The sequence below is a fragment of the Mirounga angustirostris genome, unplaced genomic scaffold, assembly GCF_029215605.1.
Source record: "Mirounga angustirostris isolate CCGP_5_RB_7025 unplaced genomic scaffold, mMirAng1.0.hap1 SCAF_4, whole genome shotgun sequence".
NCBI lineage: Eukaryota > Metazoa > Chordata > Mammalia > Carnivora > Phocidae > Mirounga > Mirounga angustirostris.
In genome coordinates this window covers 116,976,149-117,048,237 of record NW_026991712.1, presented here as the reverse complement: position 1 = coordinate 117,048,237, position 72,089 = coordinate 116,976,149, and the positions used below count along the sequence as shown (strand labels likewise).

Sequence of the window (72,089 nt, the reverse complement as noted above, 5' to 3'; positions counted from 1 at the left end):
GTCTCTTGCATCTCAGGTTCCCATTATTTTCGCTACAATATGGCTCCACCAAGGACCAAGGTATGATTTTTCTTTATAATATTACTCTTTGTATATTCTCTGAATATAAAGAACCAAGTCCAAACATCCAATTTCACTCAAAACCAATCTACTAAACATTTTCCATGTGCAAGATATTATGTATACTAAAAGGGGCTGTACAGCTGACCAAGAATGCCCTCTGCTCTCAAGGAACATCAATCTAACAATAATCTAACAGTATTATTCCTTTTTACTTGAGCAAAATAGATATCCAGGCTTACTCTAGATTAAGATTTTTACCAACTTTTTCAAACAGGAATTAATTTTGATTTTTTTTTTTTTTTTGAGATTTAACAGTTTTTGTCAGACTATAATCCTTCCTGATAAGGTAACATTATTTTTGGATCGCTCTTATCCTTAAAACTAAGCATTCCTCTTTTCCCTTGCAAATTTGGAGGTCAATTTACAGGAGCCACACCTGAATGAATTCCTAATGATCTATTTTAACTATTGTGAATTTGCCTTAAGTAGTGCGATTAACCTCTTCTGTAAAAGATCGTTTTCTAAATACAAAGTAGAGTGACTTTACCTGGAAGAAGCCCCTTTGGATGCCTAAGTTCTCCCTCAGACAGGGAGGTTGGGGTTGAGGGGAATGAACAGAAGTTACTTAGAAATCAACTCCACTATATCAATGAGCTCTGAAATAATCCCATACACTCCCTGCAAAGGAATAAATGGGGTTTCTAAGTGGAAATGAAAAATAGAGAGCTTCCCCTGATGATAAAAGCACCCCCCATCTTTTATATTCTTGCTTATTTATAAATTTTATAGGTAGAAACTATATTAGAAAGAAGGCAAAATCATCAGAAGTCAAAGAATGGGTATATATGTTTTTAATTCCATCATTAACTCATTGAACCTGATCCGGAGCAGAAGTCCAGTGTCCCACATAATCTATAATACATATATGTCCTATGCTTACAAAGAGGTAAAGAATGATGGAAGTAAATGAGGACAATGATATTTATGCTAACGCCTTCACAGAGCAGTATTTAGATTTTGAAGTTTAAGAAGGTAAAAATCAAGAGCATACAATGTCAGCAGTGCTATAAAAATCAAATGGGCTGAGATGAACAAGTTCAGGGTGGAGCTGACCCCTCTTACTCGTGAACTTCTGTGATGATATGTCGAGACATTCTGCCATTTGGGACAACTCTCGGACTCCATGTGTGGCCTAAAAACATCTGGCATGAAACTACAACCGCTCTGGACATATTGTCTAATGTCAAGTAATACAATGTCTCAAATTAGGCTAGGAGCAATGTCACAATGGTGCTTTATCTTCTGTGTAACCAACTCAGGGCAGCTGTTTTTCCCTTCCACCACCATGAGATGTCTCATATCAGGATCACCTCTGGAAGAACCAATCCCATCTTGCTCATACAAAGCAGAAGACTGGGAGTCAGATGTCCACTCAAGTCATGCACATTTATTGAACACCTGTAATCGGCATGTAGAGTATAGGGCATCGAGGAAGCAGGATAAATGAGACCCATCCCAGCTCTTGGACTGCTCACAACAGGTTGTAATGACTCCACAGGTAAGATTCCAGGAGAGATCATTTCCCAAATATTCTGTTCTATTGTCAGACGGCATGCCCTGCCTCTTAATTCATAAAATAGAGTCACCGCATAAAATAAAATAAAATAAAATAAAATAAAATAAAATAAAATAAAATAAAATAAAATAAAATAATAAGATGGCATGGAATTCAAAACGCCTTGGTGGTAAAAGGCAACCAAGAATTGTAAAATTTCAGGACACTAAACTTATTTGACCTTCTTGGACTAAATAAATTAGGATATGTATTATAAAGCCAATTCATTGGATAACTTCACGAATGCCACTTACACCATAGTCTAAATCAATGAAACCCCTGGGGTTGTGCCGTGCACAGCATCCATGAGCTATATATGGAAGCTCTGTGCAGATACAAATGATAGATCATGAACTATTGGTCAGCTTCAGACCTGCACCCTTTCCTAGCCAAATCTAATGTTCTTCAAGCTCATTTCTCACTGCCTGTCCCAGGGCCAGACCTGATAAGAGGTGGGATATAAAATCTTTCTTCCTATTTCCTTATATCATAGGATCTAGAGATGCTTTTAAATAAGAAAGCCCAGCACTGAAGGCATAGCTGAAGCCTTGCTATACGCCAGATACTTCATTAAGTGCTTCACTTTTATCATTTAACCCTCAGAACAAATCATAAGATAATTACTATTAATATTTCCATTTTACAAAGAGGAAATTTTCCCAAGGTGATATAGCAAAGTCTGAACTCATAACCAAGTCAGCCTGATCCAAAGTCTGGTTTCATAACCCTGATCCTATACTGCCTGTTGTTTCTTATCCATTCAATGATTTGATCATTAGAAAGATTAAGTGTGTGCTCACTATGTATCAGGCACAGTTATACAGTGAACAAGTCTGAAAAAGTTCCTGTCCTTGGGGATTTCCATTACAATGGATGACAGATAATAAGCCAGTAAAACAAACATATTTAGAATAAAAAGAAGATAATTTCAAGTAGATAATTTCAAAACCTACAAACAGAATGAAACAGGGCAACAAAATACAAAGTAACTGGATGAGGGTGGGGGATCCTACTTGACAAAGGTGGTCAACAAAAGAGTATGATTAAGCGAGAGCTGAGTGAAAACAAAGAGCCAGTCATGCACAAATCTAGGGGAAAAATATTTCAAAAGTTCAAAGGCCATGAGGCAGGAACAATGCTGGCATGTTTGAGAAAAAACAAGAAGGCCATGTGGTCAGAGTATATGAGCAACAGAAAGGGGGATACAAGATGATGTCAGTGGGGAAGGCAGGGACAGAGAGTGGGGGCCTCTTGGGTCCTGAAAAGGTGTATGTATTTTTTTCTGAATACAATGGGAAGTTGTTGGAAGCTTTTAAGTAGGAGATTTATAGGCTGTGACTTATGAAATACAAAAAAAAAATTATTTTTGTCTCAGTGTAGAAGGAATTATACAGGGGGACAAAGTGATTAAAAGGAACCAATTAGGGGACAATTGCCATTCCCAAAGTAAGATATAACAGGGATGTGACCTAGGACATAATGGTGAGGGTGATAAGTAGTGGTCTGAATCCAATGGCATAGCTGCCAAAAGTTGGGGATGGCTTGGTTGTGGAAGGTGAGGAAAAGGAAGGAAGGAAGGATATCTCCTAGGTTTTGCCCTGAGCAATGAGGTAGAGGTGGAGCCTTTAGCTGAGTCAGGGAAGGATGTGGGAGCCTCAGATTGGATGAGTGGTTGGGAAAACAAAATTGTTTTTGCTCATGTTCAGTTTGAGATGGCTTTAAGACATTCAAGTGGAAATGCTGAGCAGACATCTGGAACTTAGACACCAAGGGCTACAGATTTAAATTTGGGAGACATCCATGTACAGATCTAGAAGTCATCAATTTGGAAGTCATAAAAGTAGAGATTTAAATAAATTATCAATATGGAGTCATCAATGCATTCGATAACATGGGACTAGATGAATTCTCTTAAGGAGATACAGTGGATAAAGGCAAACTAAAAAAAGGGATTGGAGACCAGTCCTTGAGGAGCTCTAACACTGAAAGGAGGGGCCAGAGGACCTGGAAGGGAAACAACCAACAGGCAGGAGAAAACCAGGAGGGATACCCTTGAGCAGCCTTTTCCTTATTTTCAAAATGGAAGAAAAAAATACCAGCCCTGATTACAACCCCAGAAACTTATCAAGGTCATGTGAGACACTGCAGGTTAAAGAAAAGGATTATAACTTAGAAAGGGCAACATATTTGGAGAATATTTTGGAGTTTATGACTCTGTAAAATGATATTAGCCTCACAGCATTTTCTGTAGACCACATGAAATAATATATGTTAAGCACTTACACTGACTGTCTTACAGTAAGTGCTTAAAACATAATGGCTTAGAGATGTCTCATTGGCATCATGGTCTAGTGCAAAGAGCATACACTTCGGTCTGGAAGAGACCTTATTTTAAATCCCAGCTCCACCAGTGTACTGGTAGTGTAACATTTAGAAAGTTTTTCCTGTAAAACAGGAAAAGTAAATAGTACCACTTAGTGGCATAGTAAGGACTACAATGATAGATGCAAAGTACCTGGTAAATAGAAACCACTTAATAATGTATAGCTTTTAGTATATTTATAATCATTACTGCCTAAGTCATACAGCTAGTCACATGCTCTAAGGTCATATTCCAAATTCCATCATCTGGACTCTAAGTTCAGTGCTCCTTCTGTAGGATCCTGTCACCCAATAGCACTTTCCAGGCAGCCAGTTTGTCATCTTTACTAAGATGAATGATACTTTCCCTAGAATTCTAGTTTCCCCCCCACACACACCATAAGTCCGCAATCATTACCATCTATGATCTAATGGTTTCACAATGCCTTGGTGCTCAAAATAGCTTCCCTGGGAGGAAAAAACAACCTCATGGCTTCTCCACTGGAATTGTAAAGGTGAATAACAAAACCCCTTCCTTTAACTGCACTGCGTAGCTAACTAGCAGGAATGGAGAGAGCAGAATTACATACTTAACCACAAAGAATTCGTGCTTTCACATGCACTGAACCTATAATTTAGGATTAAAAATAAAATTGGAGTCTTCAGACACAAACTTAATTGCATATTTGACTGACCCATCTCTGTTTTGATATTAAACACTGGTGAGAAGAGAATGATTATGAGAAAGTTTTATATCTTTCTTTAGTAAAATTTACTTTGGGTTCCTCAGATGAAAGATGCTTATATGGAATATAGGTGAGGATTCTTCTATGATTAGCCATATTCTATCCCAATAGCACTTAGTAAAGTATGTGAATAGCAATCCTACCCATGGATATTGTATTTTATATTTACATTTTCAAGGTTTTATTGCTGTATGAATATTATTCAAATAGTTTTCTCTAGCCAAGTTCTGTGTGTTTACTTTGGATAGCAGACCTTCGCTTGAAACAAATACTATTAAAATGGCTCCCACACAAGGAAATAAAAAGAAGTGAGATGAAGTTGACTGGTTATACACATATATACTGAGCATGAAATGAAACATGAGGAAGAAATAGAAAGCTTTTGAAGGAGATAAACTAGAGTTTGAGTGGTAGACGTAATAAAGAAAGGAATCAGAAACAAATTCACTGTGAATTAAACTAGGCTACATTTATGCTGTTACTGGAGTCTAAATCCATCTGGTAGGCACTGTGAGTGATTTCAAAAGATGTAATTTTTACCCTCAAGGAGTTTACAGGCTAGTCTAGAAAGGGTGCATGTGTGTGTGCATGCATACATACACACACACACACGCACACAAGTACACACATACACACATGTAAAATACTTACAGAGCAATATGGGAAAATGTGCAAATCACACAGCGGGGGAAAAAACCTTAGTTTGGGTTAGCTCTGTAATAGAGCCCAAATTCAATGTCCATATATAAACAGCTACACAGATGCCTGATTTGAATTTGTGTTACCACATTTATTTATTCTTTTGAACTAACTTACAGTTCTTCGGGACAGCCAAAACTGTGTTTGTGTGGAACACTCAAATCAATGTCAGGTCATCATTCAAACTACTAGATTCTCTGTCCTGTTGTTCTGATGTGATGCACTAGATAGTGAACAAGCTTTCAAGGGTCCCTGCTGCTCAGTGAAGCCAACCTAATAGGCCCTAGAGGATGTGCTGCAGGAAATGGCGGAGTCTCTTGAGGTTCATGTATATATCATCAAAAATCTAAGAGAAAGATGTTCCTTTGGATAGTCCAGGGTCCCAGAGGAAATATCAGAATTTTAGAACCAACATTTTAACAGCCAATTAGTATGACTACCAAGGCCTCTTGAAAAGGAATGATAGGGCAAGTAACCACACTCTCAGGAGGTTGGACAATCTGGTGACACAGAGGAGACAGAAGAGGGCTCTGGTTCTGTCCATGAAAAGCCAGGTGAACCTGTGACAGCTGCTTCTCTTTGGATCCTCTGTACCACACTAAACAGCAGGACTGCAAGTGACTAGTCTCTTTCCAGTCTTCAATGGAAACTCTCACACAGATGCTTCCATCAACCTTGGAATGTTTCTAGGATACTGGAGTTCTTCCCTAGAAAAAAGGCCAGTTCCCCTCACCCAGGCTGGTAGAGATCAACTATGTACCTCAACACAATATGCTATGCCTTTCCCTCTATCCTCTATGATGTCATTGCTCTAGATCAAGCCCCAACTCTTCCATGAAACTGTCTCTTCCTCTTCCTTCTCTGATTTCCACTAACACTTCCTGTACCACATGATTTCTTGTTCCTTATATTGTTAAATATTGTAATTTAAGTGCTTCCTCAAATTTGCCTGTTCCTTTCCATAGGATGGTATGTTTTGTAAACACAGACTGTATCTCATACTTCTGTTTATTTCCCAGGGAAGCTAACATGATCCTTTGCATTGCCTCTTTTAGATTTCTTCAAGCTGTTAAGGCAATCATGAATTGTCATTGAATTGAGGCTGTCACAGGTTAAGTCTTTAACAGGTAACCACAGCTAACATCGTATCTAAGAATGAAGACAGCTATGACCATCAATCTTCTCAAGCAGCAGCAGCTATGATAAAAGGCAAGAAAAAATCATAGTGGACAACACTGCCCAACTGTTCAACAAACACCACTAAGTGTCTTCTAAGTGCTTGGCCTAATCGAGGCATTGGGGATAAGATGTGTTATAAGCTCTTCATTCCAAAGCCCTGTTCCTGCAGGAGCTCCATTCTGATTTCCAAAGTCAGTGGATGTCCAGGCATAAATGGTCTCCGAAATGTGCTAAAACAGGTGATTACAAGGTAGCCATAAATACCCAGACTATTACTACTCTGGGCCCATCTATGAAATCAGGGCAATATTGCCTGGCTACCTAAATCTGGAAAATGCGTCAGTGGAACGTATTCTCTATTTGGGTAGATACTCTTATGCCCAAGACCTTCATCACTTCAAAGGAACAAATGAAAACTGAACTGTTCCAAGGATGGCCTTGTCTAGCTTGTGCTGGCCTTATTTTTGACATGCTACAATGAAGACCCATATTTGGCTTGTGAATTTTCTTTCAGTATAAGACTAGAAGTCACTTTTAATTAACAAAATTCCACATTGCATTTGTACACCAGGCAACATTTGTCCATTTAGGGATTTCATTCAAAAACAATCCAGTTTTGATGAACTCTGTTAGAAAAATCTGAGTTAAGTTTTGGGTGCCCATGAGATAAACTTTAAGTCAGCGTACACCTTTATGGCTAAGAATTCACAAGAGATTTATACCTTCATCCAAAGCCATCCAACACCTAATGATTTCTTTTGATTTGCCTTTAACCAGTAATAACAATTCTCCTTGAACAACTTGATATGTTTGGGCTGAAACTCAAAGAAGTACACGAGTTGCAAACATACTGTGTCTGAGCTCAACAAAAGATTTCCTGAACTCCTTATAAACTAGGTCCTATGCACATGCTTTTGATATGTCCCGTTCTCTCTAGGACAAACTCAAGCCAATGAATAAAGTATATCACATATATGGAATGGCACATAAAGGATGCTGAAGAAAATCATATAACTACATGAATAATTTTTTAAAAAGATTTATTTGAGAGAGAGACAGAACACAAGCAGGCAAGGGGGCAGAGGGAGAAGGGAAAAAAAGACTCCCCACGGAGCCTGATGTGGGGGGCTTGATCCCAGGACCCTGGGATCATGACCTGAGCCGAAGACAGACGCTTAACCGACTGAGCCACCCAGGTGCCCCTAACTACATAAATAATTGTTTCTAAATTTAGTCCTACAAGTTACAGAGAAATATAAAACACACTATCTTTCTAGGAAGAAGCAGCTATACAATAGAATATGGATTATCTATTCTTCTTCTGGAATAGGTTATTGTCTACAGGCTAATATTCCACTATACCCAGATAAGCATATACCATAGGACCCCACTGATGTCCTGATATAGTTGCTTGCTACTCTAGAGATAATTTCTTAATCTGATAGTCTCATACTACACAAAATCAACACTGGAGCTATGTGTCAGAGAGCAGGACTGAGTGATTAAGCCATTTCTCTTGAAGAACAAAATGAATGCCAGAGTTCCTCATGCTCTAACTTTCTTGGAAGCTATACAACCCCATTTAAGATACCATATTTTTTTTCTATTTTTCTATTTTTTTTCTGGTTTTATTCTATAATTATTTATAAATTGTGACAGGTTCTATTCTAGGTAGGTACGGGAGACACAAAGATAACTAAGACATGAACCCATCCTTGAGATGAAGGTAAAACTGGCCAGATATGCACAGCAAAGCTTAGTCAGCCTCAGTCTGGTTCCCAGGCTCAGTAATATTCCCCGCAGTTGGGGTCTTGAACCCACCTCCAGGCTCAGACCTATCACTATTCCACCTACTTTTGTTCTCCAGATCAATTCTGACCATACACAAAAGGAACTGAACATTCAGCAGCTGGTTATCAATCTTCCTGGGCTGGAGCCACAACTGCCTTCCAATACTAATAAATGTCAGAAACTACTAGCTCTTTACAAACACTATTTGTTCAAATCAAAGTATTATTCAACCTATTTTACTGAAGCAGAAACTGAGAATCAGAGGTGACGTACCTTTCCCCAAATCGTGCTGTCAAGTAAATGATAGAACAAGAAGTGGGCCCTAGACTCCTATGATTTCAAAATCTATTCTCCAGGAAGCTCAAGGTCTGACTCCAAAGCCCAGCCCTGGGCGTGGCTACCTACTTTTAATTCTCACTGATACTGACCACTCCCACTCCTTGCTGACCGTCCTCCCAAGAATCAATATTCCAGATTCCCCATGACAATCAACTGTCTGCTTCATCTCCCCCAGCCACCCTAACAGACTATTTTACTGACATTGCCATATCCCCAGAAGGCTTTGGCTCCTGCAGTTCCTTTCCCTGTGGGCATGGAAATCAGTGCTAGGTTCCAGCGTCACTCCAACTGGCTAACTGGCTAACTGGCCATGGGTGACCAACCATTAAGGTACAGTTTTGAGGGGGCACAGCTTTTAAGATAACACCTCCTTCCTCCTTTCTTTGTTGCTGTGTAAGAATCAAGAGTACAGAGGGTAGCTTGCTTTGTGTTTACAAAGTGCCAAAAAGGATATGAAGTGGCAACTGTAATCTCTCCCCCAATTATTTTTTCTAAGCATAAAGCCAGACTTGAGGTTTTGTGAAGATTCTAGACCTCTCATACCATATCATGGAGGGTAGTGCATGTGTTCCACTTATTGTTTTGATTAAAATGCAGTCCTACATTTAGAAGCAAAAATAATTGTTTCAATATATTCAGTTCTTCCTTCTTCCTTTCCTCTGTCATGCCCATTCCCCAAAAATCAGTCAAAATAACAATATCACAAACATAGAACAATGAAATTAACCCATGATCTAAAATAATTCTGACCTGGATTAGTGGTCACAAATGAAATTGCCTAATGTCCCTTGTAGGTTTTAGGTAGGTCCACCATGATTTCCTGTATCATTTGCATGTAAAAAGCTCCTCTTGTTCAAAGATCCCTGAGAGCTTTGTGGACACCGGCATTTATTATTTCCATTTTATAGAAGAAAAATCAAATACCCAGAGAGGTTAAGGCATCGGCAAAGAGCCACAGAGTGATGCACTGGAAATCCTATGAGGAGGCCTCCAGAAGCCTAATTCCTAAAGCAGTGTTCTATTCACTCAATCATACTACCTCTCATTAAGATGGCATCTCTCATTAAGATGGAACGTAATCATGAAAAATCCTTTAGCTTTCTAACAGTAACTACCTTTGTGCATCTCAGGTCTAATGCTTCACAAAGGCTCGGAAATGAATTCAACATTTTATTTAAATGCTATTTAACTAAAAGTTAAAAAGTATAATTTTCTATTGCAGAATAAGAACCACAGAGACTAATTTGGTGGAGTTGTTAAATTTTACAAAGCCTGAGTCTCAATTTTCAAAAAATATTGTACATTTATTTATTGAAGTGAATGAAACATTTGCTATAAAACTATTCAATGGAAAGTTTTTTAACAAAGCATAATTTACTTTTCATTTACAGAACAATGGAAAGTAGAAGGAAATCTCCTCCAAGGTATTAGAATCATGTACAGTTTCATATTTGACTAAAAAATTATTTCCCTAGCCTGTTTTCTCAACACTAAGGATATGCAGAAAAGTATCGCTTGCATTCATCATGAAAATTACAGAAAAATGACTGAAACTACTGAGAACATTATTAAATAAAACATACACTTATTATCTGTCTTCTTGTCTCTTTTAGTCTATGGTTTACAGAACATTGACTCTTCTTTACCAGTCCTCCTACTCAGAAATTCAATTTCACTCTGCTCCCAAACGTGGGAAGTCAAAGAACTCCCACACAACTTCATCTGGGGCATTTGAGGGTGAAATCCACACCCAGGCTGTGGATCCATTCTCAACCACCTGCTGGGAATGCACCCTTCAATTTAAGTGTGGCAAATGGGGCAGTGGGAGGCCTTCTCTTCCCCCAGCAGATGGTAAGCAGAATCAGAAGTTCTTTGTTCCAGGTGCATTGAGTTTCTAAATGAGGATGGGGCCCATTTCTCCTTATCTGATTATGCATGAGCACAGCAACTCAACCCAGGAGACTAAGGCAATGAATATGTACCCTGATACATTCAATGTGATAATATGGAATTAGGAAAAAAAGGAAAAAAAAGTGTGTTCTTGTTACCACCCACTATTCATATTCAGATACAGAGCCAGTGAGCTCAGTTTGGTACCATAGGCTGTTGTCATCATGTATTCCAGAAAATCCTATCAGAGACCCCAGTAACCTAGTCCATGCAAGTATAAAGGTTTGGGGGCATATAACAGGAAGTCTTAGAATCAAAAATGTAAATGATATAAACGAAAATCCTCTTTTCTAGTGGAGTACAATAGAGAAAGCATTATAAACGTGTGTATTCATGTGCATGCACACATGCTTGTGGGGAACATGTCAATTCCATGGGGTATGATGATGCCCCCATACGGTCATGGGCAGCCATGAAGCATGCTGCTGACTTCAACAAGCACAGGATTCCAAAGTGGACCCACAAGGGTCAAATACAGGTCCTAAGCAGCAGCAGTGAGGTGGTAGTAAGGCGAAACAGGATGGGACCAGGACCCAGAGAACAGACAGACTCAGTGGGAACCAGGTGAACTCTCAAGAGGTGCCAGCAGCAGACAACAGATGAAGGCTTTCACAGGAGCATGGGGATTCCATTAGACTTTATGCTTCTTAAGCAAGGACTAGTATTTCATTCATTACTGTTTTCTCAGCAAAAGAGTAAGTATACAGTGTATGTTTACCCTAGAAGGAAGGAAGAAGGAAGCAAGGAAGGAAGGAAAATTGAGGCATTGAGCAGAGGCTTAGGTGGTTAGGACTAGGAAGATCCAACTGTAGATAGCAGGGGCCCAAACCCAGAGTATTCCTATTCAGAATTTGCAGGGGCAGGAACTATGGGACAGACAGGGGGTGGGAGGCACAAGACAAGAATCAATTATTGCAAGTAGAATTAATGGACTTGGCCATTTAGAATGGCAGGAAAGTTCAGATCCTGCAAACAGCATCAACTCTCAGAGGAAACCTGCAGCCAGGGTGACATAATGCTAAAACCCTGAGCTGGTGAGGGAAAGGTTTAGTGCATGGGCTTAGTGTGTGATTGGACCCTCCTAGGTAGGGGGGTGTGTGTTAGAGAGAGAAAGACATATAGACAAAGACAGAGAGAGAGAAAAGACGGGAAGAAGAAAGGATGTCTATGGAGCTTTTCCTTTTTTTGATTTACTTATTCATTCAATCACCAACTATTTATTGAATGTCTACTTTGTATTATCCACTGCACTGGGCACTGGAGAAACAAAAAGTCTATTTCATTTGGAAGGATATGCATTCACAGGGAGAATATGGATAAATAAACATTAATACCTGTTACTTCCAGAGCCTGGGAAAGGAGCCCAGTAACCAAGAGCACAGATGATTGGTGGGGTCAAGTGGGCAGAAGTATATCATCCAAGATAACATGTAGGTCACTACCAACTGACTCTTCCCCTTCCATAAATATACTGTATCTAAGCCCTCAAGAATCAGAAATCTCTCTCTTGATCAGTTACTGCTCCCGACCCATAATTGTAGAGCAAAGAAAATCCATCTTACTCTGAAGTTCCTACAGAACTTCCTCTAGAGGTCCTAACTCTTGAAGGTGTTGTTGTTTTTAAGATGAAGAAAATATCGTTTCTGTAGGTGATCAGATAAACAAGTTTTACTTTTAGTATTAAAAAGAAAATGGGGCACCTGGGTGGCTCAGTGGTTAAGCGTCTGCCTTTGGCTCAGGTCATGATCCCAGGGTCCTGGGATCGAGCCCCGCATTGGGCTCCCTGCTCCGCGGGAAGCCTGCTTCTCCCTCTCCCACTCCCCCTGCTTGTGTTCCTGCTCTCGCTATCTCTCTCTGTCAAATAAATTAATTAATTAATTAAAAAAAATAAAATAAAATGCATCCTGAAAAAGATAATAAATTATACAAAAAGAGAAGGCTCAGCGAAGATATGAGGTCTGTCTTCTGAAACTTGAAGACATGACTTTTGTCATGTGAGAGAGAAATTAACCTTGTTCTATAATATTCTCAAGGAGCAGAGTGAGGACCACTGGGATGTAAGTTTGGCCCCAATATTATAAATAAATTGCTAGCTGAGAGCTATCCATGGAAGAATGGGCTATCATAACATGGGTTGGCCCCAAAACACACAAGGCAGGCCTGGACCACTCAAAGCAGAGAATAAAACAAGTACCTGCTGGGTAAGGATTTGTAGAAACTGACTAGTGACCATTAGTACTGAAAACTAAAGAGTCCAATATACCAACTCAGACCCTAGGATGGTGAGCACAACAGCAATAATAGAACATAAGCAAATCTCCTAAGTCAGGTGGATTAGTAGCTGTGTACCCTCAAGTGATCAGTCACTGGGAAGAAGACTCCAGCCAACAGCTGCTTGACAGAAAGCGAGGTGGAATCAGTCCTTACCAGAAGGTAGGAGCTACAAGGTAACTGGTTGGTATCCTGGGCAGGCCTCTAGAAGGAGAGACTGCAGTGTTCATCTGGATGAGAAGGTAAAAGTCTGGACATGTGTGTTCCCCATATTGTCTTTACCCTAACTTGTGTTTCCAGTTGTACCATGTGAAGCCCTTGTGGTCTAAGAAGGTGCCTCATAGGAGCCCTGAAGAGAACACGGATTAAGAATCTAGGATCCCTATTTCCCATGTCAAAGAGCGGCTTCCTGTTTGATTTATGCTTTCTTTGAAGAAATGTCAGTCTCATTGACTCCAAGCAGAATATCCAGCACAGTGCTCCACTGAAGTTTGAAAACCATCACTGTAGAAGAGTTTCAAGTCTTTCAAACCTCATTTCAAGCCTCCAAGAAGGAAAATCCAAGGACACAATGAAATCCTCTTAGATGCATAGTTGGACCATGATAACTAAAGACCTTCAGATATGTTCAGCCAAAAGATGAGGAGATATCCCTACTTCTCTGAAATGTTCCAGAGTTCCTATCTGGATGGTTCACATTACTTTATTCTTTTCTACTTTCTTCCAATGTTGCTCCTTTGTTGACTCTAACTGCAAAGCCCAGCAGGACCAGGGAAGCATAGAGAAGTGGAAACACTGCTTTAGTCAGCTCTGCTGCAAACCCTTAGAAGGGCTGTCTTCTGTATCCTTCTCTCACCCTGAAAGTGGTAAGATCCTGCAGACAAGATCATATGGGGCTTGAGGAAAGGGATTGCAAGTTAGAAAGGTAAAAGCAGTTCTCAAAACCTAGGTGTAGGTCTAGCCCAGTTCACAACTGCAGGCCAAAACAGGCATTAGTGCTAAGCCCTAAGTTAAAACTTGTTTGCTCAAAGCGACACTGTGTTTTAAACTGCACACAGGTACTGAGGTCCCAGTGGATGCCTGGGCTGGATTTAGGATCTTGGTTACCCCTCCATGGAGATCTATGTGATTACACAACATATCAGAGTAATATGGAAGGGTTCCATCCATTACAAATGTATTTACTTATGATTTATAATTGAGAAACCGGACATCAGGCCATGGCAGCAAAATTACTTCCTGCTTTTGCCTGCTGGTGGGGCTGAGCCCACACTAGAATTCAATTTCAATCACTCGGGGGTATTACTGCAAATCAAAGGTAAAAATGCCTGGGAAAGACAGAGACGGTCTTCCTTAGATAAGTTCTGACTTGAGCTGAAGTCTGTTTGTTGTGGAACTTAGGAAGGAATTAAAAGTATTGCAACTCATCCACTTTCCTGAAGCCCTACTTCTTCAGCTCCCACCTCCAATTTACATTGCCAAAGAAGATCTCTTCGATCCAATGCAATCCAGTAAGTACCAGAAAGACTTTTAATGTGTGTGAACATAATAAAATTGTATTTCTCACCCGTGTACAGTCTACTGAAGGGGTTCTGGTCGATGAGTAGATTTCTAGTTTCAGGAAAACATATTTTTCCCATTCTAGGCTGTAACTTATTACATTTCACCATCTTCAATGTTTTATCACTTCAAGTGAATTATAGAAAACTTATTTCCATTTACTTTACCTTACCCATTTTTAATATATAATTTTCTTAAGTATTTCTTCTACATAAAATACCATATCAGAAGGTGCATTGGTTTTTGCTTCAACCATCACATATAATTTAAGAAATTCATGAGAAGAACAATCTATTTACCCTGATTTTTACATTTTCTGATTTTTTTCCTTTCTGAAGTTCCAAGCCTCCTTCTGTTTTCATTTCCTTTCTGTTTAGAATTTCCTTTAGTCGTTCTTTAAGGGTAGGGCTTTTCAGTGACAAATTCTTAGTTTTCCTTTGAGAATGTCGATTTTGTCTTCATTCCTAAGGATAGTTCTGCTGGATATAAAATTCTGGGCTTACTGTTCTTCTATTTCAGCTCTTCAAAATATTCTGTGCCACCTTTTCCTGGCCCTCTGTGTTTCAGATGAGAAATTCACTATCATTTGAATCAATGTTGAATTCAAACTGATGTTCAATTCAATTGATAATGTGTCATTTATCTCTAGCTGTGTTCAATGTTTTTTTTTTCTTTGTATTCAGTTTTTAAAGTTTAATTTTAATGTATCTTAGCATAGATTTCTTTGGGTTTATCCCACTTAGGGTTTGCTCAGATTCTTGAATATGTAGGTTTAGGTCATTCATTAAATTTAGGAAATTTTCAGACATTATTTCTTCCAATATTTTCTTTCTCTTTCCTTCTCTCTCTCTCTCCCCCTTTTTTTTATAAGTTTATTTTCTCTGTTGCTTAAACTGTATAAATTTTATTGAACTATCCTCAGGTCCATTGATTCTATCCTCTGTTATCTATTTTCTACTCCTGAGCCCATCCAGTATTTTATTTTGCTTTCAATAATTTTCAGTTCTATAATTTCCATTTGGTTCTTTTTTAACTTCTATTTCTTTGTTAAGATTTTAATTTTTTTCATTTGATTCAAGAGAATTTGTCATTGCTATTGAAGTATTTTTATGATGGCTGCTTTGGAATTCTTGTCAGATAATTCCAACATCTGATTCATCTTGGTGTTGGTGTCTCTTGATTATCCGTTCTTTTCAAGTTGTGATTTTTGTGGTTCTTGATGAGTGATTTCTTTTTTCTATATCCAGACATTTTGGATATTAGTATTAGTGGGCTCTAGATCCTATTTGATCTTCTGCTTTGTAGACAGTCCCCCTGCTGAGATATAGTGTGAGCACTAGGTGAGTGAGTATGTCCAGTATCCCACTGGGTCCTGCTGACATTACCCAGGCAAAAATGGAATATTGACTCACACTGCCTCATTGGAAATGGGTGGAGTGGAAGTTTAGCTCCCTCTTCAGCTTCTAAGAGACCTTTCTGCTTAAAGTGGAGCACTGACTTGCACTACTTCATTCCCTTCAAGTTGGGGTATAAGCTCAGTTTAGCTCCCCACTCTGCCCCACAGATACAAGGTCAGAAGCTTGGGGCTGACTAGGACCAACTCACTCTACTTCATTCAGTTTCATTGATTTCAGGTGGAGGTGGAACCTCAGCTCTCTGCTGGGTCCCACGGACATTGGTGAAGGGGAAGAGCAGTGACAAGCCCCTATTCTCACCATCTGTCTATGTCTCATTGCTGCTGGGGTAACAATGTAGGCTCAGCTTGCAGTAGAACCCTGCTTTGTTGTTGATTTCCTAGAGTAGAGCATGAGCTCCATGAGATAGGAGTGTCTTTGGTTCATCTTTACATTTCTAGAACCTCTAGCATGATACAGCTATTCGTGATCATTAAATGAGTAAGTAAAATAATGAATTTAAGAGACAACGGAATTAGATGAACTTTATGGGTTCAAAGTTCCTGAGGTTTTGGTTCACTAAACCTAGGGGAAAGAAGAGCCCAGATAATCTTTTCTGTAATTCATTTAATATTTAAACATAATATTTAGAATTGCCACTAAAATAAAGTGATCCCCTACATTCCTGAGAGGAGAATTCGACTAAATCCTCAAAAATGCCAAAGAGTAAGACCTATACTACCTCTTCTGAGAAGCGATTTGAGTCTTGCAGAACTCAGAACTACATATATCCCTCTCCTTTTCCCTATGTAGATCTACCAAGAGGCCAGAAACCCACTACTCACAGCTTTGCTGGCTGTTTACCAGTGTCTTGCTTTCAATTTTAAAAGAAGCATTATCTGGAGTCATTAAATTAACAGTACCCTCCAGTGCACCCACTCTGTCATCCATCTGCTTAAGATGCTTGTCAGATGATACCCTCCTATATCTGCAGTCTTCATCTGGAATTCAAAGCTATCAAACCTGGCTCCAAGGTAGTGCACCTTCTGTTCCAAGCTACAAAACTCTCATCTTTCAACTCTAACAACTATGTAGTGACTAATAACACTCCCCTACCCCACAAGTCCCCACTAAGGATCTTGGGTCTTAGGAACACATTTATACCTGGAGGATGGTGAGTGGAAAACATTTTAGGGATCAGAAAAGGTAGAAAGGTGCCTGTGAGACTCAGATTGTCACTCTCCCTCTCCCTCAACGAGAGAGTCTGACCCTAGACAAGTTTACCCTTTTCCAAATGTCAGTTCGTTTCTTACAACTTGAAAACCTCCTTCCTTCTTCATCCCCGTGAATAAAAATAATAAAAATGTTTGGTGATCATAGGAATCCAACCAAGACACTGATTTTACTAAAAGCAAATCAAAACATAACCCTCTACTACAGAGAAATTCAGTGAGTAAATGAGGTAAAGTGAATAAAATTACATTGCCTTTTAAACATAATTCTTCTTAAAAACTTTCAGTGGCTCCCCTTTATTTCAACTCCTTGACCTGGCAATCAAGGTCTTACAGGTTAATATACTCCCAGCCCCACACCTCCCCCAAATCACAACTGCACACCTATCCGCTCCAACCTGATTCAATTTAATTGTACTCTGAAAGGCCAATTATATGTTTTCCCAAGTTCAAATCTCTGTTCACACCTTCTGCCCTGTCTGGAAGTCCTGCTGTTCCTTTCTGAATGTCCAGTTTCTCCACAAACATCCCTGTAATCATCAGCATCTTCAGTCTTCAGTGGTCCCTCATTTGGAGCTCCTATAACAGTTGTTTTCTACATCACTCACCTAATACCTAACATTCACTGCTTTACTTATTATCCTTCTAAGCCAGTAGTTTTCAAAGTGTATTATTCATCAGAACCACTTAAGAGTGTTGTTAAAAAGACAGATTTCATTGGCTCCCCTGGAGAGATGCTGATTTAGTAGGTGTGGTAGACAGAATTCTAAAGACGGGCCCCCTACAATTCCCATACCCTGCTTATTCAATCAAGCACTAATCGAGGTACTGCTAGGAAGGGATTCTGCAGATGTAATTAAAGTCTCAAGCTGGCGCACCTTAAAATGTGGAGATTATCTAGTTGGGCCTACGCTAATCCTATGAGTGCTTCAGAAGTGGATAGTTTTCTCTGACGTGTAACAGCAAGAGAAGTCAGAGAGATTCCAAGTGCAGAAAGGACTCCATGTGCCTTAGCTTGTTTGAAGATGGGAAGGGCTGTGTGGAAAAAAATGTAGTTGGCTTTCAGGAGTAGAAAGCTACCCTCAGCTGACAGCCAGCAAGAAACTGAATTTTGCCAACAACCTAAATCAGATTTGAACCGGATTTTTCCCCCGGAGTCTTCAGTAAGAAGCTAGCCCTAGTTAGACCTTAAACCAAGAACACCTAGCCACATGGCCCAAACTTGTGACTTCTGAACTAGGATATACTAAATATGTGTTGTTTTACACTGCTGAGTTAGTGGCCATGTGTTACACAGCAATAAAAACTAATATAATAAATATGGGCTGGGCCCAGGAATCGGTTTTTCAACAAGTAGGTGGTCCCTGACCACAATTTAAGAAACCTCATTTAAAAGTTTCATAATTTTCATTTCATCTGTCCCATAAACTAAGTTCACAATGAATTTCCTACTTGGGAAGATAATATATCCATTGAATATGTAATTAATTCCACCTCACACAGATATACCCATGAATATATTTTAACTTTGTAAAAGTCTCCAAAGTGGATAAACTATTTACACTCAAATGTGACACCCCAAATCTGTGTTTGGACAAGTCCTCATTCACAGAGAAGACAAGGAAATGATGCGAAAGCAGAGGATGACTTCTGGATGGGCCATTAACTTCTTTATAGCTGTGCACTGGCTACAGGGCAGTAACAGGAGACCCTCAGTCTACTGGTCAGGTTTCTGTATGAAATTTGACAAGGGGTACCCTAAAGCTGGAGTTAAAAATGCCATGCATTATATTGGTCTCTCAGCATGACCAGCCACCCCAAGTGTTAATAGAATATTTGCCAGGTAACATGTGGTAGCAGGTAAACTGTTTTGCAGGCTTCAGAAAAGTGAGGTGGGTGCCTGGGTGGCTCAGTCGGTTAAGCACCTGCCTTCGGCTCAGGTCATGATCCCAGGGTCCTGGGATCGAGCCCCGCATTGGGCTTCCTGCTCAGCAGGGAGTCTGCTTCTCCCTCTGCCCGCTCCCCCTGCTTGTGCTCATTCTCTCTTGCTCTGACAAATAAATAAAATCTTTGGGGGAAAAAAAAAATGTGTGGCACAGAAGAACAAGAGATTGAGATTCCTGAATAGTTTGAAATTCTATCACTGTGGGGATTCTCCCAGTTTTCTTGATGGAGGCCACTGAGCATCACCTTTCCAATAAAGAAAAATGTCAAAATTAGTATTGGGAAGGAACTTGGAACTCCTATACAGCAAGTTCCCAGGCCAAACCCTGCTTCACTATTTCTGGTGATAGGGAGCTCACCACCTCACAAGCCAGCCAATTCAGTGTCTGGACACCTCTATGACAGAGTGCTTCCTCAAACAGGGTCATAATTTGCCTCTCAGGATCTTCCCCCTGCTTGCTTTAGAGTGGCTTCTGGAGCCACTCCATAGTCGAGGACCCTGTAGACATTTGGAGACCACACTCATACCTCACCCCTTTGCTGTGTATGTTTTTAGGTCAATATCCCCATCCTCTCCAACAATATCTTGTTGGATATTTTCCCCACACTATTCTGCACCATTGGTCTCTCAGAAAGTCAACCACATCAGGAGTAGTAGGGAGGAAGGCCTGGGAAAGGCAGAGTATTTACAAAAACAAGAGAGGATAGTGAAGGACCAAAGAGGAACAAAGACACAACAGAGACAACCTGATACATAGGCCAAATAGTATCCAGTTCTCCATAGCTCTAAAGTTCCCCAAGAACAGACAGGATTTGAAAGAGCATATTTAAGATTTTTGGCGGAGCAAGACGGCGGAGGAGTAGGAGACCTGGAATTCATCTGGTCTCAGGAATTCAGCTGGATAGGGATCAAACCATTCTGAACACCTACAAACTCAACAGGAGATTGAAGAAAAGAAGAGCAACAACTCTGAACAGAAAAGCGACCACCTTCTGGAAGGTAGGACATGCGGAGAAGTGAATCCGAGGCGATATTAGGGAGGATAGACAGTGGGGGAAGGGGCCTCCATTGGGCCGCTTCTGGCAAGTGATAGAGCCGTGGAGCACAAAATTAGAACTTTTAGAAGTCTGCTCCACTGAGGGACGTCGCTCCAGTGGCTAAGCGGGGGGTGGAACCCTCGTGGGACAGTGTGGTCTCAGGACCCTCGGGGTCACAGAAAGTCCAGGGGTGCCTGAGAGCGGCAGAGCTCCCAGGTGTCGGAGCAGGGAAGCCAGCTGCAGAGACGGAGCCGGGGTGCGGGCTCTCAGCTCGGGGTTGCCATAAACCATGATCCACGGCACAGTCGGGCCACTGCTCCTCCAGCAGGGACCCAACAAGCGGCAGATCTGGGGAGACTCCCCTTCCTCCCCCAGGAGGAGTGGCGGCTGGGGGGGGAGGGGAGGGGAACCACGGGGATCTGCTGGGTTTGGAGACTCCACATGGGGTCATGTGCCAGAGATAGAAACACTCGGTCACAGGCCGGGTGAGCACGAGTGCAGCCAGAGACAAGGGAGATGGGAGTGACTGACGGCTTTTCTCTGGGGGCGCACTGAGGAGCGGGGCCCCGAGTCCTCGGCTCCTCTGGGGCAGAGATTGGGAGGTCACCATTTTCACTCTTCTCCTCCAAAGCTGTACCGAAAGCTTGCAGGGAAAAAAAGCTCCTGAGAGCAAACCCGAGCAGATTACTTAGCCAGGACCTGCAGGGGGGGGCAATTCCGCCTCCGGCAAAGACATTTGGGAACCACAGCAACAGGCCCCTCCCCCAGAAGATCAGCTAGAACAGCCAGCCAAGACCAAGTTTACCAATCAATGAGAATGGCAGAACTCCAGCGCTAGGGGAATACTGCACAGAGAATCCATGGCTTTTTTTTTTTTTTTTTTTTTTTAAAGATTTTATTTATTTATTCATGAGAGACAGAGAGAAACAGAGGGAGAAGCAGGCTCCCAAGGAGCGGGAAGCCCGATGCGGGACTCGATCCCAGGACCCTGGGATCATGACCTGAGCCGAAGGCAGACGCTTAACCATCTGAGCCACCCAGGCGCCCATGGCTTTTTTACCATGATTCTTTAGTCATTCAAAGTTAATTTTTTTTTTAACTGTCTTTTTTTTTTTTTTTGAATTTTTCTTTTTCCCTTTTTCAACCAACATCTTATCAATCCCTTTTTTAAAAAGCATTTTTATTTTTCATTTTTAGAGTCATATTCGATCCCTTCATAGTAATTACCCTTATTTTTGGCGTATATATATATATATATATATATATATATATATAAGTTATTCTCTCTTTAAAATTTTGAGATACACTTTCTTCTAACAGATCAAAATATACCCTAAATCTCTAGTGTATGGCTTTGTTCTAGTCTCCTGCCTGATCACATTCTCTCCCTTTTCTTTTCTTTTTTTTTTTAAATCCTTTCTTTTTTCAAACAACTTCTTATCAATTCTTTTTATAAAATTTTTTATAATTTTCATCTTTACAGTCATATTCCATCCCTTCATCATATCAACCCTTATTTTTGTATATATATAAGTTTTTCCTTCTTTAAAATTTTGGGAGGCACTTTCTTCTAACAGACCAAAATACACCGAAAATCTAGTGTGTGGCACTGATCTATGCACCAGCCTGATCATATTTGATCATATTCTTTTTTTTGTTTTGTTCGTTTTTGTTTGTTTTTATCTTTTTCTTTTTTCTTTCTTTCCCTTTCTTTTCCTCCTTTTCTGATTCAGGTCTTTTCTGATTTGTTTAGAGTATATTTTCTGGGGACGTTGTTACCCTGTTAGCATTTTGTTCCTTCATTCACCTATTCTCCTCTGGACAAAATGACAAGACAGAAAAAATCACCTCAACAAAAAGAACAAGAGGTAGTACCGACTGCCAGGGACCTACTCAATACGGACATTAGTATGATGTCAGATCTAGAGTTCAGAATCATGACTTTAAAGATACTAGCTGGGCTTGAAAAAAAGCATGAAGTTATTGGAGAAACCGTTTCTGGAGAAATAAAAGAACTAAAATCTAATCAAGTCGAAATCCAAAAGGCTATTAAAGAGGTGCAATCAAAAATGGGGGTGCTAACTGCTAGGATAAATGACGCAGAAGAGAGAATCAGTGATATAGAAGACCAAATGATGGAAAATAAAGAAGCTGAGAAAAAGAGAGAGAAACAACTACTGGATCAAGAAGGCAGAATTCGAGAGATAAGCGATACCATAAGACGAAACAACATTAGAATAATTGGGATCCCAGAAGAAGAAGAAAGAGAAAGAGGGGCAGAAGGCATATTGGAGCAAATTATAGCAGAGAACTTCCCTAATTTGGGGAAGGAAACAGGCATCAAAATCCAGGAGGCACAGAGAACCCCTCTCAAAATCAGTAAAAATAGGTCAACACCCCGACATCTAACAGTAAAACTTACGAGTCTCAGAGACAAAGAGAAAATCCTGAAAGCAGCTCGGGAGAAGAGATCTGTAACCTACAATGGTAAAAACATTAGATTGGCAACAGACCTATCCACAGAGACCTGGCAGGCCAGAAAGGACTGGCAGGATATATTCAGAGCACTAAATGAGAAAAATATGCAGCCAAGAATACTATATCCAGCTAGGCTGTCATTGAAAATAGAAGGAGAGATAAAAAGCTTCCAGGACAAACAAAAACTAAAGGAATTTGCAAACACGAAACCAGCCCTACAAGAAATATTGAAAGTGGTCCTCTAAGCAAAGAGACAGCCTAAAAGCAACATAGACCAGAAAGGAACACAGACAATATACAGTAACAGTCACCTTACAGGCAATACAATGGCACTAAATTCCTGTCTTTCAATAGTTACCCTGAATGTAAATGGGCTAAATGCCCCAATCAAAAGACACAGGCTATCAGATTGGATTAAAAAACAAGACCCATCAATATGCTGTCTGCAAGAGACTCATTTTAGACCCAAAGACACCCCCAGATGGAAAGTGAGGGAGTGGAAAACCATTTACCATGCTAATGGACATCAAAAGAAAGCTGGGGTGGCAATGCTTATATCAGACAAATTAGATTTTAAACCAAAGACTGTAATAAGAGATGAGGAAGGACACTATGTCCTACTTAAAGGGTCTATCCAACAAGAAGATCTAACAATTGTAAATATCTATGCCCCTAACATGGGAGTGGCCAATTATATAAGGCAATTAATAACAAAAGCAAAGAAACACATCAACAACAATACAATAATAGTGGGGGACTTTAACGTCCCCCTCACTGAAATGGACAGATCATCTAAGCAAAAGATCAACAAGGAAACAAAGACTTTAAATGACACACTGGACCAAACGCACCTCACAAACATATTCAGAACATTCCAACCCAAAGCAACAGAATACACATTCTTCTCTAGTGCACATGGAACATTCTCCAGAATAGATCACATCCTAGGTCACAAATCAGGTCTTAACCGGTACCAAAAGATTGGGATCATTCCCTGCCTATTTTCAGACCACAATGCTTTGAAACTAGAACTCAATCACAAGAGGAAAGTTGGAAAGAACTCAAATACATGGAGGCTAAAGAGCATCCTACCAAAGAATGAATGGGTCAAGCACGAAATTAAAGAAGAATTTTAAAAAAAATTCATGGAAACCAATGAAAATGAAAACACAACTATTCAAAATCTTTGGGATACAGCAAAGGCAGTCCTGAGAGGAAAGTATATAGCAATACAAGCCTTTCTCAAGAAACAAGAAAGGTCTCAAGTACACAACCTAACCCTACACTTAAAGGAGCTAGAGAAAAGACAGCAAATAAAGCCTAAACCCAGCAGGAGAAGAGAAATCATAGAGATCAGAGCAGAAATCAATGAAAGAGAAACCAAATGAACAGTAGAAAGGATCAACGAAACTAGGAGCTGGTTCTTTGAAAGAGTTAACAAGATTGATAAACCCCTGGCCAGACTTATCAAAAAGAAAAGAGAAATGACCCAAATCAACAAAATCATGAATGAAAGAGGAGAGATCACAACCAACACCAAAGAAATACAAACAATTATAAGAACATTTTATGAGCAACTCTATGCCAGCAAGTTAGATAACCTGGAAGAAATGGAGGCATTCCTAGAGATGTATCAACTACCAAAACTGAACCAGGAAGAAACAGAACACCTGAACAGACCTATAACCACTCAGGAAATTGAAGCAGTCATCAAAAATCTCCCAACAGGGCGCCTGGGTGGCTCAGTTGGTTGAGCGACTGCCTTCGGCTCAGGTCATGATCCTGGAGTCCCGGGATCGAGTCCCGCATCAGGCTCCCTGCTCAGCAGGGAGTCTGCTTCTCCCTCTGACCCTCCTCCCTCTCATGCTCTCTGTCTGTCATTCTCTCTGTCTCAAATAAATAAATAAAATCTTTAAAAAAAAAAAAAAATCTCCCAACAAACAAAAGCCCAGGGCCAGATGGCTTCCCAGGGGAATTCTACCAAACATTTCAAGAAGAATTAATACCTATTCTTCTGAAACTGTTCCAAAAAATAGAAATGGAAGGAAAACTTCCAAACTTGTTTTATGAGGCCACCATTACCTTGATCCCAAAACCAGACAAAGACCCCATCAAAAAGGAGAATTACACACCAATATCCTTGATGAATGTGGATGCAAAAATTCTCACCAAAATACTAGCCAATAGGATCCAACAGTACATTAAAAGGATTATTCACCACGACCAAGTGGGATTTATCCCTGGGCTGCAAGGTTGGTTCAACATCCGCAAATCAATCAACATGATACAATACATTAAAAAAAAAAAACAAGAATCATATGATCCTCTCAATAGATGCAGAAAAAGCATTTGACAAAGTACAGCATCCTTTCTTGATCAAAACTCTTCAGAGTATAGGCATAGAGGGTACATACCTCAATATCATAAAAGCCATCTATGAAAAACCTACAGCAAATATCATTCTCAATGGGGAAAAACTGAGAGCTTTCCCCCTAAGGTCAGGAACGCGGCAGGGATGTCCACTATCACCACTGCTATTCAACATAGTATTAGAAGTCCTAGCCACAGCAATCAGACAACAAAAAGAAATAAAAGGCATCCAAATCGGCGAAGAAGAAGTCAAACTCCCACTCTTTCCAGATGATATGATACTTTATGTGGAAAACCCCAAAGACTCCACCCCAAAACTGCTAGAACTCACACAGGAATTCAGTAAAGTGGCAGGATATAAAATCAATGCACAGAAATCAGTGGCATTCCTATACACCAACAACAAGACAGAAGAAAGAGAAATTAAGGAGTCGATCCCATTTACAACTGCACCCCAAACCATAAGATACCTAGGAATAAATCTAACCAAAGAGGCTAAGGAGCTGTACTCAGAAAACTATAAAATACTCATGAAAGAAATTGAGGAAGACACAAAGAAATGGAAAAACGTTCCATGCTCATGGATTGGAAGAACAAATATTGTGAAGATGTCAATGCTATCTAGAGCAATCTACACATTCAATGCAATCCCCATCAAAATACCATCCACTTTTTTCAAAGAAATGGAACAAATAACCCTAAAATTTGTATGGAACCAGAAATGACCCCAAATAGCCCCAGGAATGTTGAAAAAGCAAAGCAAACCTGGCGGCATCACAATTCCGGACATCCAGCTCTATTACAAATCTGTCATCATCAAGACAGTATGGTACTGGCACAAAAACAGACACACAGATCAATGGAACAGAACAGAGAGCCCAGAAATGGACCCTCAACTGGTCAATTCATCTTTGACAAAGCAGGAAAGAACGTCCAATGGAAAAAAGACAGTCTCTTCAACAAATGGTGTTGGGAAAATTGGACAGCCACATGCAGAAGAATGAAACTGGACCATTTCCTTACACCACACACAAAAATAGACTCCAAATGGTTGAAAGACCTCAATGTGAGACAGGAGTCCATCAACATCCTAAAGGAGAATACAGGCAGCAACCTCTTTGACCTCAGCTGCAGCAACCTCTTCCTAGAAACACTGCCAAAGGCAAGGGAAGCAAGGGCAAAAATGAACTATTGGGACTTCATCAAGATAAAAAGCTTTTGCACAGCAAAAGAAACAGTCAACAAAACCAAAAGACAACCGACAGAATGGGAGAAGATATTTGCAAATGACATATCAGATAAAGGGCTAGTATCCAAAATCTATAAAGAATTTATCAAACTCAACACCCAAAGAACAAAGAATCCAGTCAAGAAATGGGCAGAAGACATGAATAGACATTTTTCCAAAGAAGACATCCAAATGGCCAACAGACACATGAAAAAGTGCTCAACATCGCTCGGCATCAGGGAAATCCAAATCAAAACCTCAATGAGATACCACCTCACACCAGTCAGAATGGCTAAAATTAACAAGTCAGGAAATGACAGATGTTGGCGGGGATGCGGAGAAAGGGGAACCCTCCTACACTGTTGGTGGGAATGCAAGCTGGTGCAGCCACTCTGGAAAACAGTATGGAGCTTCCTCAAAAAGTTGAAAATAGAGCTACCATACGACCCAGCATTGCACTATTGGGTATTTACCCCAAAGATACAAATGTAGGGATCCGAAGGGGTACGTGCACCCCATTGTTTACAGCAGCAGTGTCCACAATAGCCAAACTGTGGAAAGAGCCAAGATGTCCATCGACAGATGAATGGATAAAGAAGAAGTGGTATATATATACAATGGAATATTATGCAGCCATCACAAGGAATGAGATCTTGCCATTTGCAACCAATGTGGATGGAACTGGAGGGTGTTATGCTGAGCGAAATAAGTCAATCAGAGAAAGACATGTATCATATGACCTCACTGACATGAGAAATTCTTAATCTCAGGAAACAAACTGAGGGTTGCTGGAGTGGGGGGTGGGGTGGGAGGGATAGACATTGGGGAGGGTATGTGCTATGGTGAGCGCTGTGAATCATGCAAGACTGTTGAATCACAGATCTGTACCTCTGAATCAATGTAATATATGTTAAGAAAAAAAAAAGAAGAAGAAGATAGCAGGAAGGGAAGAATGAAGGGGGGAAATCGGAGGGGGACACGAACCATGAGACACGATGGACTCTGAAAAACAAACTGAGGGTTCTGGGGGGGAGGGGGGTGGGAGGATGGGTTAGCCTGGTGATGGGTATTAAAGAGGGCACATTCTGCATGGAGCATTGGGTGTTATGCACAAACAATGAATCATGGAACACTACATCAAAAACTAATGATGTAATGTATGGTGATTAAGATAACAATAAAAAAATAAAAAGAAAGAGCATATTTAAGCCCACTACTACCTTAAAAAATAATTTCCTATCATCGCACCACTCTTTTATAGACCTTACTGCATTCGCACCCCTATTTCTGCCAGAATCATAAAGCAGCTGCTTTCGCAAGCCCTAATGGAGCCTCTAACCTGAGCCAGAGAATAAAGAAGATTTCAAAGACTAAACGAATAGATCGCAGAGGAGGAAAAGCAGCCCTCAGTCCCCTTCTGTCCAGCTAATACAACAGAGTCTTTGTCTTATCTGTCAATATCTAGAAGTCTGCAAAGCTAAATATGTACAGCGCTTATGTGTCTAGACACACAGACAGTTCTAGACAAATCACAGAGCTGCATTTTTCTGCTCTGGAAATATTTTAAACAAAGATACGGCTGTTTGTGCTTTTCACACCACACAGGCCCGTAGCCTGAATGCTGCAGGAATTCAAGCAAGCATTTTCAGATTCCGACGGAAGGGAAAAGATCTGACGTGACAAAAAAGTTTCTTTGCTGTTTCCCTCTCCCCTCCCAGCAGCCCCGTACAACACCTGTCTCATCAGCAGGGGCACTCAGAAGGGATGGGCCTCAAGGCACCTCAGTCCCAAGATTCTCCATGCCTCATTCTTCATCCACGCTGCTCGTAATGTTCCATCCCTGGCACAGTTACACCTGAACACTCTGGTGCTGCCAAACACCTGGCTTGATTTTCCACTGTCCAAATGAAAAATAAGCATAATCTGCTTTCTGAGGATACAGCAAATGAGGGAGTTCATGACAAATTGTGTTGGTTTATGCAGAATAGTGATAATAAGATACAAATGAGAATTTTTTGCTTAATGAATAATACTAATCACGTTTCAACAAATGCTGTGCCCTTCTAATTAGAGAGATTGCATAAAATCAGCTTAATTTATTTGTGACTAGTTACACAGAGTTTAAATATTTACTAGAGATTTACTCAAATGTTTGAGAGGATTTTAAACATTTCCTACAGTTGAAGCGGCCTGCCTAGTTCTGCGGGGTGTGGTGACAGCTCTAACTTGTGGGAGCTCTCTGATTTTGCAGCATGTCATGAAAATCCTGGTTTCAAAATGAAGAAGAAAGGGTATTATTGATTTACATACTAATTCTCCAACTGTTACTCATTTTCTTGATTCCAGCTTCCAAAGTTGCCCTCCCAACATTCATCACTGTAGTACACTAGAGGGGATGAGCATCTTTTTCAATAAATTACAGGAACTATGACTAATTACAGTGATATAAACTATGCAAAGTAATGTGTAACTTAAAATGGATACGTTCATCATTTCAAATTATGCCTTTGACTTTTGATGGTCTAATATAGGCATGCTCTTTTTGTACTGAAAGTGTACTACATTTTCTAAGAATCTCTTTGCAATTCTAGGTTCTGCTTGTAAGCATACTGACCAGCTAAAAGTAACCTTCTAGAGCATCTTCAATGACCCAGAGCAATTAAAAAGACAAGCAGATGACTACGAGATAAGGAACACAGAAACATATATATGTTACACCTCTCTGACATAGAATTAGACAGAAGAGGTCTAGTCATTAGAAGCTTTGCTGACATGCCTTATCTATATTTTTCAAAAGCAGTTTGACCATGAATTATTTTTATTCAACCCTAATGGCAACCCTGGAGGGTTCATGTATCTGTATCCTTATCTTCTGGATTAAGACACTGGAAGCACTGATAGGTTATGCGATCTGTCCAAGGCCACCGGACCAAATTGGGACAGTCTTGGACTAGACCCAGACTTTGTGCCATCTAGTCCATGTCAGGTGTTCTATTCTACCTGAACGGATATTTAAGTGAGTTCATTAAAGAAGCTTAGAGAAAACCTCCAAAATTCTCTATTTGAGCAGTATAATTTGTTCCATCATTCGTTGATCCATTCATCCCTGCACCTACAATCATTTATTGAATACCCTTTCTGTCAGACACTGCGTTAGATACTGCAGATAGAGCATGAAGACACAATCCTTACCCTACAGAATCCTCCCCTCCGGTGAGGAAGATCGACATGTAGTCAAAGAATTACAAAACACCACGGGAAGGGCTATAATAAAGGTCTGTATAAAGTGTAATGGAAGCACAGAGGTGAGAGAATCATTTCTAAGAGACAAATAAGGAGGTGGTCAAAGGAGGATTCTCCAATGACGTGATGGTTCAATTCAGTCTGAAAACATTCACTGGGTTTCTCCCAGCAGACAAGAGCAGAAAAGGCATTGTACATGCTTGAAAGGGTAAAGCATGAAGGGCACAGTGTATCAGGGAAGAAAGGGTTGGAAAACTAGGCAGAGGATTTTGTAGAGGGCCTTATATGTCATCCTAAAGAGTTCAAGCTTTATTAGGGGTGGAGGTAAAGAGTCAGGGGAAGGTTCTTGGCAACAGAATGGGGTAATTATTGTTTCATCAGGATCAACTGGAAAGAGTATGTAAAATAAAATGGAAGATACTGAAAGAAGAGCAACCTAGTAGAAGGCTATTGCAATGCAGTAGGAACAAGTGATAAGGATCTGAGTTAGGATCAGGGGAAGTAAAGGGCCAGGACTGGGTAGAGGAAATGGATTTGAAAGATAAATATTTAGGAACAGAATGGTTTATTGGTTTTTATTTATGGTATACATAGGCATGGATTCCCTGATTCTCAGCTTCTTTGTTCCTTCAGTGTTTAGGTGACACGACTCATTAGCCCTTAAGTTTCTAAAGACAGTAATGAAGGTTTGTCAAAGGGAAATTCTTGTTATTCTGTTGAAATCACACCTTGTACTGTGCTCACAGTATAACGGGTGTATTTGTGACTGAGTTTTTGACTTATGACTGGCTGACATCCTTTGACAGGATGGACTTTTCTCCAATTTGCCAAGAAACCAAACAACAACATCACAATAAAAAATATTGCGTGTACCCGTCCATATGCATAATAGAAGAATTGGTAAATTCCTAAACATACCTTCTCTAGATACCAATTGTTAACACCACTGCAAACTTCAAGGAAAATATTTGTTCCAAACTATAAATATGTAACCCAGATTTTAAGTATTTAAGATGAACTATCATGATTCAAGATAGCTTGTGACAACACATAACGCACAGTTAAGAAAATGATCGTATAATAAGTGGGTTAAGCAGACACTTAAGCCAACTGCCTTTCTTCAAATTCTGCCTCTACCACTGAGCTGTAGGCTCTTGGACAAGTCATTTAAAAACTCTTTATGTCTCAGTTTCTTTCTTCATTTGTAAAAGGGGACAAGAAACTAACTGCCAAAAGGGGTTGCTATGAGTATTAATGAATTATTATATGTACAGAGCTTAGAACAGCTGTGACATTATTATTATCATTGCTGTTATAATCGCCCAATTAAAGAAAGGCAGGCTCAGGCCTTAACAACACGAATGAGTTCTAGCCAATACTCTTAATTATGACAGTAATAGTCTGGCTGTCTTCAAAATTCAAAATCAGATAGCATCATCATTATTAATTATAATAAGAACAAAGGAATTATCTTCCAATCACAGCCAGGTTCCTGGCTCTGACGTGTAAACACATGGTTTACTTTGAAAACCACAATCTCAAGAGATGAGACCAGTTTCAATTTTTTCCTAGTTTTCCTTTAAAACCTGGTAAATATAGAGCATCCCTTAGTTTATATAAAAACGTTTTTGAACTTAGTGATATATTTTTTTTTTAAAGATTTTATTTATTTGAGAGAGAGAATGAGAGACAGCACAAGAGGGAAGAGGGTCAGAGGGAGAAGCAGACCCCCTGCTCAGCAGGGAGCCCGATGCGGGACTCGATCCAGGGACTCCAGGATCATGACCTGAGCCGAAGGCAGTCGCTTAACCAACTGAGCCACCCAGGCGCCCGAACTTAGTGATATTTTAACCTTGAAGTGAAAAAGCTCATTCTCTTCTGCCCAGGATTGCTTTTCATTTGTCCTACATCTCTTCTTCCAATCTTCAGAAAATGCTAACGCCATTCATCCTCCTGAGATTTGACAGCTAAATCTGGGCTTTAAAATAAAGAAAAGGAAGGTGCCTGGGTGGCTCAGTTGGTTGAGCTTCTGCCTTCGGCTCAGGTCATGGTCCTGGGGTCCTGGGATTGAGTCCTGCATTAGGCTCCATGGTCACCAGGGAGTCTGCTTCTCCCCTTCCCTGCCCCCCCCCACTCGTGTGCTCCCTTGAGCTCTCTCTCTCTCCCTCTCTCAATCCCACAAAAAAAAATAAAATAAAATCTTGAAAAAAAATTGAAAAAAAAGAAAAGGAAGCATTTATTGAAAACATAGTAAATGCTCAATAAAGGTTTGTCAGGCCAGACTCGATATGAGCAGAGAGTATGCTCACTATATATATGCCCTCTTATTTGGTCCTCAAGACATCACCATCACAAAAGGTAGTGATTATTATCTCTGTTGTGCCGGCAAGAAATCTAGAAGATACAAGGCCTTGCTTAGGGTCACACCATTAATAGATGGCCGTGAAAGGATCTGCCCTGAGGTCACCTTACTATAAGTCCCTGCACTCAGCCCTAGCCATCAAGGGGATTCTTGGCCTTCAGCTCCTCATGATGATGATCTTAATTCTCTTACACAAAGTTGGCCTCTCCAACGTGGTAAGTATCTCATGAAGCTTTTCTCAAAATAGTCAACTCCATTACTTCTTTTTCTTCTGAGGTCAGCTCAACAGCCTGAACAACATGCAGAAATTCACATGCAGACACATTATGGTGGAGTAGAGTACTGTAAACAACTCTAAATACACAGCAGCCTTATCTTAAAATCAATGTACCGAGTGCAGGTGGAAATTCAGAAACCAGCATGATTTTAGACCTTGGTCATCTTGAGCACCTTTCAGAGACTGCAGGGGCTCACATTTTATCACTGTTATAAAATAAAGATTCATTGATTAAATGGAATGTAAGAGACCACTAAACCTTTTTTAAAAGTGTTTCATGAAATGACTCTTTAAAAACAACCTATTAGCTGTCAGATGCCTTTCAAATATATGTAATGTATCCTAATGAGAACAGAACAAACAAACAAACAGCTGAGGCCTTTAGGGTCCCCAAGATCATAAAACTTTCAGCCTCTTTTCTGACATCAACAGCTTTAGGCCCCACTTCGGCCCCGGACAGTTGGCGCCTGAGGCTGCAGCCTTGACAGACAGCCCTGCAGAGCTCGGACTGAAGTTGTTCTGGCAGCAGAAGGAGGCCCCAAAAGCATCTGATTATTTTAAAATGTGCTTTCATTGTGCCGCTTGCAGCTGTGAGTTAATTTTGTTTAAAAAAAAAAAAAAAAAAGACCATTTGCTTCTTTAAAATCCAGGTTTTTTCCCCTCTGCAGAGCAGCTGCAAGGAGAGCAGCATCAACTTCAAAAGCCCCCTGCCTCCCTGAGAGCACCACTTTGGGAGGCTGCCTTCCTTGCCAGCAGGGAATCAACACTGCACTGCAGAGAGCACAGGCTCCTGAGTTTTCCTCATTGGCTGCTTTGTTCAGGCGGACAGGAGGATGGACCAACCAAAGAGCAGGCCTCAGAAGTACTCTGGACCTGCTCTCAGCCCTTTTACAGATGAGAAAACTCAAGGACAGAGCGGTTAAGTGGCCGGCCTAAGATTTCACATCTAGTTAATGGCAGCCCCACGGTGCACATAATCTGGAACCAGGAGCAATGGGGTGTGGGGAAATAGAGATGGGGTGCCATCATGAGACAGACCCTACCAGGGAGCATTCTTCTTCCCCACGGCAGGATTTATTGCAGCTGTCCACCTGATACCTTAAAGATGCCACCACTGGCTCCCTTGTTCATCCCCAGGTCCATTTTTGAATCACCTTCCCAACAGAATTCTGAGCTACTTCTCCCCATGCTCACCACTTGCTACAGGCTCACTTCCCTCAAAAAGTACCCCCTCTCCAATGCATCATGCCTTATAAACTGTAACCAATTCGATTTGACTGCAACTCATTAGATGTGAATATATGTCTAGGCTAAATTTACTTTCGCTTTTGCAATCCACATTGCTCAGGGGGTTTTGTCCTTTGACCACACTGCCAAATTTGGCAATTCTAGAGCCTGGCTTTGGAGCTTCTTTGGTCAGCATATGATAACCAGTGTCTCTGTGAATCCTCCCAGGTTTCCATAGATGGAGAATGAGCCACATGCTGATAAACAGTGGTGATCATCTCATCTCTGCCATTGCCCCATTAGCAAGAAGGTAGCTCTGCCAGTCACTTGCCAATCAATTTCACAGAATGTAGGTTGTGCCTCACCCAATTCAAGTCTCCTAATTAATGGAGTGACAAAATTTTGACATTTTTTTGGCTTCTCTGGCTCTTGTGGGAATTTGGGGAAGAGAACTGAAAGAGGTTCAGAAGAAGGGGGAGAGTGAGAAAGGAGAGAACACACGCTGATTTAATGGGTCTTTGCCAGTTTTTGGCTAATAGCAATTTTTATAATAAATAATCTTTTTAATTATAAAAGTAAAACGTGTTCAATGCAAAAAATCTTTACAAATAATGGAAAAGAAAAAATAAATGAAAACCACTTAGTTTTAAGTTTGGTCTGTTTATTTTCATGTAATGAAAACCTCAATGCCACCTAGCCTAATTAATTGGGTAATATGTTAGCTCATTCTAAAATCAGGGCAGACTTTAATGTTATGATTCAGAGATGTGACAATGCCACCACATAAAAGGTCTCATGACACCTCTAATCTGTCCTCTCTGTGTCATGTCACTCAAGGCCAGCTTTCCCCTAAGATCACAAAATCTCTTCCAGTATCACCTGGAATTCCAGGTGTCCTTATCCATGTCAGGGAGAGAGACTGGGTATATCTCCTACCCAACTAAAAGTCTTTCAATTCTGATTAGATCCAATGAAATTATCTATCTCTGAACCAGACATTAATGCCAAGATAATGCTTTTCACTAAATGGCTCATGCCTGGATTATGTGTCCACACCTAACCTAATAACCATCACTAGAGGGATGGGTTCATGCTGATTGATCTCACACAATGACTGACCACCCATAGAACTCAAGGTGAAGGTCAACCTCACCAAATTGCATGGCTGCTGCACATGGTGTAGAGGTAGGGAGGGGATAATGGGATGGATGCTGGGGAATCAATCACAATGTCTTCCATACACTAAGTAATGCAATTGCCTAGGGAAGAACCATTGTTGGTATTTTTGCTATATAGCTCTGAACATACACACACTCAGGTGTGTGTGTGTGTGTGTGTACTGCAAATCAGAATTATATTGTATATACTATTTTACGGCCTCTATTTTTTCTGAAAAATATATCAGAGTTTTCTCATGTCATCAAATATCATAAAAATTATTTAAAAGGCTGCATGGAATTTAAATAACCCCTAAAATTTGAACATTTTGTTGTTTTATTTTCATCCTTACAAATTAAGCTACAATAAATAAATTTGTACATATAGCATTGTTCACATCCAGGCTTATTTCAACAGGATGGAGTACCAAAAATGGAATTCATGTATAAACAAAACTTTTGGATACTTATTACAAAAGCACCACCTAGAACTATTATACCAATTTTATACTGTGCAGTAGTATACATTAACATATTTAAATATCCACATCTGTTATATTTTCAAAGTACCCAAAGTATAAAAAAATATTTAGATTAGTAGTTAAATCTGTGAGGGAAATCAAAAGGAGAGAGCACTAATATATTAAAGACTTGGAATTCAGAATATAGAAATTCTTGATTTTTTCAACCCATAATACTTGGGCTTATCCTAAGAGGAAACAAAAAAATAAGACCATATTTGTGTGAAGAAGAGAACTGGGTCCCCTCAGCAGCTACAGTATGCTACTCGATTAGTCCTGACTCTTTGATATGTAAATTACAGGCATGCAATTTGAGCCAGCTTACACAAAAAGGTGAATTTATTGACTCTGATGACAAGGAAAAGGAAAAGTGTAACTGGGAAAGACTAAAATGAAAGATGTGACGGTACCAGGATCTTTCCTCTCTGTTACCTCACCTCCATCCATCCGGGTCTTCTGTAAATCAGCTCTGAGAAGCTCGCACTCCAGCTGCCAGCAGCTTCTGAGTCTGCATTTTCTCACTCCACCACTAGAAAGCCTCACTTGAGCCTCAGTTTCAAAGATCTAGGACTATATTTGGATTGCTCAGGCTCAGTTTATCTACAGATCCCTTGCTTTGGGGATACTGGAAGTGAGCCTCCGTAGAGTGACCAGTTTGGGGATACTGGAAGTGGGCTTCCATAGAGCAACCAGTCACTACTTGATTGGCAGCCCTTATATCACGGTCATGAACTAAGTAGAGAGGAACAGTTCCTCTAGAGGAGAATGGTATTATCACAAGAGAGAAGCGTGCTAAATGGACACAACTAACTCATAAATACTATCTTTTAAAATCCTTAAACAACTCTATGACAGAGTTACTGTCATAAATGTGGGAGGAGGAAACTTTACTGTCATAAATGTGGGAGGAGGAAAGAGACACATAGAAATCAAATTGGATTGATTCATCTCTCTCTCTCTCTCTCTCATACACACACACACACACACACACACAAAATAAGGTGATGGAGCTAGAATTTAAACCCTGATCAGTCTAATTATGCATTAAACACTCTTCAGCAATGTGAGTATTATATAAGGAAAGATACTACGATTATATGGTAGACAATAACAACCACCCCACCACCCCACCCTACCCCCACAACCTCTACCACATGCCCATATACTACCCTGGCTTGTCACTAATCCATGTGGGAGCATGTTTCATGTATGTCCACCATCAGCTCGCTGAGTCATAATGGCCCAGGTTTGTGTGAATCACAGAGCAATGGGAAAGAGGGCACATGATAGAAGAAACAGACAGCCTGTCCTCAGCCCTCTCTAGGTCAAAATTTAGCATTCACTGTAATAAGATATGCTGAATTTTCATTTGTTCACCTTTTAATCATGTTATCTTCTGTACCCCAGCACAATGGACTATATCTCCACTAAAGTACACGAAATGGCTTCTCAGTATCCAGTTTGTTCCTCTCATAATAACCACAGAGATTCAACAATTTGCCCAGAGTTTAAAGCCCAATTAATGTTAGGTGAATTCAAACTCAAGCCTCTCCTCTCAGGCTAGTGGTCTCCTCCTCACCCATGGATGTTTCAATCACTCCAAAGCAAACTGGGCTCTTAGAATGAAAAGGAGCATCAGGAAGCTGGTCCAGAGAAGGAGGATAAAAAACAATGAGTATCTGTGTAATTTCAAAAAAAGAACATCCCACTGTCTCTAGTAGAAGAGTACTAAAGCGAAGTCAGCAAACATTCATTACATATCCATTAGGTGCCCAAATACCTTTTATGTGCAAAGTGCTGGGGACAAAGCAATCACAACACAGATTGGGTCACTGGACTCACAAAGAGAGCTATCTAATGGGGAAGTTAGGCACTAAAAAGTCTCCCAGGAGTGATGGCTATTTTGAAAGGTCAAGGGCAGGATCCTGTGGAAATGCAGAACTCATGGGTGCCAGCAAAAGGGGCCACTCAGAAGAGAAGAGTTTAAGCTGAAGGATGAGCAGGATATATTCGGGAGCAGTTGAAGTGGAACAGTGAGCCAAGCAGAGGAAAGAGCACGTACAAAGGCCCGGAGGTGAAAAACGTGATGATGTGGGGGTCTGAAAGCTGGGCCTGTGGTTGGAGGATAGAGGGAGACAGAGGGTGGAACAACAGTCCTCAGGGGCAAGTTGGGATCAGAGTAGGAAGAGCTCCATGAGCCAGGTCTAAGAATTTGGTCTTTATCCTGAGGACAATAAGAAGGGTTTTAAGCAGGGAGATGCAGAATCATCTCTGCATCTTTAAAAGATCATTCTAACAGCGGCATCAAGAGATTAGAGGGGGCTGAAGCTGAACATAGTGAAAAACCTCTTACGAGGTGCTTGCACCGGTCTGATTAAACCACAGTGGTGGCTTAGAGATGTGAGTGCTGGAAGGGAGGAAGGGGCGGGACTCAGGATTTGCTTCCATTGTTCCCTGAAACATGCATAACAGGAACAGCAAAATCAAACCAAAGGTCTATACATGAGTTGGGGCGGGGTGGGGGGGGGGGAGGTGGGTCTCTGAGAATTAGGATAGAAAAGAATTCACATTGTCTTCCGTTGGCTAGGAAAGGATTAGAGAAATAAGTATACAGAAGAAAAATAAAACTAGGTGTAGTAATTCTGATTCACAGACACTATATCCTGGCCAGATGCTGCTGTAGAAATTTCAGAAACACCCACTAAAATCATAAATGAAAATCACATATTCGTAACATTTAATGAGAATACAGGCTGAATTTACAGCCGCTGAATGTGCAATATGGATGAAGATGTTGATTTACCCATGGAAGATGGAAATATATATGATAGAGGAAAACAATACCCAGATATGTGATAAACATTTGCATGAAAATGAGTCACTGGAAAAACCCAAAACTTCTTCAACACTTTATGCACCAAATTATCTTCAGAGCAGTCAAAAGGAAATAATAATAAATAATAGTAGTGCATTTTCCTGCCATTAATTTTTTTTAAACTTCTGTTGACTTCAGTGGAAGTTCTGCATCTAGAATGTGGCCCAGGAAATTTATAGTCTGTAACTCAGAGACCAAAGACCTTGAACATCAAGAAAATCTCTTACCCTTATTTATATACACTGTTCTTTATCACAAAGGAAGAGCTGGTACCCATTCCAAGTAACCAATCATTATGCAAGGAATATTCTGACTCACCCAGCATCCTTAATCAGTAAATGCTGTGCCAATGGAAAGAGAGTGGGAAGAAGTCACAGCATCCATTAATAAAAAATGACTGGGGCTTTCTATCAACAGAAGCATCATTAGGAAACGTATGGTAGGAAAATAGTAGGCTGTAGATTTGTGGTGGCAGGGATGGCAATGGAATACTAACATTTATACCCTCTTAACCACTTTGTTTTAAAAGGATGCTGGATTTCAGGTACCAACACATGTGCTTAATACAGCATTTTGCATGCTCAGTTTCTTGCTAAATTCCTGACCAGAGTCTCAAAAGATGGGACCGCCTTATCTGATCCTTTAGCCCTCCCTCCAGCCTCCAAACACAAATATTTCTCTTTTTTCCAGTTTTATTGAGATATAATTGACACGTAACCTTGTATTTTAAGGTGTACAACTTAATGATTTGCTATATGTAACTTTTACACCATAAGTTTAGCTTAAAAATATGGAATGCTTCATAAATTTGTTTTCACAGGGGCCATGCTAATCTCCTCTGCACCATTCCAATTTTTTAGGATACATGCCAACAAGGTGAGCACCAAGGATATTTCTAACAGGTAACTGATTGCCATTTCCTGAGCATATCTTCCATGAAGGCACTGATCAATTCTCAGCAAAAGATAAATCAGATACAAAGGGGAAAGGCCTCAGATTAATCCAATACTTTCTTGAACAGTCTCCTCTCTTTGCTGTACTTCTACTCCCTATCATGAACCCCAGAGTAAATAAAGGAAGTATGCTTCACATTTCCAATAAACTGTGCAATCTGTATGTCAACTGAGGATGCTTCTTGGTCACATAGTAGACCTGTAATTCTAAAGCTACTGTGCTGCATTTTGAGAGAAAACACAGCAGTCATGTTCCATTAACAGAAAGACTTCTCGAGCATGTCTTCTAGTAGGTTAAAGGGATCTGAGTCATCTGCTGAGGGTGAAGGGAGAAAATTAAGTTCATGTATAAAACACCTACAAATCTTAATAGGGGGATGAGCTAAAACTACAAAAGTCCTCACCACTGTACAATTTTCAAGTATCACTAATGCACGTCACCAGTGGATTAACTAATAGTGTTCTGCTTTAATGGCATTTCTACCCTATCATTAACCCAAGCATGGTCCATAAAGTTATTCAAATATCAATAAATGAGCTTACTACAGTTTATGTGATTTCCAGTTCTATCAATTCCATAAGAATAACAGCATCAAATTCCCCATCTAGGCTCTGTTGTATGGATCTGAAGGCTAGGGATGGGATAATATCAATGGTTACTCAAAATGAATTCAAATTCCCGCTGTGTCAGTATTCCATGATTTGTTTTTAAAAGATCATGGTTCTGATCCTAATTCTGCATGGTAGGATATGGGCTTCTAATGATAATCCACTATTAATCCTATACTCTACCATCAGATGGAATCTGGGTAGATGATGTTTCAAACCACTACCTAGTCTATACTGAAAATTACACTGGTCTTGATAAGAAGTAGTTGGAATATACCACCCACCCACTACCACCCCCCCCAAAAAAAATCCTATTTAATCCAATTGTCTATTGGAAGTCAAGGATTTATGTCACTATTATAGAAAAACTCATTTTGGTCATAGCACCAACATGGCCAAATAAATGACTTCAAGATGCTAGAAGAAAGTATTTGGCCAAGATAAATAGGTGTTCAAACAGGCCTCCCTAGCTTACTCATTTTGCTATATGGAAAATGAACTAACTGAGTTTAATGTACACCAAATGAGATTTGGAAGCATGTTCTAATTCACTTCATTCTATACCTGGAATGAGCAGTTTTTTATTTCCCTGCTTCCACCTTTATTCCCTACAGTATATTCTCAACAAAATGGCCAAAGAAATCCTTTCTAAATATACATCAGACCATGTCCCTCCTCTACTCCAAATTCTTCCCTATCTCCCATTCTATGAAGAGTGCAAGCCAGAGCCCTGGCAGTGGTCTACAAGTCCTATGGGATCTGACCTCTGTGATCAACTTCTTACCCTCCCCCTTGCTCACTTTACCCCAGTTCCACTGGAAACACTGTTCCTCAAACATGTCCAACATAGTCACACCTCAGGACCTTTGCACTATCTGTCCCCTCTAACCAGAACATTCTTCTCTTTGATATCCACATGACTCATTCCCTCAACTCCTTCAAATCTTTGCTCAACAGCCACCATCTTGATAGGTAACTCTGTCCTACCTATTTAAAGTTATTTCATCTCCTTTCCCCACACTCTCACTTACGCCTTTTCCTATTCTGTTTTTCCTCCACAGCACTCATCACTTTCTAACATTCTGTATAAATATTATGTTTATTGTCTCCTTCTTCACTAGGATTTGAATTCCACAAGTACAGAAATTTAGTCCATTTTGTTGACTACTGTACATATAGAACTTGAAACCATACACAGACGATAGTAGGTGATTATTAGTTGAATAAAAAAATTCCAAAGTTGCCGAACATGGCACAGATCAACACACTGAAAATTTGTACGTGTTTTACTTAAACCCATTATTTAAATTCTGGGACCCTCAGTTTTTCTCATTTGTAAAATGGAACAATTATAGTATCTAACACTTGAGTTGTTGTAAAGATTAAGGGAGAAAATAAATGGAATGTATTTAAGACAACACCTTGTAAAATGATTATTTTGATTAGATCAAGAATAATAAAAGAATAATAGAAACAATACCTAACATCTGTACAGACTTTCACATTTTATGAAGGACAGAACTATTTTCATTAGATCCCTTTAGGATCCTCCTAGATTCAGTCCAGGAAAATATTAATAACTGGATCCTCAGTGTCTCTACCTTGGCAATATTAGGGATGTAGCCAATCACAGGGCTATGAAAGAGGCAGGATTCAAACTGAAGTCCTCTGAATCCAAGTCCTATGCTCTCTTCCCAATATTAGAGAAAGGAAATATGACTCCCAACTCAAAACTTTAACAGAATGAAAGGTCGCTGAAGCGATGTTTTTTTGTTTAGATGTTCTTTACTGAGTCTGGATGTCTGCATAAAATGTGCCTTAGATGAGGCAGTAGTTATCAGCAGCCAGTACTCCCTGCAAACTCTAAGAAGTTGAGACTCAACCACTGGAAGACAGCTTCTCACCACTGATCATGGATTCAGTCACAGAAGTGCAATCTAGAATATTTTTATTTTCTAAAGGTCTCCCAACATGGATTAGGGTTTTTTTTTGTTGCTTTTTGTTTTCGTTTTGTTTGCTTATTTGATTGTTTTTAGGGAAAATCCCCAACTCCTGGTTCGGTATTGTTTATAATGGTATTTAGTAAATTCTTAATGAATAAATGAGTTGAAAACAAATAGGTGTGTTTACTGGTGCTGCTTTCATCATCTTACAACATAACATTTTCTCCCTTTGCTTCTACTAAAATAACTAGAGTACAAGTAGATGTCCACAGCATCATGCCCTGCCCCATCCTCCACAATTGTGTTAACTGGAAAACTAGTCCCCCAGAATGTTGTGCACAAAAGAATATGCCTTTAGGAAATGTTGAGTTAAACAAATTCAAATAGGCTTTTTCACTACAGGACTTCTCAGAGCCTTTACTACACTAATGTACATTGCAAATCCTCAAATTTTAGATAGTGTTGGGGCTCCTGGGTGGCTCAGTCAGTTGAGTGTCCAGCTCTTGGTTTCCACTCAGATCATGATCTCAGGGTCCTGGGATCAATCCCTCCATTGGGCTCTGCGCTCAGTGCAGAATCCACTTGTCCCTTTCCCTCGCCCTCTCCCTTCCCTTCTGCCCTTCCCTGTGCTCTCACAAGCTCTCGCTCACTCTCTCTCTCTAGTAAGTAAATAAAATCTAAATATATATATTAAAAAAATTAGTGTCTACAGCATTTTGCAAATTATTGGATCATGCATCCCTCCAGAAACAAAGCTCTTTGCATGGAGTTTCTTTCAAGTCAAGCTTTCCAGAGAACATGTGTATCTATAACAAATATACTCAGTCTTCAAAAGCAGAATCCATAAAAAATTCAAATGGAACATGAGGAATATGAAGAGGTCAAGGAGAGTTCACATTTTTTACAAAGCTAGATCCCCTACAGGGTAATTTTATTTAGATTTACTATTTACTTTCTATTAAGCCTAATACTAGGTTTGTATAATCCTGGACAACCATTATTTTGAAGGATATGCTATGTTTATTCCACTTTGTTTTTTAAGGAAGGCTCTGGTTTGGGGGGCCTTACAAAATCTCAGGACTTTAGGTAGAAGGCCAGAGCTCCTCATAGTCAAAGTAGCTAAACTGATGATTGGAAGAGAAACAAAGGATGCTCTTGTCCTACTGGTCTTAACACAGGGTCTCTTGGCCCATGTAAATAAAATTTCTACCAAAAGGCAAATGTTATCCAAAGACCCTTATCAGTTAATAGCAGCTTACTTAATTTACCAGGTAAGATTAAAAAAACCTAACAAGGTACTGTGGGCATGGGCCACAGAAATTATATACTTAGATGAGGACAAGAAGAGGATGACTGAAGGGTGAGGTAGGTCAGGGGAGGACAGCTGTAATTGGGCTCCTTGAAGGAGGTGAGGGGAAAGTCTTATCAGAAAGAAGGCTCCAACAAAATAGGAATGAACTGTGAATTCCACTTGGTCCACTTTATACTTTAGCCTCATGGTGGCCATGATAACAGATCTTGTTTTTATTATGTTACGTTAATCACCATACATTACATCATTAGTTTTTGATGTAGTGTTCCATGATTCATTGTTTGCGTATAACACCCAGTGCTCCATGCAGAACGTGCTCTCCTTAATACCCGTCACCAGGCTAACCCATCCCCCCACCCCCCTCCTCTCTAGTATTGGAGTTTTCATAGGAAACCAGGAGACCTTAACCTGGTTGTGTAGGTATTGCTGGCTAAAGATACAAAGATACACAGAAAAGGAAGTGATATCCAGAAAGGACACTGGCTTTAGCACATATGAGAAGTTACTGATAGCATAAGGTCCCCAAAAGCTGCCATAGGCCTTCAAACAAAACAAAACAAAGCAGCCTTTTATCTGGTTCATCCAGAAATATCCCATCCCCCCTCTTTCTCCACTCCAGCCCAGCCTCCATCCTTACTTAGTCTTTACCCCTAAATGAAGAGGGGATAAAAACTAGCCAGACTGTCTCCATTGCTGTGATAGATTTTCTTATGGATATGAACACATGCTGTATTTGTCACTATTGCACTCTTATTTTTTCAAACTATAGAAATACACAGACTATTTGAATAGTATGCAAATCCCCTCTGAACATAGATGGCTTATGAATCGTTAATGAAATTACTTGACCTTGAGAATTAGTCTCTTTATGGAGAGTCTTCCCTAAACTTCAAATCTGCAATTGCACACCCAAGTCCAGTTCCTTTTTGTGCTCCATGATCCCATTAGGCTCCTTCATCCAGGCTTTTATGAATGTCGTGTGGAGGCCTTCTCTTCAGGAGATCCCTGTTAAGCACGGCTTCCTGAGGCAAAGGTATTATCTTAGGGCACCTCACTTTGGAAGATTTCCATGGGAGGTTTTAAAATGAATTAACCCTGAACAAGGCTCCACGGTGCTGAGGGAGGACACTGCTCCCAGAGGAGCAGAGCTCACCACTGACCAACATGGTGAGTCCTCACCCCACTCAGTCTTGCCCACCACTCCTGAAATCGGAGCTGCCGAAATCTGCTTTTCCTTTGTCTTCAGAAGATCTAGTTTCCCCTGGATCTTTTCCAGGATAAAACCCACTCATTTCCTTGACTCGCAATGTCTTCTTGAAAACTAAGTAATGAAAGCAGATGCTCTAACTCAGACACATATTTTCCCACTCAAACATTCATCACAGCTTCCCACCCAAAGCTGAAGCATTATCTGCTGGGAAATTCACAATCTCTACAGTTCACAGAGAGGTTGGTCAGGCTGTTCTTATGGGTTCCATAACTATAACTTTCAATTAATCTAAAATGTTGTTTTATAAAGCCTTGTGTAGTCTCTGTTTTGACTCCTATAGGATATCCACAGAGAAACAGATAGGTTTTTCTTTCTGAGTACCCTGTATGCTCTCTAGTATTCATACCACTTAACAACAACAAAGATATTTCTTTTCTTGCAAGAAACACCTGCTACTTGGAGATTACTTTCTTTGACCAGTCACAAATGAATGAATATGCTTTCAACTGGACCTCTGAATAACACCCATAAAGGCAAAATCTTAAAAAAAAAAAAAAAAAATTATCCTGCATATTCCCGATCTCTTCCTCCCCCAAGATGTGGAGGAAGAAGGACAGCATATAATTGGCAAGTCATTTCTACTTGTTTCCATAAACCAACAGGCCCTATACCTTGAATAAGACCCTATTTATAACTGTATTATCTAATACAGACCAAAATTTTCAATGTTAAAGAATCCAAAAAACAGACTGTTATAATAACCTTGTGTGTCTTATTGAGTGACTGATTCCAAAAAATAAATAAATAAAATTAATTAATTAAAAAGACTCGCACCCAGTATTTCATGTGACTGCTGTTTATCCTCCATGGCATGCACAAACTTTTTTTTTTTTTAGAAATTGCGGGAAGTGTCAAGACCCTTACTTGTTACAATTTAATTTTCTGCTGCTAAGGCAATTACAGTTCAATGAATGATGATTCAAACACATCGAAATTTTCATTACTCTTTGCTTAATTTGTCAGTTAATGCCTTTGAGTTCTATGGTTTCCCCGGCAGTCTTAACTTGCCATTAAAAACCTGTCAAGGAAACAACCCTCTGATTCCAGTGGGTTTAAAGAGTATATATCCTTTCATTGTTAAGAAAGTTAGAACTAGCTCCACAACCAAAATATTCATACTCTAGCAATCCACAGTTAGGAAAGGCTGCAATAATTCTGGATTAGTGTTTTTAATACAACAGCACTGCAATAAATACCAGAAATAAGAGTTCATGCTTAAGATACTATATATCATAAGAATGTTACTTTCTATCAATGTTTCTTAGTGGTTTATGGTTACCTGATAAATGTTGGACTTTTACATTCCTCTCCATGTCCCAAGCATCTATTACATTTACACATTTTATACTTCTCTAATATTTTTGCAATACATTTTCCTGAATCGGCTGATGACATTTAATAGAATGTTTAAGACACAATATAAAACCTTAAATGCGTTTGCTTATTCTGGGGGAAAATGTGCACATAGATTGGATTTCAAATTAAAACCTACGATGGTGTACCCAACATTTCTGCTTCTGCTGTACATATTAAAATATAACTAAATGCTTCTTACCCAATACTGCAGTATCAGTACAAATAACAAGCTCTCAAACTTACAAGCAAGCTAGATGATTACGGAGCTATTAATGAAGGGAAACAAAACCACAGTGCTAGGATGTAATAGTCCATGAAATTCTTATTGGTAGAAAGAAAATATGCAGTAAATAAATATTAACCTAAATGCTATAGAAAACATAAAGCAAATGGGAAAAATGTATTCTTTAAACTAAAATATAGGTTAAAAATTGCTGACAATGTAAGGAAAGTCTATTTGCATACCACAGGGCTCCATCTGCTGTGGAAAATATAAGCTGCAAGAATGATTTAATATTTAATAGAAGTAGTAGCCACTGTTAATTATAATTTGCACATTTACAAATCAGCACTGATAGCAATACAAATTATGAAATATAAGGGTGTTCTGCTGGATACTAGGGAAAATAAGATGACAGACAAAGTTAATGGAGTATCCCTAACCACAGCTCTGTCAGAACACATCAGAGAACTAATCCAGTTACAAAGAGCCTGCAATGGAAAATCTATTTAAAATATTAAAATGCTGTTTGGTAAAAGCTTTTTCATAGTGCATTTTACTTAAACAGTTGCTTATTGCTCATGGGTCATTAGCTATACACCCAGATGCATTCTGCAAACTACCATTTAAAAGAATAGTAGAAATTAAATAAGAAATATATTTCTGCAGCATTTTTTTCATGATATATAGAAAGAATTTACTGAATATCTATCTAGTCTGGAGATGGAAAAAATAGTGTGTGGCCACGACATAAGTGGAAAGCTGTAGAATTAAGCACTACATTTTGCCTACATTGAGCCATAAAATTCAACACAACTTTTCCCTCTAGACCTGATCTTATTCCCATTTATACTTAGATGCTAATAGTGATGATACAAATCGACTCTTATTTAGTAAGAAGACAGAAATTACCATTGATTTTTTCATTAATCTTCTATTTCACCTCATTTCTCTCATCATCATATAATATGGATTAGTGGTGGAAGCATTTTATGCACAATGTTTTAATAGTAACTTTTGTTCTCTAAATCATGAATACTGCTAATTTTAGCCTCTAGAATCCCTAATTTATGGAATTGATCCTTTATCCAAACTCCTTCAATTTACTATAATTAAGAAATCCTTGCTCCATGACCATTATTTTTAATGTATGCTAAAGAGGTTTCTCATCTTGCAAAAAGAAATGTAGAACAAAGCCTATACCAGGCACAGGTTTTTAAATACATGAGCCTAAGCAAGCCAGACTGTTATAGATCACATATAGATGTCAAATTGAATGCTGTCACAGTATATTAGGAAATATTAGTACATAGTTAAGTACCTACTTAAAGTATATCATCAAGGTATGAGTTGAGTATCGGCAGAGGTCAAAAACTGGTAGTCTCTGAGTCAAATACTCCTAGGAGATGTTTTTCTGGCCATCTTCTTTTTTAAATTTAAATTTTAATCTTTCAGACAGTGTGTCTACCACCTCTTATTATCTTACTTTTAGCAACGTCATGCCTTTGCATTACCTGCCTGACCTCTGTATTATATCTGGCTTAAGGAATTATTTTACTTTTCTATTAATATGCTATTTCATCTGTTCTTGGATGTACTTGATGTATTTTTCTTTACCCAACACATCTAGGATATGTACTCACAGCTACAACCCAGTAAAGGACCCATGAGATCTAGACTTCATTAATTTGGGACCTCAACAGTGCTACAGCACTACTAAAAAAGACATTAAAAACATCTGCATACTAGCAATAGAAACCTATTAGAAATCTGTGTGTCTTCATCAGGACTCTAGGCAGAACACATACACACTATAATAGTTTCTCCTAAGAATTGGCCCCATAGATCTACTATCATTCGGGATGCAATTTCAAATATACACTATCCATTCATCCAGAGAAACCTGAAGCTGAAATATTATATTTGAGTGGTATCAAATTACTTGCATCCAACAGTACCCACCAGGAGCAAGTACCAGTTTTTTCTCAAGGAAAGCACCCCCAGGTTAGGCCCTCAAGATGTCCACAGAAGTTCAACAAATGACCTCATAATAAAAAAAATTACTAAACACATGAAGAAATACTCAACTATTTAGGAGGGTGAGCAGAAACAAACCATAAGTTTAAACCCCTAGGCCTTTAGAGTTCTGAACGTTATTAGTTATAAAATGTAAAGTAACTATGAATGAAACCTTTAAAAAAGAGAAAAAAATTAAGGTATGTGAACAATGAACAAGACACTATCAAAAATGACCAGTCAGATATAAAAGCTAAATAAAATATTTTGAAATAATACACATACACACACACACACACATTGAATTTTCAAAATTAGTGGAAGGGAATTCTGATACTGATAAACTAGATATTTCAGATCATTTCATCAGCTTAAAACAACTAATAAATGTAGACATAATGTTTTAATATGTTTGAATTCATAGGAAATACAACAAGAAAGTAAAGAATTATGAAGTCAAAATTCAGAAGAAGATAAACACACAGAGTAATCAATCTACATTTGAGTCTACTTTCCTCTGTGGCGCCTGTATTTCCAGAACAAAGAGTTGACAGAGAAGCTGAGCAGAGATCTTAACAGACACAGGAGGCTAGATGGAAAGTAATTCAAGCCCAGAACCTGCCAAGTGGGGAGGGACTGGCAAATCTCCGAGGCTTGGGAATAAGGCTGAACAAAACATAAACTAGTCTCAAATGATTTAAAGCCCTATTTGAATTAGAGTAAACCTTGATGACAAATGCCCTTAGCCACCTGTCAGAAATAAACTTTCTCTGGTGGAAAATAACATCACCCTAAGCCTCAATTTATCTCTATATCTTTTTTGATATGCAGAGATTAGGATTTAGCAATGAAAACAAAAAATAACAACTAACTATATAATTAACCAAGATAATGTAATCAAAACTTAAGAGAAATAATAGAACATAGAAGCAGATCCACAGAATCTGAATAATGGAGTTATCACCTACCAACTTAAAAATGACTATGCTTATTATGTCCATATAAATGAAAAATAAGAGTAACAATTTTAGCACAGAATGTAAACTATGTAATGGAAATTTCAGAAATGAAAAATATAATTGCACGTAAGAATTTCATGGCTAGAATTAACTGCAGAATAGACAGAATTAGAGGGACTACTAGTGATTTAGCATATATCCAAGATATACTAGGAAATATATCAATATATCAATAGAAATACCAATGTCAATAAACAAAAATACATTAATAGAAAATATCCAGGATAAAGCACAGAGAGGAAAAAGTATAGGGTGAAAAGCAGAAGAGAGTATAAGAAATATTGTCAATGCAGTTAAAAGGTTTAATCTATGTCTAATTAAAGTCCTAGAAGAGTTGATGGAAAGAAGTTGAAATGTTATCTGAGAAGATAATAACTGAGAATGTTTTAAAACTGTTGCCATTAAGCCATATTTTCAAAAAGTACTACAAACGTCAAGTGAGATAAATATTAAAAATACCATATCCAAGCATACCACAGATGCTATAAGCAGCTGGAGAAAAACGATACTCACCTTCAAATGAGCATCAATGAGACTAACATCTGCCTCCCCGCTCCACAAGCTCCCATACCACCACCACCCCCACCCCGCCACACACACACACCCTCAAACCCAGAAGGCAATGGAAGGATTTTTCAAAATGCAAAAATACCTACTACCATAAAATTTTATACCCAATGGAAAGAATCCTCAAAAATGAAAACTAAATAAAGACATTTTCAGAAAACAAAAAATTCAGGTCTGAAATAAATAAAATATAAAAAGGTATTCTTTAGGAAGCAAAAGAAGATTCCATAAGTCATTGAGAAAATATTTCTAAATGCCTAAGTTGAGAAATATACCAAATTCACAGAATAGCCTATCATAGTTTAGCAGCTTTCCTCAAAATTAATCTTAGAGACAATAAAATTCCACTCAAATTCCAAACAAGATATTTGAGAAATTTAACAATTTTTTTTTTAAAGGTTCTATTTACTTGACAGAGAGAGAGACAGCAAGAGAGGGAACACAAGCAGGGGGAGTGGGAGGGGGAGAAGCAGGCTTCCCGCCGAGCAGGGAGCCCGATGCGGGGCTCGATCCCAGGACCCTGGGATCATGACCCGAGCTGAAGGCAGACGCCCAACGGCTGAGCCACCCAGGTATCCCCTGAGAAATTGAACAGTTCTAAAATGTATATGGGCAAAGCGCTAAGAAGAGCCAAAACATTCCCAAAAGAGGTGGTGGCAGGATCAAGATAAGCGTTATATTCCTACCAGAAATCAAGGTTTATAATTAAGCTGTATTAAGCCAATTACGTATTTGGACAAATATACAAAAACCAATCAAAAACTATAATAAAAGGCAGTACACCCGGCGGTCCCGTGGATCTGCGTCTTGCTTCGACGGTGCTTGGACAGGAGGGTCCCAGGACCCCGTCTTCCAGCCTCCCACCACCCTGCAACCGCCTTCCAGCCCCAACCTGGGAACCGTCTTCTCGGCCACCCTCTGCCCCGGGACCGGCCGACGCGGCGTTGTGCGCTTCGCTCCCGGCGGCGCATCGCCCACGAGCCCCCAGACCCGCCAGCGGGACGCCCCCACCCCCCGCGTGGAGGCCGCCCGCCGCCCAGCGCCCAGCGCCGGGTCCGCCCGCTCCCGGGGTCCCGCCCCGCCTCGCGCCACCGCCAGGACGGGGCTCCGCAGGGCGGCCCGCTTCTCCAGGGCTGGCCGGCGCGAAGCCCGGCGACTCCTCTCCAAGATGCGAAGCCAGCGCGGCGGCCGGCCTCCTTGCGGCTCAAGCCGAGGGGCGCAGAGCCGCGGACGCCACGCGCGCCCCCCGCGGCCTGGAGCGGCCCCGGAGGCCGGCCCTCGCTCCGCGCCCGCGCAGGCGCCCACCTCTCGGGCCGCCCGCAGGACCGCCGCCGGGGGCCGCCGCTGAAGCTCGTCCAGAAGGTGGCGACCGCCCGACTGCCCCGGCGGGCGGGCGGCCCCAGGCTGGGCCCGGGCGGGCGGCTCTTCCAGACGCCCACCGTCCAGCACGGCGAGGAGCCTCCAGAGCCCAGCAGGCTTCGAGGGGCCCGCTGGCAACCCCCCGGCGTCAGGGCCTCTGGGTGAGGGTCTCCCTGCAGCGGCTAAGCAGCCTGTTGACCGCCCCGAGCCCTCTCCCAAGCCTGGACCCAGTGGATACAATAAACCTTTTTGCCACATATAGAGAGAGAAAGAGAACAGAAGCAGGACCACATATACCCACATGTGACAATGATATCGCAGACAATTGAGGAAAGAAAAAGCTAGTCAATAAATTGTATTAGGAAAATTGATTATCCATTTGGAAAAAATAAAATTGGATCTCTACATTATACCAAAGTATATTCTAGACATATTAAATACATATATGTGAAAAGCAAATCTCAAAATTGTAGAAGAAATAGAAGAGAATATCTTTATCACCACTGGTAGAGAAGGATTTCTTGAACAAAAACCCCAAATCTACTAACCATATAGGGCAAAACTGATAAACTTGACAATGCTGGTATTAAATGATTAGCAGAACATTTCCTCCCCAGAACATACTGACTATAGGCTCACTTTCAGAAGCTAGTGACCTATCTTTACTCATTCCATATTTAAGCTGTATTTACCAAAACTATTTCAGTATGTTTTCACATCTGCTTTTTTCCAGTTGTATATCTTATTTTTTCATGTTTTATGTTGACTTGGTGGAACACTCTATCTTTTCAAAAAAAAGTTGACTCTTTACTTAATAAATTATTAGCATATATTCCTCACCCCCCAAAAATAATTAGCAAAATATTTCATTAAAAAGGTTAAAACAAACAGACATTGGTAACATGTAACCAAAAAAGTTTACTCTCCATGATATATTCGAAAATTCAGCAAATCAATAAAGGACAAATAACCCATAGAAAAAGAGCAAAAGACAGAAATAGATATTTCACAGTAAAGAACACACAAATGGTGAATAAATATTTTAAAAGGTTCACAATTGCATTAGCAACCAATGAAAGGCAAATTAAAGCTTCAATGTGATGTAATTTTATCTCCATTAAACCAGCAAAAATTAAAAAGCTTCAGTATTGAGTAATAAGAGTAAGCAACAGTGGTGTATGGAATTTTTTTAAAAACTTGAAATCACTGGTATAGATTCTGCTGAAGTTTTGAAAAAAATATAATGTGTTTCAATAAAATTGCCAGCCCCAGAGGTTGCCAATTTGTTGTTTATTGTCATTGTAGTGACTGCACCAAATCCCTGGAATTCTTTGGTGGTCTTCCAGCAGATGCTATTCTGAATGAGTCAGTGCTAATGCAGTAATTTAAAATAATTCTGTGTGCCAAGTAATAAATTATCAGAACTAGGTCATCTCAACTTCAACTTTATTCAGCCAATGGTAAACAAATTTGCTTGAATCTTTTCCTTAGATTTATAGAAACAACTGTTGGAGGCATATACGGTAGTTAAGAACACTTATTAAATTTTATCTGTTAAAATGATATTTAATAATTTAAAGCTTCTTTGTAGGCAACAAAAATGAGTTACAAATGTAAAAAAGTATTGTTCCTATAATAACCGTAAAATTATCAGCTAAGCTCAAAGAATGAGACTCAGAAGAAAGAGTCAGCTTCATGTTCAGGGCAATGTTAACGAATGAATCACATCAACTGCTTGGCTCCCTGGATTCATTGTCTGGAAACACAGTGTCAAGGCCACCAAAAAAAACCCACTTCAAGTCTTTTGAAAAATGGTAGACTTGGTGACTCTGCATATTGGTGGCCTTAATTTTTTCATCTGCTAAGTAAAGATATCACTGCATTGTTTTCCCATGGTTGTTATGAAGACAAATTAATAACTTGACAAATACGAAGTGCCCCATGCATGCTAAGCATCAGTATTTGGGGAAGCAAATGCTTAACTGAAAGCCTAAAAACTAGGTGGCTTTTTTCATTTGTTCCACACTAGGCAATATGACAATTAAATATTTAAAAAGGATGCATGGAATGCATTACTGGTTCCCTTTTCACTTCGGGACTAAAATGAAGTAAAGGATTCCATTCTTGGCATAAATCAATTCAAAACAACTTCCAAGACATCTACCAAAATTTGCCTAATGTTCTTAGGAAAATATACATTCTTTACAACACAGTAGAAAGAATATTCAATATTCTTTCCTCTCCTTCCCTTCCCAGAATTCTATTATTAATTTGTTAATCTAATCAGTATTTTGTTCAACTTCCTCTACTAAGAGAAAACACAAAGTAAGACTGTGTTTGGATTTGGCATGGGAAGAAAATTCCCTAAAATCAAGATGTCCTATATTTATGAGAGTTCTTCCACCTATTATTCCTAATAGTAGATATTCCTTAAATGTGTACTGGTTTTTCTATGAGGCCTTCCCTGTTAATCCAGGCTTCAGTTCTGTGCCATATAATTAATCACTTAATTATTGGTTATTGTATGATCAAAAACCTTCATATTTTACTTACCTTTGCACTCTTGCTGCCTTTGCAGTATTTAATCTGATTTAATTGAGGAAGGAGGAAAAAAAGAAGGCAGGAAGGCAGGCAGGAAAAAGGAAGGAAGGAAGGAACAAAGGAAAAAAGGAAGCAAGGAAAGAAGAAATGAAGAAGGAAGGAGGGAGTGAGGGAGGGAGGGAAGGAAAAGGGAGGAAGGAAGGAAGAAAAGGGAAAAGGGGTAAAGTCTCATCTCTTCATCTAGATTATAAACTCTGAAAAGTCAGAAACCACCCGTTGTGCACTGTTTTTTTTTTTTTCCCTAGACTCCTCTCAATATTGAATCCCACATAAGGACTAAGAACAAACCTTTAGAGACCATTGAGGCTGGAGTTGAGATCATCTATGGATGGATATAAGTGGATACAAGGGGATAATAAGAAAAAGTTGAATGAATTAAAGTATTACATCAGGTTGTTAGAAGACGTGCAAACCTACAAGGCAGTGAAATAGCTCTCCAGGCATCCTGAAACAGTTCTGACAGAACTGAGAGCATATTGAATCAATCTGTAAGATACTCAGCTGCTGACACAGAGGAAAAGGAAAGGTTACTCCTGCAGATTGATTAGCTAGTAGGTTCTATACCTGGTGAATGAAAAGAGGTACTAATGAGCCCAAAGTAGAAGGAAACCTTTTTCCTGGAGTTAAAGTTGGGGAGAAAGGTCAATGAAGGAAATGAGGTGAACCAGGAGAGCCAATCAATTGCAGGTCACAGTGGATCAATTAAAGCCCCATCTGCAAGACTCCCAACCAGAAACTCAGAGTCAGCTCTATCCCCTCTTTTTCCCTCACTCCCCTATAGGTCCCAAGACCCATCAATTTTAATCCTGAAATCAGTCCTTTCCACCCTATTCATACCACCACTGCCTTAATTTAGGCCTCATTTCTTGCTTGAAAATTGTAATGGCCTTTTAACTAATCTCCATGCCTTCAGGCTCACTCTCTCATCCTAACTGCTGCAAGAATTACTCCTGTAAATCACAGACCTGCTCATGTCACAGTCCTAGACAAAGGCCTTTGATGGTTCTTAAATTACCTACTAGATACACTTCTTGGCATGGCATTGGAGATTCTTCATGATCAGACTTCAACATATTTTTCCAACATCACTCTCTACTGTACTCTAACACGCACTCTATTCACCACAAGTGACTTCCTGAGCTCCTATACCTCTTGCTTTTGCTAGAGTTTTTCCCTCTGCCTGAAAATCCCTTTCTCCTCTCTCTACTTGACCTACTTCTATTATCATTTAGGGCTAAGCTGAAATGGCAAGTTCTTTTCAAAGATTATCCCACTTCCTCAACCTCTTTTCCAAACACAGATTGTTTCTTCCATCTTTGTACTTCCATACTACTTTTCCCACACATCTTATTTTGTACCTATTGAACTGTCAGTGCCCAAAGGTTCTCAGTAAGTGCTGAATGAATCAGTCATATAAAACAGGTTCACTATTGAGAAGTGCAATTTGACAATACAGGAAATGATGATTATCCTCTCAGCTATTGAGTCCCTCTTACATGGAGTCCTATATATCTCTCTAAAACAATGCAACATGTACAATCAGAATATACATATGTATTTATCAGAATATATGTTTATAAATTTCTATGATAATATATTTTGATAATTTTTCATTCATAATCTTTATCATTCTGAAACATTCAAATATGCAGCAAGCCTACACTCACTTATCCATCCCAAAAGTATTTGTACCAGGCACTGTTCTAGGCACTAGGATTATACTGAGGACTAAGACAACAGAGGTACTGTTGTTAAATTTTATGTTGTAGTGGCAGTGCATTGACAGACAATAAGTAAACAAATAGTCTTAGATTTTAATAACATGCTAAACACAACAGGATGATGTGATAGAGTGGCTAGGCAAGGGTAGGGTTAGGAAAGCACTTTCCAAAGAGTTGAAATTTGAATAGAGGCTTAAATGGTGAGAAGGAGTCATCCATGAAAAGACATGGCTAATGAGCATTTCAGACTGAGGGAACAGCAAGTGCAAAGTCTCTGAGGAGGTCATTACCATGAGTTTGAAGATGAGAAGTTGACTGGTTGGTGCTCAGTAGAAGGGGAGCAGGGAGGTTGAGGAGTATATGGAGGCCATATAATGTAGGACCTTATAAGCCATGAGGGGAATACTTAATTTTATTTTTAGTCAGAAGGGACACCCGGGAGATTCCATTGTAGATCATTAAATTTTTGACTAATCAAACTATAACAAATATCACTTTAAAAAAACATATGGTGTATGATAGGTGCCTGAATTATTTGCTCAGCACAGTGGTTTTTAACTTCATTGGTATTGCTGCATGTGTCAATTATTAGTCTCTTTTTATTTCGGAGTAGGATGGTTAGTTGTTCTAACCAATGAACATTTGCACATTTCTAGTTTGGAGCTAATAAGAAAAACCTACAATAAGCATTCGCATAAAAGTCTTCGCGTGTTTCTGTTCTATCTAGATGTTTCTATTTCTATTGAATAAAAACCTAAGAGTTGAGTTTCTGTGTTAAGTGAATATATTTTATAAGACATTAACAAACTGTATTCCAAAGTAGCTGTACCACTTTCTATTCCCATCACCAATATATGACAATTCTGATTATTCCCTACTATTGCCATTCATGTATGTAGAGGTACCCACTGTGGTATTAATTTACATTTCCCTAACAGCTAAGGAGGTTGAACATTATTTCATGTATTTATTGGTATTTTGTATATCTTCTTTTGTTTGAAGTATTCTCAAATGTGTTTCTCATTTTAAACTGGATTTAACTTAATATTGAGTTTTAAGAGTTTCTTTTATGTATTCTGCATGTAAATCCTTTAGCAGCTGTATGTATTGCAAATACATTCTCCTAGTCAATACCTTGCCTTGTCATTATCTTAATGGTATGTTGTAAAGAGTAGATGTTTTTAGTTTTGATAAAGTCCAATTCATCACTTTTCTTTTAGTTTATGCTTTTAGTATCCTATATAAGAAATCTTTACTTATCTCAAGTTGGTGAATATTTCTCTTTCGAGAAATTTCTCTATTTCTAGAAGATTCACAATTTTAGCTTTTATGTTTAGGCTATGATTTCTTGCAAATTATTTTCTTATTTCTTTTCTTCTACCTAATTTGGATTTAACTTTCTTTGTCACTTCTAGTCTCTTAAGGTGACATTTTAGATCCCCATATTTAAACTTTTCTTCTTTTCTAATATGCTCATCTAAAGCTATAAATTTCCCCTGACGCATGGTATTAGCTACTATAAATTTTCTTCAAAGTACTGCTTTAGGTGAAAATTTGGTACATTGCTTTTTCATAATCATTTAGTTCAAGATATTGTAAAACTCCCTTTTTTTTAAAGGTTTATTTATTCCATTCTAGAGAGAAAGAGAGTGTATGCACACGTGCCCACACACACACAAGTGGAAGGGGAGGGGCAGAGGGAGAGAATCTTCAAGCACACTCCCTGCTGAGTGTGGAGCCTGACACAGGGCTCCATCTCATGACCCATGAGATCATGACCTGAGAGGAAACCAAGACCCAGACACTCAACTGACTGAACCACCCAGGCGCCCCTAATTCCCTTTTAATTGCTTACATGACCCATGGGTTAATTGGAAGTGTGTTGTTTAATTTCTAAATATGTGGGGATTTTCTAGATACCTCTGTTATTAATATCTAATTTAATTCTATTATGGTAAAAAAAAACATACTGTTTGATTTAAATCCTTTTAAATATATGAAGATAGCCCCAGAACAGCACTTGCAAAGGATTTGTATGGTACTGTTGTTGAGTACAGCAGTCTACAAATGTCGATGAGGTCAGGTTAGTTGATACTGTTTTTCAGGATTTCTAATATTACTGATTTTCTGTCTAGTTATTCCATCGATTGCTCAAAGAATGTTGAGATCACCAATTATTATTGTGGATTTTTTCTATTTTCACCTTTCAGTTCTATCAGGTTTTCTCCATGTATTTTGTAACTGCTATTAAATGCATATACATATAAGATTATTTTATTTACTTAACCAACTGACCTTTTTAATATACCTCTAAAGCTCCATTAATATTTCTTATCCTGACATCTACATTGTCTGATATGAATAAAGCCACTCCAGATTTGTTATGCTATTTTCATGGTGTAACTTTTCTATTATTTTACTCTAACTTACTTGTGCATTTCTTATAAATGGGATTTAGCCATCCTTTGATTTTTTTTTTTATCCAATCTTTGCCTTTCAATAGATATGTTTTGGCTATTTATATTGATTGTAATTTTGATATGGTTGGATTAAGGTCTACCATCTTTCTATTTGTTGTCTGTTCTTTTTTCCTTTTTTCTTTTAATTCCTTCTTTTGGAAAGAGTGAGTTGTCTTTTGAGTATTCCATTTTATCTCCTCTTTTAATTTATTAGGTAGACCTAATAAACACAAAAAACTTCTTGTTTTATTTTTTCTTGTCAGTTGTTGTTCTAGGGTTTACGATACCATCAATTTATCACAATCTACCTTCAAATAATATTATAGTACTTCACAAATAATTTAAGAACTAGACAGCTGTATTTTTCCATTTCCTATGCCCCATCCTTCTTGTAATACCTTTTACTTCTATATTTGTTAAACTATTCAATGCATTGTTTATTAAAGAAAAATTTAAGTGGAAAAAAACCCTTCATATTTACCTATATATTTACTATTCCCAGTAATCTTCATTGTTTTATGTAAATTTGAATTTCCATCTTGTATTATTTTTTCTTCAGCCTGAAAAATTTCCTTTAACATTTCTTATAAATATATATTCTAGCAATAAATTATTTCTTTTTTACTGTCTCAAAATACCCTTATTTAGTCTTTATTTTTGAAAGATATTTTTGCTTGATACGGAATTCTATGATGCCCACTGTTTTTGTTTTGCTTTGTTTCATTTTGTTCTTTTTTTTTTTATGGTGTTGTTTCCCCCAGCATCTTAAAGATGCCATTCCTTTAAAAAATAAAATAAAGTAAAATAAAATAAAATGTCATTCCTTTGTCTTCTAGTTTGTGTTGTTTCTGGTTATTCACGTTTTTGCCTGTATAAGGCATGTTTTCTTTTATTCATCTGGCTGCTCATAGGTTTTTCCTCATCATTGATTTTCAGCAAGTTTATTATGATATGCCATGGTAGAAATTTCTTTGTATTTACTTGGCTTGGATTTTGTTAGGCTTCTTGGACCTGTGTGTTCATATTTTTTGCCAAATCTGGAAAATTTCAGCCATATTTTAAAATAGTATTTCTGCCCCACTCTCCACCTTTTCTGGTATGCCAATTAAATATATGTAAAATGACTTGACATTGCCCACAGGTCTGAAAAGCTATGTTAATTTTTTTTTTCCAGCCTCCAAATTCACTGGTGTTTTCTTCTTAAATGACTAATTTGTTCTTAAATCCATTGAGTGAATTATCCATTCTAGATATTGTATTCTTTTTTACCTCTAGAAGGTTCTTTTTTCTTTGTTATGCTTTCCATTTCTCTACTTATTCATGTTCTTATTTCCTTTAAATTCTTGACACAGTTATAATCAGTAATTTAATTTCCTTATCTTTTAATTCCATCCTCTCTCTCATTTCTGGACCTATTTTTACTGTTACGGTTTACAGTATCTTGCTTTTTCCTGTCATATATTTTTGGTTGGAAGTTGAACATTGTGGACGTTATGATGTTCGGTGTCCAGGTTTTGTTGTTTGCCTTTGAAAAATGTTAGTCTTAGACCTGGTAAGCAGCTAAATTACTTGTAGATCAGCTTGGTTCTTTGGAGGCTTGTTGTTTTGTTGTTGTTGTTTTTAGAGCAGGTGTAGAGTAGTCTTTACTCAAGGGTTAATTTGTTCTTACTCTTAAGGCTTGGGATTCCTGGTATCTTTATCAATCTTTATCACACACTTGAGTGTGCCATGAGGTTTCTCTACACTGATTGGTTGGATATCAAATGGCCCCTCCCTGTTGAGCTCTGGAAGTTTTTCTGTTTATAATTCCTTGGTAGTTGTTCTTTCCCAGTAATAGTCCTTTGCCAAGGACTTTGTGGAAGTCTTGCCCTGTACACATGCAACTTACTATTCAGCTAAAAACTCAAGGATACTCCACTTAGGTGTGTGAAACTCTTTCTCTGCATAGCTCCCTAATCTTCAGTACTCTGTCCTACAAATTTTGGTTGCTTCAGCTTCCCCAAACTCTGATTTCTATCTCAGCTCAGCAAGACCATTGGGTACTGCTTGGTTTCCCCTCCCTTTGCTGTGGTGTGGTAAATGTTTCTAGGGAGAAAGCAGGGTTATCACAGAGCTTGCCTTGTTTGTTTTCTACCTTTCATAGACCACGTGTGCTGCTTGTTATCTAACATCTGAAAAGAGTTGTTTCACACATGAGCCCACTTTTCTAGTTGTTTACTTATTGTTTATGACAGGAAAGCTAGTCTAGTGCCAGTTACTCCATCATGGCCTGAAGCAGAAGTTCATCCATGGATAAAGATAATAAATATAGCTCTGAAATTACATCTCACAACATAAAAGTAATTCTCAATCCCCACAACTAATAACGCTACATCAGTAAGGGTGTCCTGGGCCTAAAATAAGCTTGTGTTAGGTTATGAGTAATTTCTGGCACACCTGCTGCATTTTAGTTTACTCCTCCATGTTCAAGATAAGATATCAGAATACCAGTGAGGAAGAATAACATTATGGAATGAATAAATATGAATCTAGTTTTCACTCTACCTATAACATAACTCAATTAATTGCAAAACATCAGGGTGTCCAAATACTAGTGTTAAGAACTACTATTAATTTAAAGGTAAAAACCCAGCTCTAACACTTAGAATACATAACTCTTAAAATCTGGCTTCCAGCAATGTCTTCAGCCTCATCTTTCTCTAGTCTATCTTACCCATACCATGTTCCCACCTCAAAGAATTTCACATCATTCCCAGAATGTGTCATACCTGCTCCACTCAACACCTTTACACATGTTGCTTCCTTCATGTCTAATTTTTGTTCTGCAAGTCAATCCTTATCCTGCTTTCAAGACCCCAAACCTTGAATTAATAATTAATCTAGTGTTAAAACTTTCTTTGCCTGCTTTCTATGTGTCAAGGACTCTTAGAACTCTTCACATGTATTAACCCATTTAAAACTTACAGTAACATTTTATGCTAACTTTAAAGATAAGGAAATTAAGTCTTAGAGAATTTAAATATTTGTTCAAGTTTACATAGCTAGTAAGGAGGAATCAACAATATAAATCCAGATCTGTATGATCCCAGAACATGTGCTTTTAACCAGTACACTTGTCATTCTTAAATTTTTGTTACATGTTAGAATTACATGGGAAATTTTAAAAAAATCCCCATACCAGTTAAATCAGAATTTCTGGGAATGTGACTCAGACATTAGCCTCTTTTAAAATCCTGCTGGTAATACCAATGTGTAGCCAAATTTGAGAAACCATGTACTACCCTATACTTTTTTCTGCAAATGAATTTGGTATTGGTCAATGAAGTCCCAAGGATGTAGCAGTCCCAAGGATGTAGCCAAAACCAAGTTTATTATACTGGGATTTAGCATTTACCAAATGATTACTGCTTATATCATGTGGAAGGACGTGGGGGAGGTAAAAATCAATGGCTCAAAGCAGTAACAAACCCAAGCACCAGGCAACTGTTGAGTAATTGAATATCAAAAGTCTACCATTAAAGCAATAATAAAATATGCCTGGCTTGTTATTGTAGTTGGTTGATTCTGTCTAAGTTACTTAGGCATTGCAGGATGCCATAAAGTAAATAAGAGACATTATAAAATTGCTTTGTAAGTATAAGTACAGAATATAATAGTGCTATATTATAAAGTACAAGCATTGAGCACTGCACAATATTAATAACCTTTGAGGGAAAGGGTGAAATCTGGGCTCATGCTCATGTCAGAGAAATCTACATTCACCCATCCATAATTATTGAGGAACATAGCATTTATATATCAGATGAGAACATGATTCCTTTAAATCTAGTGTCCTAGCTGCCTCCAAGAATAGCCTATGCCCAGGGATTCAGTAGCACTCAACACACACCCACACACACCCACCTCCCCCACCATACACACATTATGTTTCTAGTGACTTGCTTAGAACAGAATTCTTCCAGGCCCCAGTAGGAAATCAGATTCAGGATTAGAAATAATGAAATTTGATTAACCCCCTAAATTTGTTTGTATATTTGCAAATACAAATGCGTCTAAACTCCGCTTCTGTTTCAAATTCTGTGATACGTAGGTTATTTAGTATTACCAGTGTTCAACCAAGATGACACTTTTTAATATCACAGGTAATAAGACACTTTTCCTATAGAGAGTAGAGTTGCTTTTGAGAAACTTAAGTGTTTCTTGACTGTTGTTTTGTTTTGTGAAAAAAATATATATATGCTAAAGTTCAATAGTAAAATAGAATATTTTAAATTTATTGCACTTTATCAATATGCTTCTAACATCCCCATTTTCCAACTGGGGAATATATCTGTCACATCAGAGTAGAATACGTTGCAGTGACAAACAATCCCCAAAGTAATGGTGGTCTAAAACAACAATGGGTTACTTCTCAAACACACAACATCCACTGCCGATCAGCATTGCAGACTTTAGGTTTATCTTCCACGCAGACTTGAGCTGATGGAGGGGCTCTTGAAAGGTGCTGGCACCCAAATCAAGAGGAAAGAGAGCATAGTTGACTACTCCCTGACTCTTTAATCTTTCACCCAGAAGTCACTTCTCTTTTCATGTCTTTGGATAAAGGAATCAAGAAAATTCCACCTACCAAGTGTCTAGAAAGAGAACCAGAAAAATTTGGTAAACAAATAACTACTGCAATCTGCCCTTCTGATTTTCAAACATTTCATTCATTCTTATTCTTGTATATGAAACATACTCAAATCTACCCAGGAGAAACAACTCAAAAATTTCATATGATTACAGCATTAAACTCAAAGCCCAGAATCTTGGAATAATGCACAGTGGTCTCCTTATCATTTATCAACACTCCATCCAGGAAAGAGAAAGCAAAGGACACACAGATCTCTTATCTTCTCAAGTCTAAAATCCTGGGCAGATGTTTTAAGGGTGCTTATCCTGAAGGTAGGAAATACTCCTCAATGAGGCGCTGATTGCTTCCTTGTTCACTGTGATCCTTGGGTTTGTCTTCTAGAAGTTTATTCCTCTCCATTATACTCTTTGGCCACATATAAAATGGGCATCAGGGAATATGCCCACCTCTGGAGCTGTGCAGCTTTTCAAATCACTTCTTGACCTCAGACAATTGTAACTCCAAGAGTCATTTTAAATCATGAGGGTTTTTGTAGGCTTGTCATTCTTTGGAGTACAAGATCCTTAAAAACTTAGTAGGCCTCTTATCAATTTTATTACAGTAATTTTCATATACCAGTAATTATAGCTCTTTTCTAGACAGAATTCTCAGATTTGCTATATTCCTTTACTTTATTGCCACACCCACCTCTCTTTCTCGTCTTAACTGCTGATACTTTGGGAATATCAGGTTTCTCCAGGAGATCCACAACTTCAATATCTTTTCTCTTAGCCCTTTTTGTCCAATTGAAAATATTTGCTGACTGAAACTTGATCCATCCAGAGGTTTTAACAATATGTGTCCCTTGCAACAATTGTAAGAATTTTTCATTTTTATGCTTTGCTGTTTGAATTGAAAGCAATTATGCAAGTCTCTGAGTTTTTGGACTCTCTATTCCTTTTCATTCCAGCTTGCAAATATGCAAAATCTTTTAATGGAGTAAATTAGTCTTTCTTGTAATGCCTTGTCAAACACACCCAATGCAGCCAATCCATGCTAGCCAGCCCCACATATTTTAGGTTATCTGTTAGGGCAGCACCCCAAATTCTAGGTATCAATTCTCATGTCAGTCAGGGTAGACTAGCTTATGCTAAAGTCAAAAGCAACTCCAAATCTTAATGGATTAAAAAAAAGGGGAGGGGGAGCTATGGGAGCTTTTGCTTGTTCATGCCACATAGCCAGTGCAGATTGTCAAGGATAACTGCTCATTGCTGTCATTCAGGGTCCCAACCACTATTTGAAAAGCTGCTGGTCACCACTCCAGGCTTCAAGAGAGAATACGCTGAATCACACACCGGCTCTTTAAGCATCCACCCGAGGTGACATGCATCACCTAAGCCAAAGCAAGCCATACCTAAGTCCAAGAGGGTTGGAAATGCAATGCTACCATATGCCAGAAGGAGAACTAGATACACTTGATGAACAACACTGAATATCACAGAGGAATACTTAAAGAAAAAGATTTAGCAACTTAATAAGTGATAAAATAACTCAGCAAATCAAAGGAAGAAATTTCCTTCCCATTATCAATTTACACTTAAGAGAGTTCCTAGATTATAGACACTATACAACACCAATAAAATGTGAAGAAAGTCTTCTAACAGCTTCCATTCAAAAGAAAATCATCAAAGCACTAATATATTTTAGCAAAAATAATCTTTTCATTCCCACATCTTTTATTTACCAGAGAACAGAACTTAATCTGGAAAAGTTTCTTGGAGAAAGTGATTTGGAGCTTAGATTTTTTTTTTCTTTATTGCTTCTGAATGGTCTATCTCAGCAGGCTAGATAGCCTCCTGAGATAATGTGGGCTGCACACACGCACACACACACACACGCACACACACACCTGGGATGGGCTCAGCACAGAAGAGAAATTAGTGCTTTACTTAGGTACAACCTTGGGCGAGTCACTTGTTATTACTTGCTAAGCCTTCTTAGTCATAAATGTTTGACACCCACCTACACTTCAGGGATGTTGGAAGGGTTAGTGAGGTAATGTTGAGAAGTGCCTTGAACCATTAAACACCAAAGTGCTAGAGCTGATTGAAGAGATCATCTTTTTGAATAAGACTCAATAAACTCATTGCTTGTTCCTCTACTAAAAAATATTAACAAGAGCTACAAAATGCCACCATTTAGCAGAATTAGCAGACTTTTCTTTAACATACCTCAACTGCATAATCAGTACAATTATGTCCCATTATCCTGCCTCTCCTCAAGCTGTTCAGTACCTAAAAGCTCTTCAAGCTTTACTATTCAAAAGCTGAATATGGGCCATCAATTTCTCCTTCTGTGCTGCTTCCAGTTACCACAGCCTGAAGAGATCTTCAAAGAAATAGTTATTCACCTGGCACTCACTCCCATCAATAACTCACTACTGCCACAGTCCGCAACGTCAACTGGATTGTGTTTATAAGACTCAAAGGTGGAGCAGAGAAGGAGGGGTGTGCCACAAAACTTCATAAGCAGTGCCAATGCCCATCTGGCTTGACCTTAACTTTTCATGTCTCAGTTCGATTGCCCATTTACTATACGCTCCTCAGCCTCTTTTTAATGCCTCGTTCCATTATACTAGTCTTAGTGCCTGGAGTAACTGTCTTATTAAGAACTTATTCATCAATTATACACCAATGTATTCACAAATGTGATTCTTTTTTCATTTAAAAGTAATTTTTTCTCAAGCTGTTAGGATTAAATTAGAGAAAATTGTATAGTTTTGTGTGATTACTCAAGCCCCAAGCCTACCAATACCAAGGATAATATAAATCCTTAACATATGACTTAGTATGTAGTTAACCAAATATTTATCATCATATTGATGCATAATATCTAACAATGGATTATAAATTTATAGAGAATGAGACTATGACAAAATGTCTTTCACACCAAAATAAACAATATATTTTTTTCATTGAAAATATACTTCAAGGTCATATGAATCTCAAGGTTATCTTTATAAAACTATCATTATACCATAGATAGAGGTGGCTGATTAATTTTGTTAGTGGCCCAAATTAATGATTTTCCGGTATGAATACCTCTTGCTCTCCCATTTTAGAAGCTCCTCCTACCCTGACCCTGGCTGCAGTCATGTGACTTGCCTTGGCCAGTTGGACAGGAACAAACTTAACACTAGCAGAGACTTGAAAAAGTACTTGCACCTTTTTATTTCCTCTCTTGCTCTTCTGCCCTCACCACGTGAACATTCCCAGGCTAGCCCACTGTGGATGATACATGTGGCATAGAGCCAAATCAACCCAATTTTCCCAGCCAGACCCTCTGATGTGTCAGAGAATGTAGATGCCTTGATGAGCTGCTACTGGCCATAGGTAGCCTCATCAATTCCAGTGCAGATCAGGAGAGCCATGAGTCAGCCTGCAGACCCATGAGTAAAAATATTTACTGTAGTATGCCATTCAGGTTTTGAGGTTGTTTGTTACATAACATTTTTGTTGCCATAGATAACTGATGCACAAAAGTATTATTAAATAGGTATTTCAGATTAACAGAATGCCAGGCAATAGAGTTCATGATGCCCAAAATTAGCCTTGAAATTGTCAATACAAAATTCTCTTGTAGAGTTATATAGTAACATATTATGAAATTTCTGAGAAAAAAAATATTAATTTAGAATGTTCTTTAAATGTCATTTTACAATATTGAGCAAGCAAACATCGCCCTGAAAGTCATTTCACTCCCTTCTTTTTTTTCTATGAAAATAGATATTTTTTATATGAAATAGATATGCATGCAAAGCCAAGAGGACAGTTTGAAGGAATGGGAAGAACCTTAATGTGAAGTTGTTCAAAGCTGAGCAGTGAGGGCAGCTATAAACCAACTATACTTCCCCTGGGAACTCAACACCCTAGATCTAGCTAGAAATGAGAATGGCTGTGAAGGGGCCCCAGAAAACTTCTCTGACAGCCTCTCAGACTGAAGGGTGTGTATACTTGCTCATCTTAGAAACAGTTAGTTATGCTCTCCCCTGCACTGGGCTCCTTAAACAACAAAATTCTACTCAGTGCTCAGAATCTTTGCCCTTCAGAAGCTCTGAAATGGAACATTCTAATACCAAGTCACCAAACCGTTAGTGGTTATCCATGGAGTGCAGGACATCACACAAGTCTAGCAGCCTGCCAAACCACATCAAAGACTTGAATTTGATAGTAAGCAACATTTCTTGGACTTTGAACTGTACCTGTCTTCAAATTTGAGTTGCTGTCTTGGAAAAGTAGGTGTCTCGGATGTCCTCTCAGTCAGGAGCTGCAATGACTTGGAGGAGCATTTCTTTTAAACTAAGATGAATGAGGGGCACCTGGGTGGTTCAGTCAGTTAAGCGTCCAACTCTTGATGTAGGCTCAGGTCTTGATCTCAGGGTCGTGAGTTCAAGCCCCATGTTGGGCTCCGCAATGGGCATGGAGCCTACTTAAAAAAATAAAATAAAGTAAGATGAAAGATGTGATTGCTCTGTCATGCTTATCCACTTGATACCAAAACCTTCATTCAAGATATTCAAAATCCCCCCTCTGATTGTCTTACAGTTAAATCTCTTCTCCTCTGAACAAGTCACAGATACCAGCTTACTTATCCCTGTGAAGATGTCTGTGTTATGTCTTTAGGTTATAATGTAAAGAAAGAAAACCAGAAATATAAAGCATTTTACCCCAGAAACCAAATAAAAGCAACATTCAGACAGGAATTTGGACCTTCTGACTTGCAGGCCAGTGCTTTTGCTATGGACACTGGATGTTCACTGCTGAGAAAACAGTGCAATAAACAATACCGGCATGCCATTCTCAAGTGGGAAGAAAGTGTTATTTCCAGACTAGAGGTGCATACCTGATAAATGCTTAATTGTAATAGTCCCCACTTAGTCATTTCTGCAATCTTTTTAATTTTTAAGAAAATATATATTCTATCCTGCTCCTCCCTCCTATCCCTGCCTCTCACCCTGTCTCTAGCTCTTTCTCCAATAGCACTGGTTTTGGAGGAGATTATCAAGACGATGCGACCTGTGAGCTGGACCTGGACAACCAGAGGCTCCCCTGTCCTTCGCATGTGCATTCTGCCCACTGTTCCCACAGTTGGAGCTTTGTTAAGGACACAGCCTTGGGACAGTAATGTGTTACTGAGACCACCTGGACAGCACACATGACTAAACTCTTCTAAGGCCTCTATATAAACCTTTATGATTCTGTTAGGGGGTATGGAGATTACTCATCTTGAGCCCACCCAAGACAAGCCCCCTGTGTGAATTCCCTTGTTTATGAAAACTGCCACCTACCCATCTGGAGAGGCCTGCCTCTTCCTTCCATCTCTCCTTGCCCTCTGTGGATGGAGGCCAGCTTCAGACCTCATCTGGGGAATTCCCAAAGTTTTGAACCAATTGTCAGGAGTTCCAACTGGGATTCACAACTTTACACAAAAAAACTCACTAGTAAAAATTTACTCAAATGAATTCATTCCTATCACCCCACCTCAAGCTTTGGAAAGAAAGACTCCACGGATCATGGAGAAACTGTGCAAGGAATTTATTCTAAAGATTAACTGCCTGAACTTCATTGACTGGATATCACAGACGGATTTTAGATAAAGATGTGAATAATGAAGTATGAAAATTATAAATATACAAATTCACCATGCCTTTCTTTCTGGGAAAAGTTAATGTCTATAATAATAATTAAACATGAGGAAGAATGATATTTAAAGAACTTTGCATGCATGCCCATAATGAATTCATCATCTATGTGTAAGGTACCACAATTACACATTCTTACCCCCCAAAATTTTCATAAATGCTCATCTTAAAATTAACCTATTTGATTATGATACTCCTTTAATATGCACTTTCTTTTGAGGAAAGATGTGGCATATAGCCTGCCAACTCCAACTTTTGTCAATATAACACAAGGAAAATTTCCTGTAATGTGCTTATGGTGATTCTACTTTATTTTCCAAGAAACGTCATACTGCTGTAGCAGAAAACACAGGTGTTAACTGTGTTTCAAACTGTGTGGCTGATTTAACATTTAGGCAAGTTTTAATTCTCAGACACACCCAGCCTCATCAAGGGTTTGCATTCCAAACCGGCCACATTTTTTTTTTTTTTTTTTTTTTTAATGAGAGAGAGCACATGAGAGGGGGGAGGGTCAGAGGGAGAAGCAGACTCCCCGCCAAGCAGGGAGCCCGATGCGGGACTCGATCCCGGGACTCCAGGATCATGACCTGAGCCGAAGGCAGTCGCTTAACCAACTGAGCCGCCCAGGCACCCCCAAACCGGCCACATTTTGAAACATTCCCAAACCTATCACAATTTCACGAGTGATTTGTCCTACTGATAAGTTCTCCCTGGTTAGAATAACTCACAGTGGAGTAGTTTGGGAACTAGCTGCTTGGACTAATTATTTGAAATACATTTTTGGCTTAATAGCAATAGGAACACTGGATCTTCTTTTAAAGGTTTCTATGACTACCATCTATTCAGAAATCATGCATTTGTATCCCCACCCTCACCCATGGCACAACCGAAACACAGCCCAGCCACTCCCGAAACCAGGCTTTCCAAAGACACAATATACATTTTGATTTTGTTTTGCAGAGCATGTTCTCAATTTTCACTTTCAATAGGAATATTTTTAGAGATCACTGAAAGCAAAATGTCTTGAAAATGTCTTCAGAACTTAGCTGAGTTTCTTTCCAAATGTCATGATTTTTGGAAAAGACCACACCAAGTGGTAAAGAGATGGACAAGACTGCAAACACTTCTAAAATCTCTTTGGAGATATTCCATGTACCACATTATATATGAACTGAGAAATGAAACATCTGTGACTAATACAAAATTGAGTCTGTCTTAAATTATAATTAACAGCAATGAGAAAATGTTGCCTGTTCACTTCCTCAGAGAATCAAGTCATCTTTTTACCATTAAAAAGCTTGAGCCAGTGATTATTATTTGTGTAACTGCCCTGCCCAGTGCTTTTCCAAATCGCAACTCAAGACTCACAACAGAATAAGAACAATGAGGACTCTTACCACAATTTAATAAAGCCTTCAAAAATTAGTTTTCAGAGGACTTCAAGCTTTCCATAATACTTAATCTGTAAGACCTCGTTTGGGCCCCATATCAAATATTTATATCATCTTTTTCTTTGCACCAAACACTAAGTTGATAGAAGTTAAACTTCTAGCTTTGGAAAATATATAGTACTAATTTTTCTCCTGACAAAATTTCCAAGAGAATGTAGCAAAGGAGAAGAGAATAAATTAAATTTCTTTGGGGATCCATGCTGAGGCCTCCAGGCTGTGCTCATGAAAGAGGAAATGAGCCCCTAGAACATCAGTGCTTTATCACAGACATGGGTGCCTGAGTCCCAAGGCCTCCACAGCCTCTTCCCATTCCCCCTGCTCTGATACTAACCCTTTAAAAAGATGTATAGTCTACATCTGTCCTTCCAATGCCCCTCACAGCTTGGGACCCATCACTCTTCCTAACTATCTAGTTGCAATGCACTCTTCAAAGCTAGCTCCAGTGTCATCTTCTATTTTGAAATTTCTTTGACAACTGGCAATCTTGCTTTACAGTGAACCCTCTGTCCTCTGAATTTCTATTATGTCCCATGGTCTTGCCTCCTTAAGTGTGTGGGTGTCATATCTCAATAACCCAACAAAAAGCTACCGAAAGGCAGGGTGTTGCCCTATTCTTTATCGATAGGAACAGTAATTCCTTGTACCTGTGAAAACACTTTGGAAAACTGTAAAACTACTTTTCAAGTTTCAATTCCCTTACATATTCCTTTCTATTTTAGTTTCACAATAATCCTGTGAGGTAATCCAGGACAGTCTTTGAATACTGACATTGTATAGATATGGGGAGTGAGACTTAGATTACATTGAATGACAAACTGACAGTACCCTAGCTGAGACTGCAGCCTAGTGTTCTTTTTGCTACCAGCGGTTCCAAATTTTCCATATGAGAATGTCATTTAAACATCTAAAATTTCACGAACCCCAAAATGATTGTAGTTGCACTTAATTTATTATCTACCCGACCTCTAGCGCTTACCTTCCAACACTTTGGGCCCCTCTGACACCCAGACAAGCCTGCATTGTCTGCCATGCCTCCGCCAACCTCCACCTGCCTACTCCCCCAATTGCACACAGTCTCTCCACTAGGGTCCTCCTGACTGGCCCTCTCCCAATGCCACCTGGGACCCCCATAACATAAATCTTAGTTGCACTCAAAGGAGCAACCCCATTCTCAACATCCTCCTTCATCTCGGCATTCAAGACTATTGAGTTGCTTGTCCAAGGGAGAGAGGATTCCTGCATAGGTTCTCAAGGAGCTGATTCTCTGCATACTGAGCATCAGAATACATGCAGCACTCTATTATAAACTGTTGTCCTCAAAGACGTCACCATTTTCTAAGAACACAGATATGCATGAGACAACTTTAATTCAAATGCTATTGAGGTAAATATAAGAAATCAATGCTTTGACACATTCTGTCTGTGCTCTCTGATGCCACATTTCCTTCTATCATTTCCTTCTTTTCTGTATCTCTGTTGCCTCTGCTCTTTTAGAAGTGTCATTTGACCTGGGCGTTGAAACACATGAAGAATGTTCACAGACCTGAAATGGAGGGAGAACATCCTAGATTTTGCAAGGGAAGAGGCAAGGAAGCATGGATAGAAAGGTGCTCTAGTTTAGGGATTAGGGTCTGGAGTCAGCGAGATCTGGGTTCTAATTCTGGTTCTGGCACTAATTATTTGTGTAACCTTGGAAAATCTGCTTAACCTCTCTGACCCCAAGTTTCTTTATCTATATCATGGCCATCATACAATCACCTATCTTACAATTTTTAGTATTAAATGAGGTTGAGCACCAAAAGGACTTAGCACAACACCTAGCATATTTTTCATACCCAAAATATGCTAACTGGTGAGTAGACAGTTTAGGTGAATAACATTAACTGAGGGAGCCAAGCACTGTGCTCAGTGCGTTCCATGTACTGTCTCACTTTATTCCTCCCACAGTGAGGAATCCAAGGCTTAGAGATGTTAAGTATCATGTTCAATGTCACACAGGCAAGTTACAGAGCTCTTCGGCCTCCTAAACCTGCACCCTTAATAATGCTTCCCTATTATTTTCCAAAGATGTCACTCATGGAGACCTTGAAAGCCAGACCAAGAAGTCTCTACTTCATTCTCTAGGCATCAGAACCCACTACATATTTCTTGGTGAGAAGCAATGTCTATCTGAGCTTCAGAAGGTGTGTCTGGCATTTATAAGAAGGGCTGGGTGAGAAGGACCAATCAGGAAGCTATTGCACAGGACTAAGCAGGAAGTGAAGCTCTGACTAAAGCAGTAGGAGTCAAGTGTGGAAGGAAAGATATGGGATGTGATGGAGGAAGGGCCTGAGCAACATACAGTGGGGGGATAGAAAGATGGTACAATGCAGCATAAGAAAAACACAGAAAAACACAGAAAAAAGTGGAGAACCACTTTTCCAGAAGAGCAACTCCCCTTCTTCTCCATCCAGAAGCTCTTTGAAATCCTGCCTCCTATAACGGGTCTCTACAGATGGTTAAGATGGACACTTCTGAGATAAGTGGAATGGGGCAAAGCTGTCTAGTAAATGGGCTTCTTTGAAGGTTTTTTGCCATTGATGTTAGCACCAGAAAGGAAGGAATCCTTGAAAGTCGGTACTAGAACTCACTAGTGCCACCTGCCATTCTGGAAAGCTCAAAAGAAAAGAATACCAAGGATACAACTGATCAGCTATTCTCACACTTCAAGCATGAAATAATGTGTGTGATAGTACTTCAAATACTAGAAAGTGTTATTCTAACATGACATCCAGTGACGTTTCTGAGGCACATGAGACAGACAAAATATAGCCTGGCACTTGTGTCCATGGAATGGACAAATTGACTGGCTGATTATGACCCAAATCAGGTTGACCTGATTTCAACTCTTTTCCCATTAGTGCTCCCCTAAGATATTTATTCTTTCCAATATATCAGATTTAAAATATCAACTCTGATGCCAAGTATTAAGATGTTCACATTAAAACCACTGGCTTAAAG

General features: G+C 39.2%; 1 pseudogene; it reads right to left on the bottom strand.

The window, feature by feature from the left end:
* Window positions 1–38,704: 38,704 nt before the first annotated feature.
* On the bottom strand, window positions 38,705–38,798 carry LOC123860674 (U6 spliceosomal RNA; annotated as a pseudogene).
* Between the last annotated feature and the right edge of the window lie 33,291 nt (window positions 38,799–72,089).